The sequence below is a fragment of the Protomyctophum parallelum genome (genome assembly GCF_964188405.1).
Source record: "Protomyctophum parallelum genome assembly, chromosome: 20".
Taxonomy (NCBI): domain Eukaryota; kingdom Metazoa; phylum Chordata; class Actinopteri; order Myctophiformes; family Myctophidae; genus Protomyctophum; species Protomyctophum parallelum.
Window position 1 is genome coordinate 40,109,767 of NC_139718.1, and position 72,089 is coordinate 40,181,855.

The window sequence follows — 72,089 nt, forward strand, 5'->3', positions numbered from 1 at the left end:
AGTCAAACTAAATGTAGGCCTAATAATAATGGCTATACAATTCCAAGTGCTTGTCAGGGTGAGGGCCTGCAAGGGGTCCTGTGCAAGTCTACATAATGACATCATCAATGACATCATCGCAAACTATGTCATTTTCCTTTAAAGTAAACTATGAAATTAAGAAAACATTTAGCGAAGAATCTACTTCTCTGAAGAGCTTATTGTGAAATGTATTTGCAGACACGGGCTAACCCTGAATTATCTGAATTCCCCCCGTTATCAGGACAACACAGAGGTGGTTCCTGGTATGGATTTCATGGAAGTGCTGATAAGGCACTTCCTCAACATGATCCAACCAAACGATTTTCCATTTAATCTGACCGTAAAGATTCTGCATGATTATAAAGATGCGCTGTCAGATGAAGACACCATCAGAGCATTCCTATGGTATGAGGCTGGGTTCTTAGTGTGTGCAGCCATAGGGCTCCTTTACATGGTGTTGATGCCAGTGATCGGTGGCATCCTGGCATATTGTCGCTGTCGTGGCAACTGTGGTGGGAGAATGTACCAGAGACAGACCTTCAGAACCAACACTTACAGGAGAGCTCTCTACTGGAGTGTCTTAATGACCACACTCATAGTACTTTTGGGGAACATCTACATGTTCATGAGTAATGGAGCCTTCAAAGTGAGTGTGGACCAAATCAATGGAACTTTAAACGACCTCCATGCCTACTTCTCTGCTGTACCGGAGCAATCTCACCACATGCTGAATGAAAGCTACAATAAGGTTGTTACGGAGATCAATAGCATTGGCCCTAACCTGGGTGGGGAGATCCACAACAGCTTGTCAAGCGGGGTTAACAAGGTGCTGGTGGAAGGTGGAATCCTGAAGAATTCCAGTAATGTCATCCACTCACACCTGAGTAATATAACTTCGCTGCTGGAGAATCTGGAAAAGCCTAAAACAGGAGGTACAAATTTTAGTGATTATGTAGCTAGAGCAATCGATGACTGCATTGAGGATAAATGTTCGTATATTCTACAAGAGCTAAAGGACATTCGGTACATATTTGATTTTAAGTATTTTTCCCATAGTCTTTCAAACTTCTCGACTGCAGTGGATGCAGTTAATTGGGACTCTCTACTCGATAAAGGAAATGCCTTTTTGACGAGCATTGCATTGAATGTCACTAATGACACCAAGGACATAGTTAGTACTATGGAGAAGAATCTGGAGGACACAAAAACCCAGATCTCCCAGACTACCAGTGACCTTCTCACCTCTGTCTCAAACAACGTGACTGACACTTTGCAACAGCTGCAGAGAAATGTCAGCATGATAACTCCAGTGGTTGAGAGAGCAGAGCACATCACCAGGGCAGTAGGTGTGGTCCTGTGCTGTATGGTTCTCCTTGTCGTTGTGTGTAATGTCCTCGGTCTACTTCTGGGTCCTCTAGGACTGGAGCCCAAAGCAGACCCCACAGTGCGGTCTTCCACTGCACACTATGGAGGCAACTTCCTGGTGATCAGTTCAGGTTTCATCTTTCTGTTCTCCTGGCTGCTCATGGGGGTGGTACTACTGCTGTTTTTACCAGGAGGGAACATGTATGCTCTGGTGTGTAAGCCCTCGAATGACAGTCAGCTGTTAGAGCTTATTGACACAACACGTCTGATTGAGTTAGGTCCAATGCTGGGTCTGAACAGAAACCTCACACTCACTGATGTTTACAGTGACTGCCAGAAGAACATGCCTCTGTTGTCCACACTGCACATGAATGAGATTATAAACCTGGAGGAGCAGCTCAACATGTCCCAATACACTGATAAGATCCTGAGTAATATTACCATTGATCCCATTGAGTTGCTGAGAGTCCTGAGGGATGTTGAAAAGCAGATCATCCCCCTCCTTAATGAGACCCAAAATATCAACTTCACCAGGTTTACACAGCAGATCAACAAGAGCGTCAACCTCTATGACCGCCTCACAGTCATGATTGATCATCTGGTAATGGGAGATTCTCATGCCTCACTGACTAGCGCTCGTAATGAATTTAACGAGAGGATTCAAAAAAGAATACCTGAACTCAATTCAACCACAGAAATACTTCAATCCAACCTGTATAAATTCAATCAAACAGTCAGTGAGGTTTTTAGCCAAGTAGGAGAAGTGCAAGGCTTCCTAAATACCTCCTCCAAAACGGAGAGCATTAAGACTGAAAACAGAGACTTTGTTAACAGTCACTTGAGCAACGTCACAGTCGCATATGCTGAGTGGGCCAACCTGACACAGCAAGTAGTTCGCTGTGGACCGGTGGCCAGAGCTGTTGACATGGTGAAGGACATCATCTGTAAAGATGTGGTGTCTTTGAACACTTACTGGTGTAGTCTGGCCTTTTGTCTGATCTTCTTCATCCCCAGCATCATATTTTGTATCAAACTGGCCAAGTACTACAGGAGAATGTATGTACAGGAACCATATATGTACTACAAGAGATTGGAAGAATCAAATAGATACGACAAGAGAATGAAGGAATCGGATAGGGCTGTCGAATCATCTGAATCAGATATGGCTGTTGGATCATCTGAATCAGATAAGGCTGTCAAATCATGAATCAGATAAGTCGAATAATATGTCGAATCATCTGTCAGACGCATGTCATCCCAATACCTATACCGCTTGTGCAAGGCAGCGCTGAAATTAGCCAGTGCCCTTGTGCACTGGCTAATTTCTATACTTTATCGGCCCAAAACGTGCAGAGTTGTGGAAACTACAGAGGAATAAAGCTGATGAGCCATACAATGACGTTATGAGAAAGAGTACTGGTAGCTATACTAAGGGTAGAGGTGAACATTTCTGAGCAGCAGTATGGTTTCATGCCAAGGAAGAGTACTACAGATGCAGTATTTGCTTTGAGGATGTTGACGGAGAAGTTCAGTGGGAGCTGCATTGTCTTTGTAGATCTGGAGAAATCATATGATAGGGTGCCGAGAGAGGAACTGTGGTATTGTATGAAGTATGGAGTGACAGATAAGTATGTTAAAGTAGTGCAGGACATGTATGGAAGTTGTAAGGCAGTGGTGAGGTGTGCTATGCGTGTGACAGAGGAGTTCAAGGTGGAAGTGGGTCTGCATCAAGGATCAGCACTGAGCCCCTTCTTGTTCGGCATGGTGATGCCGGGACAACGCTCCAAACACCCCAAACTCTTCTCCCTTCTGGCTCCAAAACAATGGAATGAACTTCCCATTACAATCAGAACTGCAGACTCACTCCCAATCTTCCGCCGTAATCTGAAAACCCATCTCTTCAGACTCATCTTGGCCCATAGCACATGCTGTAGCACTCGCCCTAGCCCAAACACCTTACAGGCGAATGCAAAGGCTCAACTTATGTAACTTAGATAGCATTTTATGTAGACATAGCACTATATTTTATATGCATAGTTTAATTATATAGATATGTTCTTAGCTTACATATGATTCATGATAACTAGTCTTTATGTATTATGATGTATCGCCATGCTTTTGTTCTTGCTTAATGTAAATCGCTCTGGATTAAGAGCGTCTGCTAATTGCCTAAATTGTGATGGACAGGCTGACAGATGAGGTTAGACAGGAATCCCCATGGACCATGATGTTTGCAGATGTTATTGTGATCAGTAGTGAGAGCAGTGAGCAGGTAGAGGAAAATCTAGAAAGGTGGAGATATGCCCTGGAAAGGAGAGGAATGAAGGTTAGCCGCAGAAAGACAGCATACATGTGTGTGAATGAGAGGAACCAAGTGGAACAGGGAGGTTACAGGGAGTAGACGTGAAGAAGGTGGACGACTTTTAAGTATTTAAGGTCAATATTTCAAAGCAATGGAGAGTGTGGAAAAGAGGTGAAGAAACGAGTGCAAGTAGGTTGGAATGGGTGGAGAAAAGTGTCAGTTGTGATGTGTGATAGGAACGTATCAGCGAGAATGGAAGGGAAGGTGTACAAGACGGTGGTGAGACCAACTATGGTGTATAGTTTAGTCGACAGTCGCACTGAGGAAGAGACAGGAAGCAGAGCTGGAGGTAGCAGAGACTAAAATGTTGTTATTCTCTCTGGGAGTAACAAGGATGCAACGAGTACATCAGAGGGACAGATGTTTTGAGATAACGCCAAAGACTGAGATGGTTTGGACACATACACAAGACAAAGGCTAAAGACACCTTTAAAAGGGAAATTTAGTCCTTGGGCCGGACGAGATATCGGTACCGAAGAGGCGTCAAAACCTTACCTATATTAAATTGTTCATAGGTAGACTTTCCATAGGAGCAGCTTTTTATTTATTTTTTACATTTTGTTATTTTCATCTATAGGCGGATTTTCATTAATTACAGTGACAGTCAATAGCACATTCACATTTCATAACACTCTTTTTTGGACATTCCTTTTTTTATAAATTAAACAAACCTGTCTCCAATAAAAATTAGTTGATTATTATTATTTGGTGGCGGAGCAGTTCTTTCAGGAATTAAAGCTGAATGGACACAGCTGTCATGCGGTATCATGCAGGCGAACCAGGTCAACTTTAGATTTAGAAGTGAGTTTGTCATCTCACCGGAACATCAACCTCTGACTGCATGGAGGCACTGTGCTGAAGGAAGTCAAAATCTTCAAGTACCTGGGCTCATGGGTCAACTCAACTGAGCAAGATCTGAAAGTGAGGAAGGCACTTGCATGGAAGGCCCTGAACTACAGCCAAATCGAGAACCGAGCCGGTTCAGGCCCAAAATATTGACTTGCCCCTCGGGTAGGGTCAGATCCATTCCAAATTGTCTTTATATATAGACATGCGTGCGTTGTAATTATTACATTCTAAAGTCCATATTGTCTGTTGAACAGAGTCATGCACCTCGACATGAGCTGTGTCTCTCTCTCACCCCAATCCCGACAGCGCGCACACACGCACGCACACGCACACACACACACACACACACACACACACACCCCGCTGGCTATATTAATGCAATCATGGCGACCCCCTTGAGCGAGCGAGCTGAAACGCAAAGCAACAAGGACATTTGTTTCAAGATGTTTATTGTCACACAGATGTACAAGTAGCCTATACATGCATTGTGAAAAACTTTAAAAGGTTTAAAACAACTCAGACAAAACCCATGTCGTGTATTTTCACACAACTAAACTGACTAAACTAGAGTAGACTGGAGTTCTCTAAACTAAATAGCAAACTTGTAGAAGAGTACCAGGCACCAGTGACTTTGACTATGACCAGAGTGAAACTAAAGTTTGCTGTGGGAAAATATACCACAGGCTTAGTACGTTATCTGTGCTACCACAGAACGTACCCCGTTGGACAACATCTAACAGATTCATGAAAAAAAACAACAGGCAGAACTCACAGCTGTTGTGCGGAGCGAAAGTACTCCGGCTTTAACCCTAGCTGGGATACAACACTAGGGCCACTGACCTTACAAGGACCAGTGTACTTAAACAACAGAATAATCTGTTCTGCTGGCGCACCAAGCGTCAGGCTAAATATGGACTCTAACCATATACGCTGCTTGAAACACAAAGCAGTCTTTAAACAACAGAAATAATCTGTTCTGCTAATGAACCTCATTAGGCTTAAATATGGACTCTAACCATATTCACTGCTTGAAACACAAACAGTCTTAAACCTCTAAACTCTGTCAAGTCAACAAAACTAACTAACTAACTAACTAACGTAACTTCTGACACCAATTGTTATGATACTGTTCTAAGTACTGGACCCTCGTCTGGTTCTGACAGACCGGTCTTGTGTGGGTAGGCTGAGGTATAGGTGTGTGACGACCCGGTTTAATATTTCTTGGTTCGGTGGCGGACAGACAGACGGGCCGGCCCGGGAGAAGCCATTAACATGACACGAGACTGGTTTGATTGATTGATTGAAATCTTTATTAACAGTTTGTAGAATTTACAGTACATTTTAAGCACATACTCAATACAAAGACTGTCAACTGTGAGTGGACGACCCAATTAAGCATTACACTTGTTTACAACAGGGTCCACATTGTTCAATTCATCAAAACATTTAAAGACATACAAACATTTAGAGACATACAAATAGACATTTCTCTGTAGGTAAAGAACAGAACAGGAATTCATCATATGGGAAGCAAAAAAGGGAAAAGATACTATATACAGTGAGGGAAAATGGGGTGGGGGGGTGGGGGGGATTCAGATTTTACAGAGGCCAGTTTCGAATTGCAGCCATCCGTAGGTGCCCTTTGAGAGCGGTTTTGAAGGAGTCAAGGGATTCACATGTCTTAATGACTGTTGGTAGGGCGTTCCACATTTTGGTGGCATAGGAGCGAAAAGAATTTAGTCCCTTGTTTGTGCCGAATCTGGGTTGTACATGGTTTGTTGCACTCCCTCTGGTGTTGTGGGTGTGGACTTCGTTTACATTAAGGAAGTATTTAGACAGGTACATGGGTATCTTGGTGGTGTATCGAATCTTGTGGACCAGACCCATTGCAAGATGCTGTACTCTGTCGTCGACCCTAAGCCATCCCAGCCTGTCAAAGTGGGCAGGGGTGAGGTGGGTTCGGGGGGTGAGGCCAAGTAGGAGCCTGACCAGTTTGTTTTGAGAGGTCTGGAGCCTTGTTTTAAGGGCCTTTGAGGTGCTGTGGTACCAAGAGGTGGATGCATAGTCAAAGAAACCTTGTACGAGGGCTCCTGTTAAGGTCTTCAAGGTGTTTTTGCTGACCAGTGAGGAGATCCTGTAAAGGAATCTTGTTCTTTGATTGACTTTTTTGATTACGTTGGTGGCCATTTTATCACCGGAAAGATTGGCCTCCAGGATGGAACCTAGGTAGGTAATTTCATCTTTTCGTGTGATAATATTGTCACCCACTCTAACCAAGAAGCCATCTGCCTTGCTGAGTTTACTATTTGATCCGAAGAGGATGGATTCAGTTTTTCCCAGGTGTAAGGATAGTTTGTTATCAGCGAGCCAGGTGCAGATTCTACCGAGTTCAGAGCTGAGGGTCTTTTCAACCTGCAGTTTGTTCCTGTCCGAGACCAGCAGTGCTGAGTCATCTGCGAACAGGAACAAGTTGCAGTCACAAGCTGAAGTCATGTCGTTAACATAAATTAGGAACAGTAAAGGCCCTAGTATGCTTCCTTGTGGGACGCCACAGCTCACTGGGAGGGGAGGGGACAGTGTTCCGTTCACCTCCACCATCTGTTCTCTCCCCTCCAGGTAGGATTGCATCCAGCTCACATTAAAACGTTCACAAAGTTTATTATACATTACAGAATCATATATAGCTCTGGATCCTTGTGTCCTAATGATGTGCCACTGAGACATAACAATAACAATCGGCTAGCAGTAAGTTGACCTTGCTCTCTGAGCTGTCTCCAGTGGCTAACAAGAAAGTCAGTCTGTTACTCTCCAGGCAGTACACAATACATATCAAGTACATTGCATATTCACGTACAAGTACCTTGTACAAGTACACAGCATGTTGTATACTACAACACTTGCTGCAGTACACTTGCTGCTGTCTAATTTGCGATTTGACTCTCGCACCACAGTCCACCCAATTTAGCATGCCCCCTGACATTTAAATCACCACATTAAAAGGCCATAGTTTTCTCGATAATAACAACAAAATCTTGCATGTCGTGGCAACTAACTGCCTTTAGTTGACTCTTATTGCAAACTAAATTTCACACGAGAAAAGAATAATTAGCTTTAACTAATTCCAAGACGAATTACCACTGAAGCGTATGAGAGGGGCACCGGGATCTCGTTCGTAGGCTCTATTTCTTGAATCAACTTTTTAACTAATTTTAATTTCGACAAAACACAGACCTCAACATATGCCTACATATATGCTGAATAAACGTACATTAAACACACTTTTTGAATACAGATAAAGACTGTTGAATCTCTCCCATCTGTTATTAATAAACTTTTCATAGTGTCGCTCTTCCACTTGTCTCTCACCTTGTGTCCTGCTTCAGCCATGCGTGGGTCAAACTTAGGAACTGCATCATGTATGAAGAACTGTTGCAATGTTTTAGCAGCAAGGGCAGAATCCATTTCTTGCGACCGACGGTCCGTCGCGACGCACCGTCGGTCGGTCCTATTTTATGTCGGCCGGTCGGTCCGTCGGTCCGTCGGTCGGTCGGTCCGTCGGTCCGTCGCTCCGTCGCTCCGTCGCCCAGGGTTTAAATAGGACCGGCCGACGGTGCGTCGTGACGGACGGCCGGTCGCAAGAAATGGATTTCTTTTTCTGCTCTCGTTGGACTTAACTTTAAAAGTCCAATGGAACACTTCTTTGTAACGTATGGCCGCGTAGTGTAGTGGTGTAATCCCTTACCTTTCAATTTTTTTTTGCTGGCGACGCTGGTTCAATTCCCGCTCGCGGCAGACCAAAATTATTATATTTTAGACAGACAGACAGACTGCCTGCCTGCCTGTCTGCCTGCCTAATGTATTGTAAATAATGTATTCATTCCATACGGCTATTTTTTTTAAATATAAAAACTTTTGTCTTTCGCGCGATTCGAACAAGCGTCGTCACCACAAAAACATTGAGAGGCGAGAGATTATACCACTAGACTACGCGGCCATACGTTACAAAGAAGTGTTTCATTGGACTTATAAAGACAATAGCACCCAGCTGCAGTCTCGCAAGGGGAGGGACCGGAAGTGCTTTTATTTCCGGCTTCCACGTGCACAAGCGCACATACACGCACGCGAAATATAATGCAATATGTAATAATCAGCTCATACATTATAAAGACATTATTGCATTATGAAGTTTTATTACAGTATGAGTCGCCTATGTGGAGGTTCTTAAGGTAACACATTATTACATTATAGAAAAATCTATTAAGTTATGTGCTCGTCTTTTAATTACATTATGAGCTGATTATTACATTATGAGGTCAGATGTAGAGTTGCTGGCCGCCTCAGCTCCATATATGGAGATCTAGGTGATGATCCAGTCTTTTCAATGTATGGCTATCCAGGGTTTGATGATGTCAGTGTCGGGATCTTATATCATATGGAAACGGCCATATATGGTGGTGTGACGTGTCATGAGGCGTGACCATATATGGAGGCATGACACGAGGCGTGACATGACACACTTACTGACTGACTGACGGGAAATGCAGGTTTTCATAGTAAATTAAATGCATATGGTCGTGTGTCTGTGGTCTATGGTCTGGACATGGTGTGTGTGAGACAGGGGTACGGGGTTATAGCAACTTATTACATTACTTAAATGCCTTGATATCATTATGTTATAATCGACCATATAGGCCTAGCCTATTATTGCATATCATTTTATTATTGTTAGATTTGCATTTCTTCAAATATGCACACTTATACCACCAACTAATAAGCTTTCAATTAAAATATTACCTACAACAAACTACTTCAAACTTTTCCAAACCGACCACGTAATTATGTTTAAGCACAGATGGTACTATATACACCCGGCATTTAAGCGCGCACCAGCAAGTGCGTGTCGTGCACGCGCATTATATTTCGCGTGCGTGTATGTGCGCTTGTGCACGTGGAAGCCGGAAATAAAAGCACTTCCGGTCCCTCCCCTTGCGAGACTGCAGCTGGGTGCTATTGTCTTTATAAGTCCAATGAAACACTTCTTTGTAACGTATGGCCGCGTAGTCTAGCGGTATAATCTCTCGCCTCTCAATGTTTTTGTGGTGACGACGCTGGTTCGAATCGCGCGAAAGACAAAAGTTTTTATATTTAAAAAAAATAGCCGTATGGAATGAATACATTATTTACAATACATTGGGCAGGCAGACAGGCAGGCAGACAGGCAGTCTGTCTGTCTGTCTAAAATATAATAATTTTGGTCTGCCGCGAGCGGGAATTGAACCAGCGTCGCCAGCAAAAAAAAATTGAAAGGCAAGGGATTACACCACTACACTACGCGGCCATACGTTACAAAGAAGTGTTCCATTGGACTTTTAAAGTTAAGTCCAACGAGAGCAGAAAAAAAAATCCATTTCTTGCGACCGGCCGTCCGTCGCGACGCACCGTTGGCCGGTCCTATTTAAACCCTGGACGACGGAGCGACGGAGCGACGGGCCGACGGACCGACCGACGGACCGACGGACCGACGGACCGACCGGCCGACCTAAAATAGGACCGACCGACGGTGCGTCGCGACGGACCGTCGGTCGCAAGAAATGGATTCTGCCCTCCCTCTGTTTTAGCACACCTCATCTCAGCTGTTTCCATTGTCCTTCCATGGCCCATCCAAACACATGATACATACTCCCCCCTACCAGACATTATGAATATGAAATATCACATAATGACTGGAAAGAAAAATATGAACGCTTGTGCAGCTACAGGCCGGTCGAAACACAAAACGTGAGCTTGCAGATCTGTTGTATTTGAAGAATGAATGAACGTGGTCGCCGATGAGATGAATCGAGCCGTGCTGTCCTCTCGGTGCACGCCGTGATGAACGCTCCCGGCCCCCGCTTGGTCGGGGACTCCAGTCGGGTCGCCGCTTGGTGAAGGCCCGTGTTGAGAGTCGCCAACTAAATAGCAAACTTGTAGAAGAGTACCAGGCATCAAAACATCAGGCGATCAGATGAAGAACATGCAGGCAGAGAGGTGAACTGAAGTGTTGTTGACCATTTATTCAATCACAGACAAAGTCCAGAATGACAAAATAGCATCGCTTCCCGCGGCCATGCCGGCCCACAGAGCACACAAAACAGACTAACCACCTTGGTGGCTAGCCCGCTAAGACTTCCCCAACATTGCATTTACGAGACATTATATACAGTGCTTTTGCATAGACCAGAGATGAAATACAGGGTGGGGCTAAGATTTAACATAAAGATCAACAAATGGCATAGGAATAAAGAACAATGCCTGTCCACAGGGTACTTGACTGCGTGATTGCTTTCAGACCTGCAGTCAGACAGACTAGACAATTGACTTACTTAACCTGAGCACAGTGACCAAAATATTTGACATAGAATATGCGGTTATTCTGAATATCATGAAATCTGGAGACCACACCCATGTAAAAGGTTTTTAAAGGAACACAGACCATGAAAAAGTGCATTGTTCATTTTGGCTTGTTTAGCAGTCTTACAGCCTGTGGAAGAAAACTGCTCTTAAGCCTGGATGTGCTGGTTTTGATACTTCGGTAACGCTTCCCTGAGGGCAGCAATATGAACAGTCTGTCATTGGGGTGTGTGGGGTCTTTTATGATTCTCCGTGACTTGCTGAGACAGCGCTGGTTGTACAGCTCCTCCAGACTGGGCAGCCGACATCCAGTGGTACGCTCGGCAGAGCGCATCACCCTCCTGAGAGCCTTAGTAGAAGTTCCTGATGACTTTCTGACTCAGGCCGAACTTCTTGAGACGCCTGAGTCCATATAGGCGCTGTTGCGCTTTTGCAACCACCACCGTTGCGTGTGCCTCCCATTTAAGTTGCTCGTGGATGTTCACCCCCAAGTACTTAAAGGTTTCCACCCTCTCCACCACAGCGCCGTTGATGGTGACGGGAGGTTGTGGGTCCCTCCCCCGCCTGTAGTCCACGATGACCTCCTTGGTCTTGGAGACATTCATCAGGAGATGATTCTCTTTAAACCACTGCTCTAGGTTGTTCACTTCCTCTCTATACGCTGCCTCGTCATCTCCGGTGATCAGCCCCACCACCACTGTATCATCGGCAAACTTCACAATGGTGTTTGAATTATGTGAGGCCACAAGGTCGTGGGTATAGAGAGAGTACAGGAGTGAACTGAGAACAGAGCCCTGTGGTGCTCCTGTACTGAGTCATTGGGGAGGAGGTGCAGTTGCCGACTCACCACCTGAGGGAGGCCCGTCAAAAAGTCCAGGATCCAGTCACACAGAGCTCTGTGCTGCAGAGTATGCAGACCCAGATCCTGAAGCACACTGACGAGCCTAGATGGTACTATCGTGTTGAACGCTGAGTTGTAATCCACAAAGAGCAGTCTCACGTAGGTGTTCTTCCCCTCCAGGTGGGAGAGGGCAGTATGAAGAAAATGAGAAATTGCGACCTCCATGCTCCTGTTAGTGCGATAGGCGAACTGCAAGGGGTCCAGGGTGGGGGGAGCATAGGACATATTTGTGCTTTAACCAGTTCCTCAAAGCACTTGCTGGCTATAGGTGTGAGGGCTGTGGGGTGCCAGTCGTTGAGACAGGTCACTTTCTGCTGTTTGGGGATGGGAATGATGGTACTGGACTTGAAGCAGGTGGGAACAGTTCTGAGGGAGAGACGTAAACAACCCCGCCAGCTGGTGGGCACAGGCTTTCAGGACACGTCCCGGGATGCCGTCTGGACCGGCTGCCTTACGTGGATTCATCCGACTAAAGGAGCGGCAGACTTCAGCCTCACTGATGGTGATAGGACAGTCCTGCTCTGCATCAGAGGGGGGTCTGTTCTCCCAAAGCGGTGGGGGGCGAACTGACAGAGGGCTCAAACCTGGCATAGAAAGTGTTAAGTTCATCTCGGAGGGTGGGTGTTATTTGCTGGGTTTGGTTTGTTTTTCCCCTATAATCACTTATAGCCTGCAGTCCACACCATAGGTGCCTTGGGTTGTTAGTAACGAGCTTGGACTCCATTTTATGGCTATATTCCTTCTGTGCCTGTTTGATTTTTTCCCTGAGTGTGTATTTTGCCTTTCTGTACTCCTCCTGAGAACCAGACCGGTGAGCTGTGAGCCGAGTATGGAGAGCTGTCCATACATCAGCATTCAGCCGAGGGACTAACCTCACGTCACCAGGCTTTCCACCTTGGACGAAAAATGTGGGACAGTTTTGTTGCGATTGTCAACAGCTCTGGTAAGAATGTCGGTGCGCTAAAATGCACTAATATTAGCCTATGCAAGTTTGGAACCCTCCGCTGTGCTGTCTCGAGAGGCGGGGTGAAGTCGCTCATAGAGAGCAGTCTCATGTTATGTTAAAGCATATAATATTGCAGAGAACTCACTATGGCCCTCATTTATCAACGCCTGGCATTTACCATTTCCGCAAAACCTTGAACTTGAACGTGCCCCAGGACAAAAATCACGTCAGGTCGGGAGCTGTCGTAGGCTTTGTCTGTTTCTCTGTCGTAGAAAAGCGGAGCAGCATTGACTGACCAGCTGAAAGGCTGTCACAGGCATCTAAACATGTGATTCACTCCTAAAATGTATAAAACTAATAATACATGTGAAAGAAATATATTTTGTAAAGGCATGTCATATGAAATTGGTAGGATATTTCCAAGTGACGCAGGAGCACAAATCACCAACGAGCTGGCCAGATGTATGGAGAACCGGGATGGCTGGAAGCAAAGATGGAGGGCTCGTCTGAGGACGACCTAGCCTAGAGAGAGTCATTTTCCCCCACCCTTTTCCGCAGCAACTTGGCACTGTCCACTGAAAACTTGCTACTCTGTTCATACAGCAGATAAATGGTGCATTTATATAGTGCCTATATCAAGGCGCTTTACATAGATTGTGAAATGCACATTCACCCATCCATACACACATTCAAACACTGATGACAGAGGAAACCATGCAAGGCACCAACCTGCACATCAGGAGCAATTAGGGGTTCAGTGTCTTGCTCAAGGACACTTCGACACCAACTGGCCATTCCGGCCATCCGACCACTCTACCCCTGCCCTGACCCACCGCCGCCCTATATAGTCTCAGACAGATGAATTTCTCCAAACAGGGCTCCAGCCTGCGACCTATTTGTCGCATATGCTACTTAATTTCTTAACGTGCAAGTTAAAATATAACGAGGTCCTTGACTTGCTGTGGCTGGTCCTTTGAGAAGGTCTCGGCAGTTTCTGCGCAGCACAGTGCCCTCCTCTGTCCGAATGATGTATGACCTTGGTTGGACCTGGCTCAGAACTGTCCCTTTCTGTGAACAAATGTGTTTGTTCTGTCTTTGAGCCTTACTTGGTCACCGGTGTGTAGTTCAGGTAAATTCCGTATTCCTCTGTCATAGTAGAACTTCTGCTTTTCTTTCTGTTGATCCTTGATCATCCTCACTCGGTCCCCTTCCTTCGTTTTGAGAAGGTCCTCCGGGATGGGTAGGTTTTTATCTCAGCAGGCGTCCCATGAGGAGTTGAGCTGGAGACATACCACACTCGAGTGGCGTTGTGCGGTATATCAGCAGGCTCTGGTAGAAGTCAGTTCCACTGTCTGCTGCCTTGTGCATCAGTTCTTTCACTGTTTTGACAGAATTTTCCACCAAGCCAAATTAAGCCATTTGACTGCGGAAAGTGTGGGCTTGAGGTTGTGTGCTTAAAGACCCACTCCTTGGCAAAGGTTCTGAATCTGTCATTTGCAAATTGCGGACCATTATCCGAAAGAAATTGAGAAGCCACACCGTGCCTAGAGAATATGGCTTTCATGAATGTTATCGCTGCTTCTACAGTGGTGGTGGTCAGTCTACAGACCTGGATACAGGTAGGAATAGTCTGTGACAACAAGATAATCTTTACCTTGACATGCAAACAGGTCAGCACCCACCTTCTGGTATGGTCTGTCTGGTTCTTGGTGTGGGTGTAGTGGTTCTGCAGGGTGACTCGCTTGATATTTGAGGCATGTTGTGCATTTTGACACTTCTTGCACTTTTCGATTCCCAGATGTCCTTCATGAATCCTTTTGAGCATCTCCTTTCTCAGGCTTTAAAACAGCAATCATTGTCCCAGTCCCTAAAAAAGGCAAAGTAACTGGGTTAAATGACTGGATCAACAGCAAGCTGCCGCCCACACTGGACCCCCTGCAATTTGCCGAATACCAGATGTCTCACCCCGGTGAGATGTCTTCACTTTTGGTGAGTTGTCTTCACTTTTGGTGAGTTGTCTTCACTTTCCGGGGTGAGTTCTCCGAGAGAACTCACCCCGGAAAGTGAAGACATCTCACCCCGAAAGTCCAGACAACTCACCAAAAGTGAAGACATCTCACCGGGGTGAGTCCGCGGACCCCTAGGGGTACGCGACGCATAGCCAGGGGGTACACGAAATAATTCCCAGATTAGTGTTTTTTATTTCTCATAAATGCGCAAACATGGTGAAACAACTACAGTCACAGAGAGCAGTGGTAGAACTACGTTAGCCAAGCTAGCTGCTGCCTGCTAACGATGCAAACAACAGCCTTGCCTGTCGTGTGTGTGTGTGTGTGTGTGGGGAATAGCACTAACTTTCGACATTTTACTGTGTCATAAATATATTTACATCTGTAGCCTATATTGTGATTGTGCTATCATGCCTAGACTTAATTATAACTTATTAATGTCCGGACAACTCACCAAAACACCTCAGCTCTCACCAAGAAAGACCAGAAACGCTTATACTTCCTGCAGAGACTGAAAAAAGTGAACTTCCCTTCCTCTATTACGTCATAATTTCACAGAGGAGAGGAACCATTGAGAGCATCCTGACGTACTGCATCACTGCCTGGTATGGGAACTGTGCAGCTGCCGATCACAAGTCCCTGAGAGCATGCAGCGGAGAAGAAGAAGAAGTGTCCCCCTCCCCCCATAGCTGACATTATACACCGATGTGTCAAAGGCAAAATCCATGAGCATAATGACTGACCCCTCCCACCCTTCCCACAATCTCTTTGAACTCCGGCCATCTGGTAGTAGGTTCAAGAGTTTAGGAGGAAGCACCAGCAGGCTGTGGCCCGTCCAACAGTTTCTTCACCCAAACCATCAGGACACTGAAGGCTCTCCATATACTGTCCCCAAAACATCAGGACACTGAATGCTCGCCATATTCTGTCCCCAAACCATCAGGACACTGAATGCTGTCCATATACTGTCCCCAAACCACCAGGACACTGAATGCTGTCCATATACTGTCCCCAAACCATCAGGACACTGAATGCTGTCCATATTCTGTCCCCAAACCATCAGGACACTGAATGCTGTCCATATACTGCCCTATACAAGGCCAATACCCTGATAGATGAATAGCACTTTATCTGTATTGCACTTTGAATGCATCAGCACTTTCACCTGCCAATGTTGTCTGCTCTCTTTACTTTTCAATGTTTTTAAAAGTCTGCCTCTTTTTCAATGTGGCTTATATTGCTGTAAACTTTACAGCATTCTGTGATTTTTTTATTAACACAAGAACAATGTCTTCTTTTACAGTGTAAAGGAAGCCATTGTTCTTGTGTTAATAAAAACCACACCTGTGTGAAGTGAGGGGCGCTCTTATCATCGTACATCATCACATCATCTCATTCCGGCCAATCACAATTTGCGCCCTTCGTCATCATGTTTGTGTACTGTTACACAATGTTTGTGTTTACACAAACACTCAAAATTGTGAGGGGGGCACGGTGGCACAGTTGGTAGTGCTGTCGCCTCACAGCTAGAAGGTCCTGGGTTCGATTCCAGCTGGGGACGCTGTGGGCATTGGCGGCGTGTTCCCTCCTCCGCGTCATCAGTGCCCATACCCGAGGCGGGGGTTGGCGAAAGGGCCTTTCTGTGTGGAGTTTGCATGTTCTCCCCGTGTCCCCTAGGGTAGATACCCTCACAAAAACATGCCGTAATCCTGGTCTCTAAAACTACCTCCCCCTGGCCAGCCGGGGCGCCTGATGGAGGGGAAAGGAACTGGTCGGAATAACGTGTCCCTTCCACGCGATACGTCTAGCCGGGGAAATTCCCCTCTGTCAGGTGAAAAGAAGCAGCTTGGACTCCTCATGCATAGAATGAGGCATGAGGTCAGTCCGCTGCCCCCCCAGGTTGGCAGAGGATTACCAGGATTACATTAGACAATTGGCACTGGGTGAAAAAAAAAAAACTGGATTACAAAATCGTGGGATAAAAATTTAGAAAAGAAAAAAGAAAAGTCTATGAGGAAAATGAACAGGGATTTATTTTCCGGGTCTCTCGAGGGGGAGGGACTGCGACGCTCTATAGTCAGGGCCTGCATGGGCTGACCTAGCAGTCCAGGCAGACGTTGCAGCATTAAACAAACTGCCTCCTGATAGGATGGTTGTTGTGTATACTGTAGACTTCATATATTGTCTTGGTGTTGTGTTGTTCTGTGCTCTATAGCTATGCGTTTTTCTGTTGGAACTGTGAAGATGAAAATCCCGGAGGAGACAATAAAGACAATTATCATTAACGTAGTAGAGCCCGACCGAAACCACCTTTTTGCCAAGAAGCTAAAAAAAGGGGGGAAAAAATAAACAAAAAAGTTAATTAAAAAACTTTCTACTAGAAAATGTACTTATAAGCAGAACAATAGCTCATTAATTTAACCATGTAAGCCCTAATATTCAAAAAGGTTCTAAAATAGTCGGTCTGATTTAAAAAAAAGAATCCAATAATCACAACGGATCAGACATTTATCCTATAATGGCATGCCTAGAATAGGAACGGCAGGCTTACAGTGGTCACTATGTCACCACTGTCAAAAAGTTAAATAATGGTAGGCCTACTGATATATTGGCCAAGCTGACATGAACCTATGGAGCAGGGGTGCCTAAAACAGAAAGGCTGTAGGCTATTCCCCTAAAAATAAATAAACCTAATATTAAAAAGCTATTAGTGAATTTATTGGCATGTTGAGTGATTGACATCAAGAAGGGCCTGTCAGCTCACTTCACGGCTACTGTATAGGCAAACCCAGTGTTTAGGCGCAAATGTCAGTAGCATTACAAAGTTATACAGTAAATAACTACCAATTAAACGTTTTCCCCTCCATTTCCCATCCCTAGTGTGTTTGTCGTATATGTAACGTCATCAATGCTATTCCAAAGCCCCTTCAGGTACATTTTCAAAGTATTTTCAGCAATGGGATAATACGATTTTGGGTGCAGGGTCGGTAGATATAGTTGAGCTGGTCATTTAAAAAATAGTTATGCACCCTGTTCAGGTGTGGGCAGTGCGCACCCCTAACCCTGACAGCTATTATCTATAGTATGGATAATATCCGTTACCAGTACACTCAACTGAAAGTAGAATCACATCACAGTAGAACTTAAAGGCAGTAAAACAGAAAACACTAAAGAACTGAGAGATCTTGAGGTATTGAAAATATACTCGGGAATAACTGTTAAAATAGAACCGTTTAATAATTAACCTTTAAAAGGGAAATGTCATGGTCTTCATCAGCCAGAACAAACACAGAGTCTGAACAGGCCGCGAGTACACTTTACAACATTTAATATTATAGACATTTTATATATACATTACTTTTCAGCCGTTCTTTGTTTTGCTTCTCTGAGACACAATCTTTCAAACCTGTCGTTTGTAAAACAAATAAAAAGTACAAAACATCAAACTGATCAGAATGTTTGTTTTTTTGTTTTTCCTCCTCGTTTCGGAAGACTAGAAAAAATACTTTGATGGTACTAACCATGGTACTTGATCGTGGGTATGAATCATGCAATTAGACAAAACAAAAATGTCGTTTGGTACACCACACATTTTTAGCATGTTTGAAAATAAAATAGTTTTACAGAATAAAACAAAGGTTTTAATGAATCCGTATGACCGTTAAAATATGCCCCCACCCCCACCAAGCAACACACACTCACCTGTTACCTAGCAACTGTTGCCACGGTAACTAGTTGGTTGTGCCTGATGAGACAGGATCTATTTCTGCAGTGAGACAGATTGTAGTCCTGCATTAAGACAGGATTTAGTTCTGCAGTGAGACAGTTTGTAGTCCTGCAGTGAGACAGATTTTAGTCCTGCGTCTACACCTGTGAGACAGGTGTAGACAGATGTGCGGGGGCGGGGCTATAGCAGAGAGGATTCTTAATTAAAAAACACTTTATTTTACACTAATTATGTTAAATATGCAAATAATGCTTGAAAAGGATGACAATGATTGGCCAAAAACAGTTCATTTTCCCTCCACAATGACAACGAGCAGGGGGGCGGGACTTTAAAACGCCGGGTCACCCACCCAGAGGATGGGAACGTGGCCATGGCAACCACTTCCTCCCCCCCCATCCATCCATCCATCCCATAGGCTGTAGCATTCAGGAGCAGCAGTGTTTCAGTTGAAGGGTCTTTGTGTGGTCCTCTACACACAAATGGTTCTCAACGTCCGGCCCGGGGCTCCACCGACAGTCCAAATGGACCCTTGCGGGTCTGGAACTCTGAGGGTACAAACGCAACCAAATGGACCTGTCTTACAGGTCCATTTGTACACTCTCAGAGTTACATAAATTAGATTAGGGTTCCCGTATTGTTTAATTCAGTGATTCTCAACTCTTTTCTTTTTACTTCAAGGACACCCAATAGCCAATATGCATTAGAGCAGTGGTTCTCAACCTTTTCAGGCCGTGATCCCCCCAAAATGATCATCATATTTGAACTGGGGACCACTCCAAAATAACCATCATATTTGAACTGGGGACCACTCCAAAATAACCATCATATTTGAACTGGGGACCACTCCAAAATAACCATCATATTTGAACTGGGGACCACTCCAAAATAACCATCATATTTGAACTGGGGGCTTCACCAAAATAACCATCAAATTAGAACTGGGGGCGTCTCCAAAATAACCATCATATATTGAACTAGGAAGCCCCCAACCTGACAAGCACTTTGAGGAGGCGGCATTCATTATATTTAGATTGACTCGGCTCCACAGATTAAATATTGTGACAATAGCAGATCTCACAAGCTCACGACGCCTCAAAATAGATCGCCTATTTTCAAAAATGACTTTCTTATATTTCAATTCGGCCAATGTTTGGCGACCCACAGGTTGAGAAGCACTGGATTAGACCACCACGCAAGAATTTTAAAAATCTGTGGGACCATACAGTGTAGAAACCCTCGGTGCTAATGTGACTCTCAGAGCGTAGAAACTGATTCCTCTCAGAGTTACAGAGGCCGTTCCATCAGGTGGTCCCCGGACCAGACTCTCCTCACACGTAGACCCTGGCGAGGGCGTCGGCCCCCGCCGAGGCGATGTAGGCTTTGGAGGGGTGAAAGGTCACGTCGTAGATGGCCTCCTCGCTCTTCTTCCTGTGCGCCGTGATTTCCTGAACGCACGTCTTACTGTCCAGGTTCCACAGGCGCACCGAGCAGTCGTGGCCTGAGGGGGGGGTGACACAGACCAAGACGTTACAACCATAGATATGAAAAAGAAAATAGATTGGCCGCTGCAGTTGGTTTGAGCCATGCGTATCCACGTGAGGGGGGGCGTGCTCCGGAAGTCACGCTGCTACTCAAGTGACTACTGACCAATCACAGCGCGTCTTTTCCGCGACTTTCAGATCCGAATATCGCAATGTCCGCTCTGTGACGCACGCGGAACACTATTCATCACCTTTATTTATACTCACAAGAGTCGCAAGTACAGGTTGAGGGCAAGCCCTTATTTTCAATGTAGCCGGTATAGTCTTGGGGTGCCAGACTGTTGCCTCTCGGTCTGGCTATGCAAGACCAGTGAAGCAGCAACATGGAAGCTTGCCCTCACTTTTGCACATACCTTTCTATGTCTATGGTTACAACCTCTACTGACCACTGGCTGAATCCACTTGTAGCAGAGTGGCTCACAACCTCTACTCGGCCTGATTACCTAAAAGTGTAATATCTGCCCCGAGCCATAGGGAATTCCCTCTGGCTTAGTGGTTAAGATGTTGGCTGTTAATGTCAGATGTTGGCTTTCCACACGGGAGACCCGGGTTTGAATCTCGGGCGTTACACAATCACAGCTTCATAGCACACAACACCAAAAAACACTATAATTACTATTTAGATATTTAGCAGACACATGGAATAATAGCAAAAAAAAATAATCTCAAGTTTAATCGTTCTAAATGTTGCTGCTGTTCCACATACAGAAATCACAGATTTGAGGCATTAACCTTTTGCTTTTATGACATTTCTGAGACCATTCATGTTTATGGAAGATGCTTCAAAACATGTATTCTATTGCTAGTTTGATCACTTCACTTTGAACTTAAAATAAGTAACAAATAACCAAAAATAGCAGATCTACAGGCTCATGTGAGAGCTTGTAGATCGTCTATCTTCGGTGTGCAACATGCTGACATTCTGGCTTCCATGGAATCCAAATGACTCAGGACTTTAATCCATGTATTTACTTACCGGTATCCAGAGTGAAGTAAACACAAACAAAATTCAGAGGACAGTGTAGTGTCTCAAAAATTAGGTAAACCAAGAAAGTAGCATCTGTCTAAACAATGTGCTAGCAGCTAGTGTACAATGTACGATTCTCATCCCCCCTCCCCCCCATTTAATCTGTAGTTGCTGAACATTACATTTACTACCTTCAAAATCGCTCACACTTTAACTTTAACTTCCATAACTGCTGTAGCTTTAAACAGACAACATCAAAGTGCTCGACTTAAACCTCTCTTAAAGTCTCTCTATAGTAGCAAAACCACAAGAGTAAATGAACTGGACAGCCAACTAGTGCTGCACGATTCTTGCTCAAATTTAGAAATGAGATATCATAGGTTGTCTGAATTTAGATTGATAATTTTATTGATTAATTGTGCAGCACTACAATGTACTATTGAAATGTACATTTGAAAGTATAGCATTCCAGGCAAACAATGAAGTTAGCATTCATTGGTCCACAAATGTACACTCTTAATACAGTAAACTAATATTATATAAATACAGTAAACTACTGCCATGGTTGCATTTAGTCTCTCTGCTCTTCTATCGAGATTATTACTTAGAATCCCTGTAGGACACCTACTGGTTGATAAGAGGTACTGCCTGGAAGGCCAAATTCAATATCTCCCCTTATTAACTCTCAGAGTTACAGACCCATAAGGGTCAATTTGGTTCTCAATAGGGTCCCCAGACCCTACTTTGAGAACACACTGGGAAATACCTAGCCTGTCGAGTGTCTACAGTATACAGACATACTGATATTTGGCATTTTTGGTTTACCTTGCATACAACCATTCCATCTTATAAATGTATACAACCATTCCATCTTATAAACTCAGGCTTTTCTCCTCTGAGATGAGAAAAGGCTAGGAACATGGCTACGTTGAGAGCCTCTGCTTTAATAGATCTTAGAGCTGATTGGTCACTTACTGCCTGACATCAGATAGATGCCGTTTGGGTCCACAGCCAGACTGGTCACTGCGTCCAGGTGAGCCACCATGGCATGGATCACTTTCCCTGCACAAAACACACACACTTTTTAACCACATTCATTATCGACATTTTAACCACTTTCATTATAGACATTTTTATCTGCCAACTGACCTTTTGGCAAGACCATAAAGACCTATTCATACTACAGTTTTAGGTGATAAGGTGACCACTGAAAACTACAATATGACGTCATGCTGCGGTCATAAGCCACTCACTGCTCACCCAAACACCTCTCTGTTTTTACTAACCACCGCTTCAGTGGTCTCCTTATCGCCTAAAACTGGAGTATTATTAGTATTAGTACTTAAACCCGTGGTCTCGCCCCTCGACTCTAGCAATTATTTGCTGTTGCTTTGTTGGACAAAAATCTCCTCTTTCAGTTTCCATCCGTTACCACGAGTTTTTCATTATACATGTCTTTGATTCTTAATTTAAACGTGGCCTCAGTAAAAAAGGAACTGTAGTGTAGACAACTACTAGTGTAGTGTAGACAACTACTGTAGTGTAGTTGTTATTGAGCATGTTCTTTTTTGTTTTGTTTGTTTGTTTAATTAAAAGAAACGTTTTTAACGTTTAATGTTTAACAAATTCATCATCAACAACCTGAAGGAGGCCGAACGAGGGCAGAACAAGGAGGAAAGAGCCTGCTTTGTGGTCGGTCTGGGACAAATCAGAAGGCTACACAGATGTGTGGAAACAAGGCGTACAGTATGTGATTAAAGGAGAATTCCATGCTAGAAGGCTTTCTTACCTTTATTTGTAGTCGTTACGTCCCCACCAAAGAGGTCCAGGTGTTATTTTGTGCAAAAGTGTAGTATGTAGTGAGTATTGGCTATTTCCCCTAATATAAACCCTCAATTAATTTAATTGAATTACATTGAATTGAATGGGGCATTGGGGTGTTGTGCTAATTGGCTTATTTCCATCACTCAAAAATCTTTTTTTTTAATAAATCCTCTCTTCATAATGTAAATAGTATCCCAAGCGGCACACTTTACTACTTATTTCGATGGAAATATGTGAATTAGCACATAAACCCAACCTCCATTGAGGGCTTATATTACAATAATGAACTTTTGCATAAAATAACACCTGGACCTCTTTGGTGGGGACGTAACAACTACAAATAAAGGTAAGAAAGCCTTCTAGCATGGAATTCTCCTTTAATGCAGTCAAAGTCTCACCTGACTTGTTATCAAAGAACTTGATGTGTCTGTCCTCGTGAGCTGTGATGGTGATGGGCAGCGTAGGGTGACTCACCACCCTGTTGATGTGGTTGATACCTGACACGACACAACATGACACAAACATGGTTGATAGTTGATAACCGACAGTTTATTATTATCACTGCACTGTGTTACTACCGTGTGTGTACTTGCATTGTGATATTTGTGAGGGCCAAATATTCCCATGCAGTAGAAACAGACATTGTGAGTAGGCCAGACATGTCACCATGACACGTGAACGCTGAACACGTGCAATGATAGTCAACGGCCAGCACGGCGTTTATGTGTTTGGCTCAATCAATCCCAGAATGCACTCTGTTCCTACACGGAAGAAGCAGTGAAATCGCCTCATGCGCTTTTGAGCAACTTAATGCAAGTGGATGGGAGGAGAAATCTGGTGACGTCTCTATTAATATATACTCTAAGGTGTGAGGCAGAAAGGAGGGAGGAGCGAGCGCACACACTCAGGGTGCTGCCACACTATCAAAAGAGCACGTTTTCGGCTGCGGTTTTTAGACAGCTGGTGGATGGAAAAAAAGCTCCACTTCTGCGGACGACTTGCGCGACGGCCAGATTCCCGGAAGCGCTCTCCTCCGCGTCAATCGTCCGCGGAGTTGGAGCTTAATTCCCATCCACCAGCTGTCTAAAAACCAGCTGCGCACACGCATCACAGCTTATTCTGTCTGCGGCGCAAAACCGTTTTGCGCTTAGGTGTGGAAACGGGGACACACTGCTCTTAAAGAGACAGGCTGCGTTTTCACAGCTTCGGCCATCATATCGCTACACTATATGCAATACTCCCCCTTTAATTACAGTATATATTTTTGCGAATCTGCACTGATCTCATAAATGACCCTATGAAATCCTCAGGACGGAAATCCGTCCCTAGGACGGAGAACATTAAGCCCTGCAGTTTGATACGGCCACTTAAGAGTTCAAAATGTTTTTTAAAGTTAGACGTGTGTGTGTGTGTGTGTGTGTGTGTGTATTCGTACTTGTGTCTCCTTGTCCGTGGAGGACCAGGGTTGGCTGTGAGGTCTCCAGGTCAAAGGTCACGATATCTCCACTGCTGAATGATGTCACCATGTGGGCGGGGTCACAGCCGATGAAATCTACTGACGTCGGGATGCCGTGTTCTACACACACACACACACACACACACACACACATTTGAAATTTTTATTTATGTCCACATAATGAGAAGTACAGGAATACCTTTACTTGTACAAAGGACATAAACACTGCCAGTGCAGTTTGACAGTGGGAGAGCAGCCAGTTACAACGTGCATGGACGGCAAAGCTTCGTTACATACAGTACAGCTGACATGTCGGACACAGGGCAGCAGATATAAATCATGGATAAAGGAAACAACGCCTCCTCCAAATCAAGGTTATTATAGTTAACTATAACTAACGAAAAAACGAAAACTAGAATTAAAAAAACATTTTAGTTAACTGAAACTAAACTGAAACTAAAATAAATTAAAAAACGATAACTAAACTAAAACTGTATTGTGTGTTCACAAAACTAACTAAAACGAACTGAAATGATAGACAAAATGGCATTCGTTATCGTTTTTTTAACAATATTTATATGCCTTACGGACATCTAGAATATAAACCTTTTAAATTAATTCGGTACTTTTCCTTATTTCCCGAGCCGTTTTTACGGCACTTTTCAGCACCGTAAGGCAGCAAAAACTAAAACTAAACTAAAACTAAACTAAAACTAAACTAAAACTAAGCATTTTCACAAAATAAAAACTAAACTAAAACTAGCAAACCCGCTCTAAAAACTAACTAAAACTAACTGAATTCGAAAAAAATATGTCAAAACTAACTAAAACTAAACTATAATGAAAAAACCAAAACTATTATAACCTTTGAGCGGCTTCCTATAATGGCTGAAACTGAGCAATACCTCGCTAACTGCTTGGCTCTCTTTTTGGAAAGGCCGGCCATTTGTAAGCCCCTCACAACCAACTTATGCACATGCTCTAGGCTGCCAAAGATAAAAACTAAAGGTTTACATCTGTAGCCTAGCTGTGAGATGGTCTGCACTAGCTGCTGATACTTTGGTTAGAAAGGCTTCTTCCAGGCTATAGTCAAAGGTACAGCCGACCTCGAGAATGAACACCTCTCTATGGTTTTCATTTACAACAATGACATCAGGGGTGTTAGCTGAAATGTTAGAAAACACAGAATCATCATTACACAGGTTAAACATCCTTGGCTTCACACTAGAATGCTTATAAAGCATGGTGGAGGACCTGAAAATGGAAGAGATGTCTTTCGATATAAAATCCACTATTCTGTCATGCCTACTTATGTAAACATGGCAACCATTTAAGATGTGGGACACACACACACACACATTTCAAATGTCTTTGTCAAAATGTCAGGTCAAAAGAGTTTCAACATTTTATTTTCTATACAATCTCACATCTACAAGTCTATTTACAAGCTTGTAGCTTGGTGAAGCGCCTTGGTGAGCTTCAGAGCTTGTAGATCGGAATAACGTCGACAAATGTACATTTGCTGTTTTTATTTAACACAGGATCCATCAAAGTTCCAACCTGTGTTAGCAGAGAAGGTGTTGATACATGGCTCCTTCTCCTCCGGGTTCCACAGCTTGACTGTTCCATCCGCAGAACACGACAGGAGGCGGTTCTTAATGCCGCTGTAAGCCAATCCCCACACAGCGTCTGTGTGGCCCGCCCAGGAGCCCGCCAGCACCGTGGGATCTGATTGGACCACGGCGAAAGGAAAAGGGGAGGGGTTAATGGTTACGTTTGTCATTATGTTTTGTCAGAGATTTTGGCCAATGGGTTCAACTTCAAATCTATACAGAAATGGATTACTTGGATCCATTAAGGTGCATGCGTGGTGTCCATGTGTGCGTGTGTGTGTGCGTGTGTGCGTGTGTGCGTGCGTGCATGCACTATACCGTAGTTCTGGTATGGGTCAACAGTAGAACTTGGTACGTTCCAGCAGCAGATGGTAGAGTCCACTCCTCCAGTAAAACACTGAGCTCCACTGGAGCTAACCGCTAACGACAACACCGCTCCGCTGAACAAACACAAGGACAAGATAATCACAAACACAATGTATCACCTTAGGAGGAGTTTGCATGTGTATTGTTGCAGTGTGTGTGTGTGTGTGTGTGTGTGTGTGTGTGTGTGTGTGTGTGTGTTTTGATGCGTACCTGTGAGCTCTGAACGTGTAGATGGGCTCCACATCGAATGAGGCACTTCTATAAAAACACAGACAGCTTCATGAACATCATTATCATAATCAGCAGAAATATGGTCATCATCACAGACAGACCACAAGTCAATGTTTTCATTTCCTCCCCAATTATGCCAATCCCTCCTCATGTGTAGTGATTAGTGAAGTCACTGCTGACCCCTAGTGTTGGTGTTGGGGAAGGCGCAGACAACCACATGAAACATGTTTGAATAGTTCAAATAGTCTACAAGCACACAATGTGTCGATGTAGATCGGCTAGTTGAACAATTAAAAAAATGTTTTTTCAAGATAGTAAAATATAAGTTTAGGTATAAACTTTGCCCAAGATAGGGCCAGAAGTCTCCAGCCCATGGAATGAAACTAAATCAAATCTCGTGACTGAAAATGACTGGAAACCACAAATTGAGGCTTTAGCCTTTGCTTTCATGACATTTGTGAGACCATTCATTGCTTATGGAAGAGGCTTCTTCTGAACATGTATTCTATTGCTAGTTTGACCACTTCAAATACTCTTTCATTTTTAAATAACTAATAACCGAAAGTAGCGTTTTCGGTGCGTGCCATGCTTTTATAGAAGACATGTTAGAAGACACATTGGACAATTGTGTTCGTTGGAAGCGGAAGTAGGCATGGGAGGATAATCGTTAATCATGAGGAAAAAACCTCACAATAATCATAACGCACGGATTACATTGAAATTGTCCTCCATAATGTCATACATTACACTTTTCTTTTCACAACCATTTCACGTTTGTTGAGCTGCATATGCGGTACCAATCGTCTTAAACCCTCAATTCTGAGGCAAACGGACCTGCAAAGAGCACACTAGGTACGTTTGTTTTTCCCACACCAAATCTATTTGCCAAAAGATCTACAAGGCAGACTGACTGACGCTTGTAGAGTGGCTATTTCTTGGCAAATGTTCACCCCAGAATATGGATGATGGTATATAAAATGCCCTTTTAAGAGTTTTAATATGTTGATCATCACGATAATAGCGTTACTTGCAATTAGCTTGGCCACATAATGGATATCGTCCCATCGCTAAGCGGAAGCATCTGCAGAGGAATCAAATCAAAGTTTCCACAGAGAAGGGCGGAAACTATATCCCTGTGCCACCCAGACGGCCCTATGTGAATTAACCCATTCTGACCTGAGATCAGATTCACACAAGGTTTCCACTGGACACACACTGGTCTGATTAACCCATTCTGACCTGAGATCAGATTCTAAAAATGTCAGTCGTTCTTCGATAAAAAAAAAAAAAGCAGACCTACAAGCTCTTATCGCGCCACTCGGTGGCGCGATATGAGCTTGTAGATCTGCTATTTTTCAATAGCTAAAGCATAACATGATGCCAACACCAAAATGGGTGCCCGTTCAGAATGGGTTAATGTAGTGTCTACTGTATTGTCCACTGTCTGAATAGATAGTAGTAGTAGCAGCAGTACAACCAGTGGTAGTAACAGCATTAGTACCTATACGTACTTTTTAGTAGGTAGCGTTTTGGTGAGGTTCCACAGCTTAACTGTGTGGTCTTCAGAGACGGTGATCAAGCAGGGCTCCACAGGATGGAAGGCCAGACAGCGGACTCCGTCAAAGTGGCTCCGCAGGACGAACTGAGGACTCCACGTCTTACGGAACGAAGACTCCTTATTGGACAACAGCTGTGGAGGAGTAGGATGCGTCAGTGAACCGTGTGTGTGTGTGTGTGTGTGTGTGTGCGTGTGTGTGTGTGTGTGTGCGTGTGTGTGTGCGTGTGTGTGTGTGTGTGTGTGTGTGTGCGTGTGTGCGCGTCTTACGTCGTAGCTGTAGTCCGTCTCGTCGTTGGTAACCGTGAGGTCAGCGAGCTCGCCCAATCCCAGGACGCTCTCTAGGACGTCGTCTGGCCCCGCCCCCAGCATGAAGGACTTCCCACTTCCTGTCGGGAAGGACAGCGGCTCCACTGAGAGAGAGAGAAATTCAGATTCACTTTATGGTCACTTAGATGGACGGTGGTCATTGTTGGGAGATAATTCACCGACAGGGTGATTGACCATCGACGTGAAGCGGTGGTTAATCACAACTACTACTATTACCCAAAAGTGACAATAAAACAAAACAAGGGAGTGAGTGTTGAACAAATGGAATACATTTTCGGGTAGAGCATCGTCTATTTCTCGCTTCAAATGTTTTCAAAAACATTCTTGAAAGCATGTTGTTAAATGACATTGTGTGTTAGTTTACATGGCTGTCATGTTGTTTAGTTAAATGACATTGTGTGTTAGTTTACATGGCTGTCATGTTTAGTTAAATGTGTGTTGTGTGTTGTTTTACATGGACGTGGTCATTATCAAGGAATAACACACCAGTGAATTTGGCAACTGACCAATCAGAATAAAGCATTCAACCAAGCCGTGTAATAACACATGATAAAAACCTAAATAATGTAAGTCAAAAGTGCATAGTGCAGAATACTCAGAAGTGCATAGTATGGAAGGTTATTGCACATCCACAGAGACAGAGTTTTCTCAGTGACATGACAGAGCAGAGATGTCACTGTGATAGTTGAGTCACTATCTAACAGTAGCTACAACACTAGCTACACTACAACACTGGTTTAATCTCTCTGGAGCCACACAGATGCTTCCGTCATACCGTCTGGACTCTGGACCACTAGCCTGGCCCAGCCAGCCTGCATAATGTCTGTTTTTTAAAGAATCGGCCAGTCCTAAATGGGTTAAGGTGTTTTTTACATTATATTTGATGGTTCAAGAAACCATTCGAGTTGGGAGGACCAGTTTTACCAAGAGAATGTACATTTTGAGCCCTATGTTCAGTGTCTTGCTCAAGGACACTTTGATATTAGAAACCCCTTTGAAGCACAAGGATTCAACCGGGAACTTTCTGATACCCTACACCCCTGTGTACTGTTCTGTCATAGTATACAGTTTTGTGTGTGTGTGTGTGTGTGTGTGTGTGTGTGTGTGTGTCTCACCCCATTCCGTTCCGTCTCCAGAGCTGCGGGCCTCCCCGGCCCCCTCCCCTTCCCCCTCCAGGAAATCAAACTCCTTCATCACTTCCTCCTCCTCCTCCTCATCGTCACCCTGCTCTGTAGCCAGACCCTCGTTACACATCTACACACACACACACACACACACACACACACACACACACACACACACACACACACACACACACACACACACGTTACTTTTCACGTTATTTTTCATCTTTTGTGTGACGCTGTATATGATCAAGTAGGGCGTTAATGTACCAAAAAAACAGAAAAGGTTAAATATGGAGATGAGAGGTTTATCAGATATAGTATATTTGGAATGGTTTGGCTCCGATGGTAGATCTCTGACTTCCTGTGACCAGCTGTGACATCAGTCAGTTATGACATATCCATGTATGACTCCACATTTGGGCAAGGTTTGAGCGAGACTCTTTGACTACCATTAGAAAAGTACAAAGTTTGTACTTTTATAATGGTAGTCAAAGTGTCTCTTAGTAAATATATACAACGTAAACAGAAAAACAAAAAGCCATTTAGGTTTCCCCGGGCCATTCTAGAAGAGGGTCTGTGAGTCTTCGCGCTGTAGTATGATCAAGTAGTAGGGCCTTCATTTACCAATGGTGTGTGTGTGCGTGTGTGTGTGTGCGTGTGTGGGTGGGTGCGTGCGTGCGTGCACCTTTGTTTTGTGTTTCTTCGGTCTGTGTTTATCTGTGATGTCATCAATAATGTCTCCCTCATCATCCTCGTCTTCATCGCTGTCGTCTGCGTTCTCCAGGAAGTTAAACGTCTCCAACACGTCAGGACTCCTACACGTGTGCGCACACACACACACACACACACACACACACACACATACAGTATAAATGCATATTCACAGGTATTACAGTGGTGGCAGTGGCTCAGAGTTGCCGGTTGGGAACCATCCCAGGCTCCCCCTGAGTTTGTGTCGAAGTGTCCTTGAGCAAGACTATGGCTGCGTTCGAATTGCTAGGGTTGTTCCCTAGAAAAAATAGGTTAATGAAAATATGTTTGCACGTTTAGGCCTATATGTATGATAAAAAGGTTATTCTTTTAAAACAACATAGGCCTATGATTATTATCAATAAATTAATATTATATCCATTATCCAGCAATATGAAAACAGTGCACCACCTTGACAATATGAAAATATCAGCAGCATGATTGATTAACCACATGAACCCCCGCTAATCCTGGGGCGGGGGGATACGGCAAAAATAGCCGATCTATAAGCAACGCGACGTCCATGTTGTGAGCTTGTAGATCGGGTACTTTTGGTAAAGAATTACCAAAAGTAGCCGATCTATAAAGCTCGATCTGCTCACAATACGGACATTTGGTGTTAACAGAAACAGCAGCTGTCCAATACATTACTGCCTACATAATGAAGTTTTAATGTATTTATCGCAATTCAATAATGCATATTTTTTCATGGCAGGAATTAATTAATATTAATAAAACCTATGTTCGGACACAATGTGTCTCACATGCATGTATTTAGCCTACGTTTGTGATAAAGAATCTCACAAATATATTCTACAGCAAGCAACTGATTCCTCTCATGTCATGTGCTGGGCCTGGGTGATACATGAATCAGATTAGTAATACCATTGCAAATGAATTGTTTTATTATAAATAAAATAAAACAAATAAATGCACAGATAATTTGTCTCGAGATCTGTAGCTTCGAGATCCGCCAGGGAAGAAAAGAGAGGGGAAAACGAATGTTTAAAAAGTACATTTGTGTTGATTTCTTTCGCTGGTTCAACTTCTGCCTCTTAGTTGGAGCGCATGCATGCAGAAGCAACGCACGTGCGCAAACGCGTGCATGTGCGCTCAAGAGCGAGCTTGCGCAATGCATTATGGGGCAGATTTGCTTCGCTGTGTTTTTGTAGTGACCATCGGATGGTCCCTACAATTCTCGGTGCATTGTGGGATACTTCAGTCCACTACATTAGGGTGCAAAAATGCTCACTACACATTCGGACACTATAACAAAACGGCGGAACGCCAAAGTAGTGCACTATATGGGGCATAGGGAATGAATTCGAACGCAGCCTATGAGTCTCTGAACCCCTTTGATGTGCAGGTTGTGCCTTGAATGGTTTCCTCCAGTATCGGTGTATGGATGTGTGTGTGAATGGTTGAATGTTAAAGCCCATGCAAAGCGCTTTGGATAAAGACGCTATATAAATGCACCATTACACCTTCCTCTGACTTCACCAGTCTCACGGAACTTGGTCCTATACTAGGTTAGGAAATTGTACCAGGCCTGGCACCAAATAAGGCTGTCGCTCAACACGAGTGATTACCAACAGAAGCGTATTGGGGGGTTTTGGTATCGCTACCAACACATTTAGCTGTGTTGCTCATTGCACGAGTGCACGATGCATACAAGTTATACCTCGTTGTAAAGGTGACTAATCAACGATTGGTACCAACTGGTATTATTGAAGGGGAGAAATAATCTGCCGAAGTTACGTTTCCGAACTTTGTAAGTAAGCGATAACATTTAGTTATCACTTACTAGCATGAAACCACACATTTACAAACTAGTTCCCTGGTTGTCTTGTAGACAGTCGTCAACTACCTAGAAACCCCTACGTGTGCGTGTGCGTACGTAGTCGTACCTCTTGAGCTCCTGCTCTTTCCTCTTGGCGTCGTTCCCGTTGATGAGCAGGGAGCCGTTGTGCTGAGAGGACGACAAACCCAACAGAGAACGAACTCTCTGACAGCGAACGTCTAGGATGGTGTCTGTGTAGCCTACCTCCTGGAGATACCTGGGAGAGAGACATAGAGACACAGAGAGAGAGAGAGATGAACCACTGACAACGGACATCTAGGATGGTGTCTGTGTAGCCTACCTCCTGGAGATACCTGGGAGAGAGACAGAGAGAAACATCCAATTGAGACTATTCACACAGAATGTTGTAAATATATATTAAAAACTCAAAGAAAAACTAAAAAACTAAAATAATAATAATGCATGCAGAGCGGAACTTGGCCAATCCCCTCTCCTAATTAAGATCCAGAAAAGAGCATTCAAATTCCATAAGCACCTTCAAAATAGTGACCCTACCATCACCAGGCCTTAAAATGCCAGGAGGAGAACATGAGTAGGAGTCCCCTCAGTCAGCTGGTCCTGAGTCTTACCCCCACCACCCCTCCCCTGACTAAAACAACCTCCACTAACCAAATTATCAAAATGCAACAAGAACATTATATCACATATTGGAAAAACACAACAAAAACCCAAAGTAAATTAGAATGCTATTTGGCCCTCAACCGAGAATACACAGTGGCAAATTACCTGACCACTGTTACTGATCCAAAACTGAGGAAGATGTTGACTATGTACAGACTCAGCGACCACCGCCTGGCAGTAGAAACAGGCAGACACAGACATAACTGGCTGCCTAGAGAAGAAAGACTGTGTTCACTCTGCTCTCAAGGGGAGGTGGAGACAGAGCTACATTTTGTGTTACAATGCGACAAGTATAAAGACATCAGAGAATCATTCTTCCCTAAATTTTAAGAAAAATATAAAGAATTTGAATCCACCATTAATAACTCATCACTCCAATATGTTCTGGGAGAACGGTCCAAATGCACAGTTTTGGCAGCAAAATACGTGTGGAGTTGTCATCAACTGAGGGACAGCCAGTGGACAGAAGAGACAGGTATATCTGTCTGAACAGGGTCATTAAGTTGCTGTTATGTTTATGTTTGTTAATTTATTTTCATCGTTACTGTATTGCTTGTTGTTCATTATTGTTGGGATGTTTGTTGACTTTAGTTTTGTTGTATGTACGCTTTGGCAATGTAAAACATATTTATCATGCCATAAAACAGAGCTTAAAGCCGCAGTCTGTAATATGTGTGTTCTGCTAGGGATTCAAACCCACATCCCCTGCTGCAGTGTCAACATGTCTGTCTATGTTGAGCTGTAAACCACTCTCTGTATACCATGCAATACCTCGTGTCCACCAGTAGGTGTCCTCCCTTCCATGTGTCACTGCACATGAACTAGACTCTGTGGGGGCGGCGGGGCTCAAGCCCCCATGAAGAATTAGACCTGAATATATCATTACTCTAAATGTTTATGTTTAATGTTTATGCCTTGCTTTTCTTTTTTTTTTTCTCCATTGCTCTGTAAAGCACTTTGAGCTGCATTTCATGTCATGAAAGGTGCTATACAAATAAAGTTGTATTATTATTATACCACTTGGGTTTAGTGTGAAACGAAAAAACAAACAAAAAAAAAAAATTTGGGGGGGAGTTGTATAAATGGTTAACAGCTCTGACAACAAGCCACAGCTGACAGCAGGGGTACTGATTTCCCTCGCGGGATAATAAAGGTACTGTATCTTCTATCATCTACCCACACTTTTCTATGGCAAGGATCAATAGCTCTTCTGCAAGCTCACAGCACAGATTGGTTGGTTCTTGTTAATGTTTGACCATTTTTATAGTGTTTGCTGTCCGCCCATCGGCTACATAGTTGCTGATGTCGATATCAATCCACCAAAAATATATATTTAAATTGATATATTGGTTAGGCTCTCGTGCTAATAGTGTCTTGTTCCATGTTAAACAACACCTCTATAAAACCATTGGTAAAATATTATTCATAATATTTACACACACACAAAACAAGCTTTTCCACTTTCATTCATGTTTTACCCTATCCACTCGTCAGAGAGAGAAAGTGAGTGAGTGTGTGTGTGTGTGTGTGTGTGTGTGTGTGTGTGTGTGTGTGTGTCTTACTGTCGTAGAAGCTGTCTTCCCTGTTTCCAAGTCAGCTGACTGTTGGCAGGAACTGCTGACACATCTGTGTCTTTATATTCCTCTGGAGAGGAGAGGAGAGGAGAGGAGAGGAGAGGAGAGGAGAGGAGAGGAGAGGAGAGGAGAGGAGAGGAGAAATGTCATATGGATGTATGGTGTTGTACTGTTTGTAATGTCTATAAAACGAGCTCCCCTTTTCATTATCTCATATTGAAAAAACAAACAAAACAAGTGTAAATATGGAGATGAGGCTTCTGCCCGACAACAACAATATTCTATATTTCGAACGGTTTGGCTCCAATGTGGATCTCTGACTTCATGTGACATCAGTCATATCGTGAGACATATCATTACTCCAAATTTGGGCAAGGTTTGAGGCCGACCAGAGCAACTTTGACTACCAAAGTAAAGTTAAATATTTCAAAAAGTATACAACATGGAACAGACAAACAAACAAAAAGCCACGAGCCATCTAGATTAAGATATACCAGAACGCTCTCCTCAAAACAGTCACCTCAGGCGTAAATCCAGCAGAATGGTAGAGCGGTCTCTGTCTGGTATTCCTAAACATAACCTCAGTGAACCGTGCCTAAACGGTTAAACCTAACCTTATCCCTAAACTTAGTGCCAAAACCAAACCCTATTCTGAAAATTACCCCCAGTAAAACTATACCTAAACCTAATTTTATTCCTAACCTTAACCTAAAAATAACGGTGCCAAAACCTATTCCTAAACCAAAAACAATGGCGAGCGTGTTTTAAGGCGAGCATTCTGGTTACCTCTAGAAGAGGGTCTGTGAGTCTGTCCTGTCCCGGGGCTAATCTCACAAACCACTGGACTGGTCAGAGCTAAACGTCTTGTAGATCAGCATCACAGGAGTTCTGTACAGTAAGTACTAAATGTCCTGCAGATCAGCATCACAGGAGTTCTGTACAGTAAGTATATCTGATGTCCTACCTGTCTGGTAGCTGGACGTTTTGACTCCCTGGTTCAACTCTGTTCCATATTTTAATTTGTGATATTTTGCTCTGCAGGGAAAACATAAAACATTCATATAAATCATATTAATAATCATCATATTCATATCTAATATAAAGCATCTGAACACTCATACAATTTTTATATACATTGATTGCAGCACTGACACAGTGACACATATTCCATTCTAATCATAACACATTAAGAAATATATCTGGGATGGAGCTTGTATATTTTTTATTAATAATGAGCACCTTCTTGATCAGGCTTATCAAGCCCAGTATCAATCATTATTTTGTGGAAAGACAGGAGACGACAATAAATTCTGCTCAACAGAACCAGTATCTTTCATTATTGGTCTTTATTGGCTTTTATTATCGTGAGTGAGTGTGAGTTGACCACCATTTCAAATTAAATTAAGTTAAAAATATTTTTGCCTAACATTAAAACAACCATTTCAGCAATGTAATACCGGTATATATAATCTACATGTATCTTCACCTCTTTATAAGCAGAAAATGCTTATATATTTAACCAAAAGATCACTTGCACTACAGACAGAATGCAATTGACCTTTTTAATTTTGGAAAATAATATTGAAGAAACTGTTAACTGGTTAATGTGTGTAGGCTACGCTACAATCACTTTAAAAGCGTAATTTTATCAATACACTTTTAAACCAACATGTTTGTGCCAGCATGGGTAATTCGATGTATTTGTTTTGATTGTTTAAACATGATGTCATGGGCCGCTAGGCTCAATAACAGTCTTGATAAGCCCAAAGCTAATTGATACCGGGTCCTCAATAAGCTTGTCATCAGGTATTTCCGGGTATCATGTTTCGAGGTCCATCCCTAGTCATAACGATATATCGTTATGAAGATGAATGCCTGTTATTGAAAACTTGCCTCTCTTGTTTCAAAGCGTATTCCAACATTTTTATTCGTCGGACCAAATCATTCTTCAGGTTCTCTTGTCCTTTCCTCTCTCCCTGGAGAAACGCTATCCTGGCCTGGACCACACAGACAGACAGACAACACAGTGAGAGAGACATATGACAGTGAGAGACAGTTAACTCAAAGATTTTCAAAGTGTGGGCCGTGGCCTCCATGGGGCACCGTCCTAGAGCTATTTGGAAAGGAAGGAAAAATGATATAATAAAAATATAATATATGTGAATGGCAAATGGTGCATACGGTATAGTGCCTTTATCCAAGGTACTTTAGTTTACATATATTGTGCATTACATTCACCCAAGACACCCATTCACATTCATATTTCATACATTGATGCATGCACCAACCTGAACCTGCACACCAGGAGCAATTAGGGGTTCAGAGTCTTGCTCAAGGACACTTCGGCACCAACTCTGGGGGAGCCCGGGTTCGAACTGATAACCTTTTGGTTCCCAAGGGGCCACTCTACATCCTGAGCCACTGTCGTCCAGGGGGAGTCATTGTGCCAGCCAACGACTTTTTCTTATTTTTTAAGATTCGTTTTTGGCTTTTGTGCCTTTTTTGATAGTGTCAGTGTAGATGTACAGGAAAGAGGGGGAGAGACACGCAGCAAAGGTCGTCATGAACAGGACTCGAACACGCGACACGCTGTCAGGACAGAGCCTATATGTAGCATGCGCCTGGACCACTAGGCCAGCGGGCGCCCCACCAACGACTCTTATTTTGCCCATCATTATTATATAGTATGCCTATTACTTGTGAGATGTACAGTAGACCTGATGATTAAGACCTGTGCAAGGTGGAAATGTTGTCCTCAATAAAAGGATCTCCTTGGAGCTGGTGTACAGTGTGCTGACTTCCCTTCTTCTCTCCAGTGTAATGTTTTGTCGTCCAGCGCCCCGTGCAACTTTATTTTTGGATGTGCGTTCTTCACCTTGGACTCTATTATTATAACGGAACATTTGCTCTCTTTAAAAAAGATGAGCTGGGTGGGACCTTGTTGATTTTTCTTTTTCTTATCTTCTTTAAAGCTATTTTGCAATATGGGGGCGACACAGCCAGAGACCATGTATGGCTGTTTAGGAGTCGTTGGCATGGTAACGATTGGGACCTCTGTAGGGATGATCGATGTGACATTTCCGGCCGATCCTGTAACCCATACGTCAACATATTTGCCATTAATATTTATAAAGTTCAAATTGTGTCCTTTCTGAAAAAGGCATATCCTATAAACAGTCAATTAGAAAAAGCAATGCCTCTTCTTCATTCCCAAACTACGGATACACTGTTATTGGAATGTTGTTAAACAGCTTGAATGTAAATGTAGTATAGTATTCCAACTTGCTGACTCTTTTGAAAGCTTACCCAGAAAGCACTGAATCGATCTGCAGCCTTCATCATCGTCACAAAAGGCTTGGCTTTTTCAACTTCACATTCAAACATAATTATTATAAAATCAAATATCGGCTAAAAACGATAAATTATTTCGATACTGATATTGCATTTTAACAACAACATTGTTCGATACCGATATGATAACCGATTAATTGTCCATTCCTAGAACCCTGTGCTTTTACAGTTGATAAAGCTTAACCAGTTTAAAAGTCATTAGACATACACACTGATATGTGGCCAATAATATATCAATGGCACTCTATAATCAATAGGGCTGAATCTGTCAGTTACTGTAACTGTACAAGTAAAACACAGCCTAATAGACTTGGCCAAAACAATAACAGTTACTCAAGTCTTCTTGTTACATCACAAATTTAAACAGGGTATAAACGTTTGATTGGGACCTGGGTGAAATTATATTGTGCTAGCATCCTAGAAATTGCACTTACACTTTTAAATGAAGAATAAAACATAAAATCAGCTTCTATCAGCCTTAAACATATATTGAAGGACTTATGTGTCAGCAGAAAGACTTGTCCATGCATTCACCTTCAAGTTCAAGTAGACTTGACCACTATAAATGTCTACTAAAAAAAAACAATCACACAACACGACTGCAGTTGATTCAGAACTCTGATATGCTGCTTGCGTCCTAGTAAATACCAAGAAAGTGGATCATCTCATTCCAGTTCTTAAGAGCTTTACACTGGCTGGCTCCCTGTCTGTCAAAGGATTTACTTTCAATTTACTGCTGTTCATTTATAATGCAGTGAATGGTTTAGGGACAAAATAAAATGTCTGATCTCTTCTTGTGTCTGATATCATCACGAAGGCCATCTCGGAGGTCATCAGAGGACACAGCTCTGCTTTCTACACACACTGACATATACACACAACCACATCATTCCAATATACACACACACAACCACATCATTCCAATACTCACTGTCGCATTACTGTATTATTAGTAATAGTAACAAAGAATAGAGTAATCGTTTTGTAATATTAATAAAGCAATAGTTGTTGAGTAATAGTCATATTATTGTGCAATACCCTGGTTACCAGATCCCATGAATCACAGGCAGAGAACCTTATTGTACAATGTACATGAGGTCACATTCTTTATGTTTATACTGCATGTATTGTTGTACAGTATTAGATATTCATACTGTGCTGTATGTGTATATTATATGCTCTGTGTATTCATTCTGTAAACTATATGGAATTCCATATTAGGTTGAATCATGTTTGTGAGCCACAGCGGTGGGGACAGTGAGCAGCTCTTATTTCTGACGTCAGATGCAGTCACGGTAAAGGCATGCAGCACTCACACACGTACGTACACACACGTCTCTACAGGAATGCACACGCACGAGCACATGCACACTCACGCACACACACATGCGCACGCCTCCAGTTCAGTTAACCTACTTGAGGGTGTGTTTAGGACAAATATGGACTGTCACTTCACCTCTCTCTCATTCTGTCTTTTTTTCTCTCGCTCTTTTTCTGACCCACTGTCTCTCTCTCTCACTCATTCTGTCTTCTATCTCTTCCTCTTGCTCTCTCCCTTTCTCTCTCTCTGACCATCTGTCTCTCTCTCATAATAGGCATCATGATACTATAAATTGATTTGCACCCGGTCTGAACGGTGGGTTGACAGATACAGAGGGGTGTCATCAATGCTGTTGATCAGAGGATCATTCTCACTACAACAGCATGGCTTCAGTTAGCTGCTAGGCTAGCATGACAACCATTCGTGGTTCTATAGCGTCTCTTCTCTTTACTGTTGTGTGTTATTACTTATTAGAAGTCTGTCCACGATGACAACAAATCAACACATTAGCTAACATGATGGACCTGGCTAAAGCTAGCATGACACTAGTAGTGGCTGTGGACCAATCCAATATGGCTATGCTGGTACTAACAACTACTACAAGTAACAAATCACTTCTCTGATCAAAAATAACCACACAATATGCTGTTAGGTATATAATCATCAAACCTAGCACTACATCATAACATAGTCAGTGGTCATTTGATTCATTAAATTAATGGGTTGTATAGGGAATTTAGTTGAGACATATATTATTAGTTAGTATAGTTATGACACTTCAATATCAAACAAAAAACAACATTGGTGGCACAAGGGTCCATTTGGTTACAGTTACACAGAGTTAAAATAACACTGAGGATTTTTAGTTAGCAGCTGGCAGTCTCAGAACCTACAGGTTTGTTATTGTTGTCAGTTTGACTATTGTTTTGTTTTGTTTTTTTACAGATCTGTAACTCTGAGAGTGTAGAAAATAAACCAACAAATGGACCCTTTGGTTATTTGGGCATTCATATTCTATTCTGTCTGAGACAAATGGACCCTTTATTTGGGTATTTGTAATAACTGTTCTGTTTTTACATCTATGTAACTAGGAGTGTAAAAATGGTACCAAATGGACCCCGAAAGAGTTAATTTGGTTCCATTTGTACACTCTCAGAAAGAAAAAAAAGATTAGCAAAGCATGCTGACAGTCAGAATAACTAAGTGTTTTTTATATTTTTTATTCTGTTTCGGTTTTTACAGATCTGTAACTCAGAGTACTGTACACATGGAACCAAATGGACCCTTTTGGTCCATTTGGTTCCATTTGTACACTCTTATGGGTGGCTTGGGTGCCCATATGGTCGTAAAGGCTAGCATACCAAACATGGGGGGGCCTTGAAATGATAAAGTTTAACTATGTAATGTTTTATGTTTTATATGTTTTATTATTCTATTAGTAGTACGGTGGCTGTCTGACCTGCAGCTCGGCCCTCTCCACCTCCCAGTGGGCTCTCTCCATCTCGAAGCGGGCCCACTCGTGCTGGATGTAGTGCAGGATGCCGGGGATGGTGTACTGCTGCGGCCGGGGAGGCAGCATCTCCTCCGGCTGGCCGTGCTGCAGCAGCCCGCTGCTGCCGGAGCCCGATCCGCCGGAGCTCCCCGGAGGAGGACCGGCGGGAGGCACGGGGCTGGGCGCCGGGGTGGCGGCGTGCTGCTCCCGGCCTGCCTGCTGCTGATTCCCGGCCATCCCGACAAGCCCTCCTCCTCCGTCGCCGGGGTGTTCTTCCATTTTTCTTTCAGTAGAAGTAGTAGTTGGAAAATCTATTTATTCCTCCTGTTTTGCTCTCCTGACTTTCTTCCCCTTCTTGTGTTGTTGTTGTTTTCCGTCCCCCTCCCGGAGCGCTGTCTTCTGTTTTAGTGTCTTAGTTAGCTGGGGAGGTGTTTGAGGGAAGGCTGTGCTTGCTTGTTGTTTTTTTTGTTTTTTACTGTCTGTCACAAGAAGAGTTTTTGTGGATTCAGCCTGTCGCCATTTTGGCTCTCCCAGCCTCTGCTGCTACCGCGGTGCACGATGGGACATCTGCACCGTGCGACGCGTTGCACGACGGGACGGGAAACTCTCTCCGGTGTGACGCAACGTGACGTCATAAGGTTTACTTATCTATGCAAGTATGCTAGAGCTGATCAATAAGTCCCTTTTCTATCATTTAATTTTGTCTGACACAGTATGACTGTATGAGTCTGTGAAATATATGGGCTAAAATAATATGCCTAATGTAATTTGCCTAAACTAGTGGGTTTTCAACCAGTGGTTCCAATTCTCTAATTGTGGAGATTTGTTGTAATTCAGATGTTTAACAATTGAACTCTTGAGACTCAAGAGTTAAACATCTGAATTACAAGAAATCTCCACAATTAGAGAATGTAGAATAATTGTTCTTTTGATCAACGTTTGCCTGTTATCTCTACAACAAAATATCTTAAATCTCATCAAATGGTGGTCTGTGGCTCAAATGCCGGAATCTGATCCTTGATATGAAAAGGCTTGAAAACTACTGGCCTAAACCATGAAAAAGAGGCACAGAGACATCCATCACCCAATTAAATGATGGCGATATAATGTAACATATCAGTCATAAAGCACTATGCAATTTGGTTTTAATTTCAATTTTGTACTTTAGCAGTTTAATTTTGTCTCCCTGCTCTTCTATTTACAGTACGTTTTATGTTCTAATTTCCAAGTAATCTGCCCAGGTCTGCTTTATTGACTAGAGATCAATGCATGTCTTTAATGAACCTACTGCTGTCTTTATATAGACTAGCTCAGTGGTTTTCAAACCTTTTCATGTCAAGGACCCCCAAATTGACACTCATTAGCCCGTGGACCCCCCTTAGAAAATATATGCCAAGCACCATTAATTTCAAGGACCCTCAGTTTGACCTGAATTAGGCTACGGACCTACGGTCCCCCATTTAATGGCATTTGTATCTCTGGGACCTCAATGTATATTGATATTGTAAAATGAGAGTTAATTTCACTCTGAGAGTGTACAAATGGAACGGCTCCATTTGGTTCCATTTGTACACTCCATTGTACACCATTGGTTCCTAATTATCCTTTAGCTGGGGACACCCTGGAACTCTCTCAAGGACCCCTAGGGGTCCCCGGACCCCACTTTGAGAACCACTGGACTAAATAGTGTCTTAATGAATCTACTGTTATCTCTATAGACTACTTCGGTTTTCAACCCTTTCATATCACAGTCCATAATTTATTCATTTGAGTCATCATTATACCCAAGAACAGAAGTTATGCTGGAACACCTGCTGAGTGGCAAAAAACTAATTTCTGACCTTGAGCCCAAATATCCGTACAGAAAAGTCTGATCTGAATGCATTAAATGTTAAAATCATTTTGCCACTCACTTTATGCATGCTCATAACCCCCATTCTTCCACATTCTCTTTATTGTGTAGACCCCTTGTAAATTAAGTAATGCAGATGTTTAACAATAATTTAACTCTTGAGATCGTAACTTGGTTTCATGTTATACTCTCAAGAGTTAAATATCTAATCAGGGTCCATTTGGTTACCAACAACTCTCCATCATTTAGCTGGGGACTATCTGGAATCCCTTCAAGGACCACTGGGTGAAAGCCACTGGACTACTACTAGATCAATGTTGTCTAAGTCTTAAATTACACTACAGAAATCAAGTAACAAGTTCAACCGGACAACGTTTTGTCTTTCTCCCTTGGCCGTGCTGCTCATCAGTCTATTTCATAACCTGCTTATTGGTTTGTGTTTTTTTTGTATGACTCATGCTGCCAAACAAATATAATGGCCCAACTTAAGTCTGCATGGAGTAAGTCACTTATTGTATGATAGACACATATTGTTATAAACCTTTTGCGTGAAATCATTAAGAGTTTGTTTTGGTTAACTGACATAGGCCATTATTTTAGCAAGGTGACACATTGATAGCTAGGCTTGGGTTCTGGAACTGAATGAACCTGATCCAACATTAAGGGACCTTAATTGGTTTCCGTCACATTTGGAATTCTGAACCAATTTTTATCACACTGTCAGAGCTGGTAGGTATGTGGACTTCACATCTGCTATGCAATTACAATAGGCTACCAGTGGTTCTCAAATATTAAAATTTCAAGTACCACCATAACTCTGATTGTACAAATGGAACCAAATGTACCCTGTACACTCTCCCTCTTATAGTATAGGAATTGTAAAGGGAACCCTTAAGGAATCTGACCGTAAGAAACCTGAATCGTTAAAATCCTAAAGCATCCAAGCATCCCGAACCACATCGATAGCTAAAGATGGGACAGTGAGGCCAAGTTGTCATTAAGAGTCTTTCTTGTTTAATGTCGTCTTTCAGTGTTAATGCACCAAACTCACAGTAACAAAGTCTGCATTTTGTGCAAAACATACCTGGCAATACAAAATAATTCTGATGCTATTCATGTTAACACTGTACATCAGTGATAGGCCGTATCTATTATTGATAACTTCTTACTGATCTGAGATAGTAAACTATTTTTAAAGCTAATGAGAAAATATTTAATTATTACAGTTGCTATTGCCGGTAATAATATAATATATTTACAGTATATTAGGTCATGAGTCCAACTACAAATCTTTACAAATGTGTAGGCAAGATTATAAACACACCTCATGAGAAAGATATGCCATTTTGAAGGGGAAATGTCCTGGTGTTTAAGCAGTGGAATCATGTATAAAAAGACATTTCAGAAGCGGTGGAATACATCAAATAAAAATATATTATCATGTGTGGAGAAGTTCAAACGAGCCATCAATCAGCAAAAGAACTTCAGCGATAATCGGATCCATTCCATTCGCTCCTTACAGACGCCAACATCAACAAGGCTTGAATGTTTCATGTCATTTGGAGACATTTGTGTGCGTGCAGTGTGTGACACAGCAGGAGAAGAAAAACAAACTAAAAACTGAAAACAAACAGATGCTGCGTGTCACCCCGAATCCAGCAAATAACAACCCTTGTGTCAGTGATGTGACCTGTTCCACTCCACACCCTTCACAGCAGCACCTTATCCACGTGGTAGAGGTTCAGAAAACTACAGTAGTTGGGAATGAGTAACATTAAGGGGAAACCTCCACCCCTCCTTCATAAAAGACACACAGCGGTGAAGCCACATGGTTCTTCTCGACCCCCAAATTAATATGTATTTGGCCGCGGACCCCCAACTGAAAATATTTTGTGCCAGAGAGACCCCATGCAAGATTTTCGCTAAAAAAATATATTCAAATGTTTTTGTTTTTAAATGTTATATTAACTAATTTTAGGAGTGGGAATGACTTCCTGGAACCCACTCAAAAGACCCCCTGGTGGTCCCCGGACCACCCACCCACTAGGAGGAGAACCGCTGGTCAAGCCAGGCAGACAGGTTGGTCGGGCCTGGAGGGGTCAGGCCAGTTTCATTGGTCCAGGAGGAGGTCAGTCAGGTACAGTAGTGTGGTGGGCGCGGGGTCATTGGGCCAGTTGGAAGTACCGCAGGATGGCCATGATGTGCTGAGGCATAAACACATAGCCAGTGTAAACGGCCATGCCTGCTACCGACACCAGCAGAGAGTCTGAGGAACACGGTTAAAGAACAATATATACATCGGTTTACAGAGAGAGAGACATAGGAAGAGCAACACTCACCCTAAAGAGCAAATGTGTTCAGTAACGAATTATTTGTAGTTAATAACAAAGGCTGTGAGCCTGTGACAATACAAAATGAGGTCTGTCAGGGGACCCAATTAATAAAATAATGTAATTAACGTATTCAGAGACTAATCGATTTAAGGCTCATTCATAGTCTGGATTTTCGGTGGTGGGGTGACCACCGAACTACAACATGACGTCACGAGGACAACTAACTATGACACCAGACATTTATGACATATATCAATTACATATGACTTCAAATTTGGGCAAGGTTTCAGCACATAGAATGTTAAAATATTGCGATAGATGAGGTTTTTGCCCAACAACATCTAAAGACATTCTGAAAATAGCTGATTTACAAGCTCACAACACCTTGCAACGTGTGGCGTTGTGAGCTTGTAGATCTGCTATTTTCATAATTATTTGTGGAAACCGAGTCAAGCTAAATGGAATGCCTTAAATGTCTGCCTAAATGTGTAAAAGTGCACACATTAAAAGGAGGTGTAAGTGCTTCTGGTAATCATTGCTAGAGTATCTAGCAATTGAACAATGTGGACCCTGGCTGTTGTAAACAAGTGTAAGGCAATGGGTCGTCCACTCACAGTTAAGTCTTTGTATTGAGTTTGTGCTTGAAATGTACTGTAATTCTGCAAACTGTTAATAAATATTTCAATCAATCAATCTGTCCGTAGTATTTCCAGGGGAGGATATAGAAAGTTTATCCAAAGAGGCTAGAGAGCATACACAGACAGGAAATAAAAATAAAATACAGTGAGGACTGAGGAGAAAGAAGTGGAACAACATGTACTATAATCACTCCTCATTCGATTAAATGACTTGAGTAGAGATATGGCAAGAGATTCAAATTTGTCACCCATCTGAAAATGTATGTAACAAAGAGCTGCATTGACCACAGTTACTTAACAAACACTTCATAGCAATGATTGATTACTACTATGAGAATATACAGTAGATAGAGCTTTAAGCTATTCAACTAAACACTTTGTTTTAACCAGAAAAACAACACATATAGGCAACACCTTCAATCATTCTGTCTTCCAAGTCCAGACACAATTAAGTAGCACAATGTTAGCCTGCTAAAGCTTAAGCTACACGTTAGCACCCTAGGCTACTACAAGGTTATAACACAGTTTAAGAAGATGAGTAAACATCAAAGCAACTCTGCTCGTTTCATTTGTATTAGCATGATGCTAGGCTAAGTGCTGTAAAAGGATACTGAACACGGTCCTCTCCCAGGGCTCCAACATGTACAGAGCTGTGACCAACAGGTACTGGTAATAAAACCACGACAGCTGCTTCCAACAGTCTCCCAGCGACATCATTACACTGATCACTGCTTTAACTGTTTAAAAACTACAGCGAAGAAAGATACTTTTATTCCTTCCTCTCTCTCTCTCAGTCTCTCTCTCTGGAATGAGTGGAATCTTTGATCAGAATGAGATTCACTTCCTGGTGTCTAAACGACAGTGAACATTCCAAGGTATCGGCCGTGACGTCACTCACTGATTCACTTCCTTGATAGCTACCATAGACTGTAAAAGAAATAGATAGCTACCAAGAAGCTACTAGGATTAGTCAGCGATGTCACGGCTTCATTCTGACCCCTCCCTGAAAGAATCTGTCCTGTAAACGTCCTTTATACAGCTTTTGTCCCCACATGTCTCATATTTGCCATTGACAATGAAAGGAGAAAATTAGGACAAAAATACCGATTTGCTCAGACACATATCAGACACAGGATGTAATTTCTCCATTCATTGTCAATGGCATTTAATGTTTATTTTAGGACAAACATCTACACTATAGCCGAATATAGGAGGCCCTCAAAAACAGAACTAGGTGATAACATGGCTGCGATAGATGGTCTGCTGGACCAGTACATTATTTTCCAGTCAGGCTTAATAATTAGATTAATTTAGCTTTCTCCCCTTTCACTCTGCAGTGATGCATGGGATGACTGCAGTACATTGACGTGCACTTCAATAAAGGCCTGATATCATCAGGTGTAGAGTTCCTGAATTCATCAGTTACACCAACAGTTGGCAGCATGAATCTTCTGCAGAGCAGCGCTCACTCATTTTCACCTCTCCAAATCCGGGCACCATATTCTAACATGCCCACATGACATGCTCAAAATAAATAGGGATGTCTATACATGCCTAAAGACGACACGTGAGCTTGTAGATTGGCTGTTTTCACAATTTTTCATGACACCATTGTACAACACAGACTTGTTGTATGTATGATTATGAAATGGCAAAAGAACAAAAAATACCAAAAAACACTGCTTCTCATTATTTCGATTATCCTACAAGCAAGATTACATCATTTATTGTTTCTAAATATGGGTGTCGATAAACTTCAAACCAGGTATGGTAATTGGTAACCTTCCCTTATGTGAAGGTTTAAATATTAAATTGTTTATTGGTTCCAAATATGGGTGTCGATAAACTTCAAACCAGGTATGTAACCTTCCCTTATGTGACTTAATCTAGGGGCCAAAGAGCAAAGACGCAACGTCACGTTACATCAGTGGGAAGGGGCTTCTATCCTAGTTAGTGTGGTTGTAACTTTAAAGCGCTGCTCAATATCCTCCTGTCACTCTATTGCCTTAACCTACAACCCTGCCCTCGGCTTACTAGAATTCATTACGTTAACTGGGCTCCAGCCAGGAGCCCACTTTGCGAACCACGGATCACAGTGATTGGTTGCAAGGGAGGCTGGAGTGTAGATCCCCCTAGTCCAGAGGAACTGACTCTTCTAAGACCTTTTCAAAGACCTTCAAAACAAATTAACAAGACAAGATAAGTCTGTCACTATTCAATTATTTTTATTCCATTTTCCAGGGTAGATTAAATTTCTCATTGAAGTGCATGATGTATTGCTGACTGTTCCTCCAGCCTCCAGGATATGGGAGCTCTAACACCAGGTTTCTGTTTGATGTTGGACTCAACATCTTGTATAGACTAACTCAAACGGTCTGATTTTAGCAGAGTCAATGTGTGTTCAGGTGTGTGCTTATCAGGCAACATGGCAAAATGTCTGTTCTCACTTTAAAATAAAAGTACTTTAAGGACAGATTGTGAGTGCTGGCGTTATTTTCGTCATTGGAGCCGTGAGTGAACCCAGCCAGTAAGTGTGTCATGTCGTTATTGTTTGACCGTAGTCCGAAGTCGTTGCTCGCAATCGCATTCATTCCTTCTAGTTTAGCAGTGACTGGCCAGGATGTTGAAGAAATGATAGACTTCGTCTCTATCAAACACGGCCACTTCAGTGGAGCACTCTGAACACAGGACAGGATGGTAAACCTCGTCGGAGTCCAACACGGCTGCTGATGTTGCTGCTGACGTTGATGCTTCCAATGTTGTTGTTGTTGTTGATGCTGCTGCCGGTGTATTCTTCCTCTTCCTGTTCCTGTTTCTCTTGTGGTTTTGTGTTTTGTATCGTAGCACCTCATCAGTGTTGACGCTACAGTTCAGAACAAACATGGCTCTGTACTGAGAGCGATACCTGTCGTGTCTGGAACAGAAGAAAACACACGACCATGTCACAATGCAAGTATAGGACAATACAACATGATGCCTCAACAGTATAACATATCACACTTATCACACAAATATAATAGCAAAAATAATCAAATATAATAAATGAGTAGCCTTGTCAGGAGGAGCCTATCTCCTGTTTATGTAGTGTGAGGTAGCTTTTGATGTACAAGCACACCCCTGATGCTAGTATGTCAGGGCCTCCCAAAATAGCCCTTGATGCCGAGTGCTAAGCAGGGAGGCTGAAATATACAGTACTGCACAATGCAGTACTGTATTGGTTGGTTACTGAAGGCAACAACGAACATCAGGATGATTATTAGTGCCCTAATTATCTCTTAAGAGCAAAACAAGATCACATTTGATCAATGCAGAATCATGTGGGATCATCAGTTATATTTTTATTAAAACAAGTGATACGTATGCTTTGATAAAATGATTAAGCTCTGTTCTATATTCAGTCTCCCTGTCTCTCCAGCTCCAACAGAAAATAAACTTTCAGGTGGGTTACCAAATTTTCATCCAATCAGGAGCGAGAGGACAATGCATCAGCTTCAATTCTATAGTGCTCCGGTTTCAAATTTGTCTGCTCATTGTTTTATATTTGTTTCATCACTTCCCATTTCACTTACGAGTTCACTCCTAATATAAATGTATAGGTGCAACTGGTCTAAATGGCTTAAATTCACACGAGGACATCCTTAGTATTAATATTCTGACCTCTGGCAGTCCAGACAGAGTGTGATCATACAGGAGGGGCAATTAAGGACAGCATCACTGCTGGACAGATTCTGGACAGTCCCTTTACACAACTTGGCACGCTTTCCACTGTACCTGGACAATAGAGAGACAGACAAGGAGACAGATTATTTGACCTTACTTTCCACTCTACCTGGACAGTAGAAACAGACAAGACAAGGAGTCGTGCTAGATATGTCTAAGACAGTGGTTCTCAACCGGTGGGTCGGGCCCTCCTGATGACAGTTAAGCGACAATGGAAGGACTTTTAAGACCTTTTTAATACCTCAAAAAAGAATATATATATATACACAAGGCCAAAATTGTGAAATGAATATTAAAATTAAAAGTGTTGTAAATCTGCTATTTTCACAATACAGTATGTATCTGTATGGGAATGGAGTCAAACTAAATGTAATGCCTCAACTCTGACAATTCGAAATATTTTTCTGGGTCCCCAGTTCAAATGTGATTATTTTGGGGGATCCCCAGTTCAGATATAATTATTTTGGGGGTCCCCAGTTCAAATGGCATTATTTTGAGGGGTCCCTAGAGCAGAAATGATTATTTTGGGGGGGTCCTCAGTTCAGATATGATTATTTTGGGGGGTCCCCAGTTCAGATATGATTATTTTGGGGGGTCCCCACTGGGGTACCACGGTGGTAAAGACAGGCATGTCGTACTCTCTCCTCTTGGCATCGACCCAGGCCTGGTCTCTGTCATCCTCATCAGGATCGTATAACAGCTCGTCATTGGTCAGAATCCGCCGCTGGCTCCGCCTCTTTCCTGTGGAGCTGCCTGGAATTAGAAATAGAAGAGTATCTAAGAGTCATGTTTAAAATCACTTTCACAGAGCACTACCAAATCTGAAGAGATGCATAATATTAACTTAATTTACAAAGCACCATAGTGCTAAAGCACTTAAGTGAGTAAAACCAACATTAATGCATGTACACAAATAAATGGAAGTAAATACGTACTTGGACAGTTTTCCTCGTCAGAGTCAGAGTCAAAATAGACATCGTCATATAAAGTTTGGGGTACTGGGACACTGGTCTGTCCCTCTGGGAGGACACTGGCCTGTCCCACTGTATCTGCTGGAAGACAGACAGACAGACAGACAGACAGACAGACAACATTTTCATGTTTGACCAACAAGCTTGCATCCATTCTATTTTTGCTTTCTGTCTTATAATTAAGTTAAAATCATGTTAAAAGCGGTTTCATCTCATCTCAAATAATTGGTTATACATTATCGGTCCTTAAATGTGATACATGTGAAGGGAATCACGTTTTGTAACAACATATGATCAATAAATACTGGTCTGGCTGGCACACAAACATCTCTAGTCTTCTCCACATATCTCTGTTCTGTTCATTATTCATCTCAGCCCTTCCATGTGGCAATTGTTTCTGTGTGAAGTTGCTGTGTGTGGTGATCAGACCTGTGCATGTGGCTGTGTGTGTGTGTGTGTGTGTGTGTGTGTGTGTGTGTGTGTGTGTGTGCGCGTGCGTGCGTGCGTGCGTGCGTGCGTGCGTGCGTGCGTGCGTGTGCGGTGATCAGACCTCTGGCTGTGTGTGTGTGGTCAACAGACCAGTACGTGTGGCTGTGTGTGTGTGTGTGTGGTCTCAGACCTGTGTGTGTGCATGCGGTTCAGACCTGTGTGTGTGTGTGTGGGGTCATCAGACCTGTGTGTGTGTGTGTGTGTGTGTATGTGTGCGTGCGCCGTGCGGTCATCAGACCTGTGTGTGTGTGTGCGTGTGGTGTCAGACCTGTGCGTGTGGCTGTGTGCGGTCTCAGACCTGTGAGTGTGGCTGTGTGTGTGTGTGTCACTGTGTGTGCGGTGTCAGACCTGTGAGTGTGTGTGTGTGTGTGTGTGTGTGTGAGAGAGAGAGAGAGAGTGTGTGTGACTGTGTGTGTGTGTGTGTATGTGTGAGAGTGAGAGAGTGTGTGTGTGACTGTGTGTGTGTGTGGGTGTGTGTGTGTGTGTGAGAGAGAGAGAGAGTGTGTGTGACTGTGTGTGTGTGTGTGTGTATGTGTGAGAGTGAGAGAGTGTGTGTGTGACTGTGTGTGTGTGTGTGTGTGTGTGTGTGTGTGTGTGTGTGTGTGTGAGAGAGAGAGAGAGTGTGTGTGACTGTGTGTGTGTGTGTGTGTATGTGTGAGAGTGAGAGAGTGTGTGTGTGACTGTGTGTGTGTGTGGGTGTGTGTGTGTGCGGTCATCAGACCTGTGCGTGTGGCGGTGCCTCCCCAGCTTCCCTCTATGGTCCTGATGGTGGAGTTGAGCTCAGCGTTCATCTCCTTCTCAAACTCGTCTCCGCTGGACGACTCGCTCTCTCCGGTCAGATATTCTCGGATCAGCTTCCTCTTCTGGTCTGGGGTTCCGTTCAGAAGGACCTCCAGCTCGTCCTCTGAACTGGAGACACACCACAAGGTCATTGTAAATGGTAAATGGTGCATTTATATAGCGCCTTTATCCAATGCGCTTTACAGAGATTGGGTGACATTCACCCATTCACACACGCATTCATACACCGATGACAGAGGAACCAGAGGCACCAACCTGCACATCGGGAGCAATTTAGGGGTTCAGACTAACTCTGGGGGAGCCCGGGTTCGATCTGGGAACCTTGCAGTTACCATCCGTCCACTCTACCCCTGAGCCACCGCCGCCCGCTGCTACTACACCGTTACATTTGTTATATTCTGGCTTTAACGAACCTGTTAAAACCTTAAGAGTCTGATTCTACAAATGCCTTCTATAAATCAGTAGTTCTCACACGATTCGATGAATATGACAGGACCTACGGGGAGACCCCAGCAAAATTAGTTAATATAGCTTACACATCACGATGCACGATCAGTTATTTTCTAAAGATCTTGGGGAAAGAAAGTGATTTTTTTTTTTACATTTGAACACAAATGTTGTATGGGGGGTCCCTGAAGAAGGCTTAACGTCCGAAAGTTGTTTTTCTGTCTACTCTGCGTCCTAAATAAAATATCAGCGTGTGCGGCCACTTTCTTGTTTTTTCAATATTTCCACTCCAGTATATTTTAGGTATCGACCCCACCTGGTGGCTATGTGAGGTACCAAATGCATAACAGCTGAAATGGACACCATGTCATGCAAGTTGCAATATCAATCTTCCAGCCTATGAGGAAGGGTGCAAACATTGCGAGCCATTCTATCTAAAATAATAATATACACTCAAAATCACTTCATGACAGAGGCTAAAGAGTATGCCTACCTATTAAACCGGGAAAGCATCAGTGTAATTTTAGATTTATTTGGCTAGATATAGCAGATACAAGCGTCACAATCTGCTATTTTTGGAAAATGTGTGCAAATCTTTGAATGCACTTCTGGGGGTCCTTGGAGCAAAATATTTTTGAGATGAGGGTCAGGGACCCCCATCTTGGAGACATCCTTTTAGCTACAGTGACATCACATGTGAATAGGCCATAGGGAATCAATGTCATGTGTGTTGAACTTGAAGCCAAGTTGCTTCTTGCATGCATTAGGCTCCTTTTTTTTTTTTTTTTTTTTTTTACATATTTTTTTGCTTTTTATTGATTTTTGAAGGGACAGACAGTAGGCTGACAGGAAACGGGAGAGAGATGGGGGGATGACATGCCGTAAAGGCCGTGTCGGGCTCGGGAGTCGAACCCGCGGCACACTGCGACTGGATTACCAGTCCGGTGCCCAGACCGTTACGCCACGGCCTGGGCCCCGCCTTGCATTAGGCTCCTTGTTGTGACTCGGGAGCTTAGACAATGAATAGTGTGGCTGTCACGTGGTCATGTTTCATGTTGCACAAAGTTTGGTTCTAAGACATATATGCACTGTTACACTACATGCACTATTACACACTTACAGTGTAAGACATGTCTTAGAGCAAAACTCAATATGTAATGCTGTCCCACCATAATAGACTATTTGTCCAGGAGAAAATATCCCTCTATTTCAGTCTAATTTGTCAAGTATAGACTACACACTATACACTAACTATAACAGTACACAACTACACTACACTACACACAATATAACAATTAACTTACAATATGTAAATAGCCTTGATACAAGACTAACCAATGCCAATATGTGCACAAACGTGTTGTGAACTATGGTTGTTGATTGATTGAAAACGGCATTAACATTGATGATTGATTGATTGAAAAATGTATTAACAGATTGCAGAACGGGTAGGGTACAGTGACAGTCCAAGGAAGGTACAGGTCAATACATAAACTGCCAAAAAGGATAAAACCAGAAAAAGCATGAAAACGTGTTTACATCAGGGTCCTCCATTGTTTTGGGCTTGTAGATCTGCCTTTCCCCACTCCCTAGGCTAGTGACCACCTTGTTTACATGTTAGCGGTGGGTTAGCATTAGCATAGCATATCATGCTAAAAAGGTGTCGTTTCTGGCTAGCTGCTCTCTCTCCATCACTGGGACATCAGCAGCCACGTAACATAACATCATGCTAATAACAGATGTGTTTATAATAGGACATAGGTGTTGTTTTTGACCTGCTGGCTTCTCTCTCAAAGCTTAGCATCATGCTAATAACAGATGTGTTTATAATAATAAAAATGTGTTGTTTCTGACCTGCTGGCTGCTCTCTCCTCATCGCTGGGACATTCTTCTATCCCGTAAGAGTCCACGTCTGACGGCATGTCAACGTTCATGTTCACTATAATGGAACAAACAAGTCTAAAATGTAAATGTTTCACTTCACAACTATATAACTGCTGCCTGTTGACGCACTGCGCTCAAATTGTGAGACCATGTCCATGTCGCCTTGAAGTGACGTTGCGTCCGAGGGATTTCGAACCATAAACCGCAGTCACATTAGGGTTTATATTTAATTTATTTTACTTTACAGCTCCATGATAGATACATAGTTCCATGATAAAATTCCCAACATACTTCAAATACGATCAAAGAAACTGATATTAAAAGGGCTTTTTATTGGTCATTGACTCATTGTACGTTTTTATATTAAAAAAAACATGCTGTTTTGAGTTGAGAATTCTACTTGTAATTTTTAACTTTGTCCACTTGAGGGAGACAGACAGCTAGTGGAATGAAAGCCGCGAACCTTTCAGCTGACCCATTTCAGTTGCCCAATATCCATATCACACTAATACCAGGTTTTCCTCCACGGTGGAAAGCATTGTGAGGCTGTTATGTTGTGTTCAGAACCATGGACAGCTCCTCTCCCTGTGTCTCTCATAGCAGCGATGCATGTTGTCTTCTTCCCTGACAGTTTTAAAGTGACTTTGAGCCTCTATCTAAAGAGACACAGTGAAGATTCTGTTTAATTCCCCGCTTTACACACACACACACACACACACACACACACACACACACACACACACACACACACACACACACACACACACACACACACACACACACACACACACACACACACACACACACACACACACACACACACACACACACACACACACACACACACACATCGAGGTCCATTATTTATTCAGCATTTGAGCATGCACACAGACCACCATTTGTTATCGTTGGATAAGAGTTTTGTCCACAATTAAATTATGCTGTATTGATGTGGTACCATAGCAGAGAAAACAGGTAAATGTTTATCAAAATAATTATTCTACATCTGTCTTTCATTTTACAGCTAGAGTTAAAGATCTCTAAGGTTCCATTTGGTTACCAATACTCTCATTATCATTTAGCTGGGGACCTGCACTGGTGGTCCCCGGACCACTGGTTGAGAACCCCTTTAGACTTTTTAATTAAATGTGTACCAAAAGTACTGTAAACGTATTGTTTATCTCTGTGCTAAGAGACCTTGAATCATGAATGGCCTCTTGTTCTGAAGGGAGTGACTGTCTGTCTCACTGATAAAATGTTCCTGTTAAACTATTTGATGAACTCCTCTAAGTGACACAAGGTTGCAGCACACAGTACAAACCTTTTATTCCACTAACAATCAGTATAGTTATGCCACATACAGAACATCTTTATTTATTCACTTAGTAATATTGGTATAAGGTGGTTTGTCGTATCACATGTTCCAGGTCCCTGATGCTGTCAACATCTTCTGAAGATATTTTTACAGGAACCGACCGAGAACAAAGCTAGGTCACGGGAATTCAACTTTAATAGCCATTTTATCTCGCCAACCATGACTCCTATCTGGAACATTAATTCCTGCATGCTCGCTTTTGTGTCTACATGAAGAAAGGCATGTAGACACAGCAGAGGAGGAGAAGAGGGTGCGGGGGGGGGTCTAGCCTCGGGGACTGCAGGACAGGCCTTTTGTTATAGTGTCCATGTGACACAACAGATTGAACTAAAGCTGACATATAAATGTTTGATTCATGTTAAACCGTGTTAAATTAATTCAGAGCACATTTACAGTAACACCTACTATCACCTCCTTTAATCCATGTACTGTATGCGCTGGATTTCATTTCATAAATAACATTCTGGTATAAAGGACTCTCTGACAGGAATCATTTCCATATAGCGTACCAAACCAACCCATAATTAGTTTTACATGTCATGGTAAAACTAATGGTAAACAGTAAAAGACACAAGTGAATGACATAAAGAGACATTTATTGACATTCATAGTTCAAATTCTGGACAGATACTGGTCGGCATTAAATTGGCATTTATTTCCCCTAAATGTATGAAAAAACAAATTAATGTATGCTTTGGAAAATGGACATAAATAATGTCAATATACCTGATTTTAACATGCACGGTACATCATTATCAGACCACTCAACATCTTGTAATGACTGGCTGGTTTTGTAGCATTACTTTAGTAAAAATAATAATAATATTGGTCCTTGAATGCTATTACAAAAATATATTATTATTTGGCCACACATTTGTAAAAAGTATTGGTCCCTAAATATTATTACAAAAATATATTATTTTTGCTGCACATTTGTAATCAAATATTAAAAATAAAGTGTGTTATCAGTGGGGACCAATGTTCCAGTTATTAATTTCCTGTCCCATAGTTTAGTTTAGTTTAGTTAGTATTTGCACACAATCACACAGATATACAATCAACACACCTGTCTAACTATACAGTACATGCCTGTAGTTCCATCAATACTCTCCATATGATGTACATTACTGTACATGGAGTACATTCTGTGTAGATCATCTTTACACCTGTGTAATTACTACAGCTATAACACACTTGTTAGTTTAGTTTACACACACAGAAAAATAAAAGTGTCAACTAGAACCTAAACTGGTTCCAGGAAGGACCTTTCAGACCTAGGTTATATTTAAAGAACCATTTAAATTAAGGGTTCTATAAAGAAACATTCAAAGGTCCCTCTAATAATCACCATTCACTAAATAAAGAAAGAACCATTTGAACACCATTATTCTTCTGTGTGTAGTGTATCATTTGCAAACAGTGATAAAGCATAAAGGTACAGTTGAAAAAAATACTATTCTAAAAGCTTTCTCTCCATCTGATCACTACCATCACACTGCAATTAACCACTTTAATCCTGATTCTATGATCAGAGGTCAGAGGTTAAACCCTGTCTGCAGTGAACACCTCGTTTCATCCAGGAGACATGAAGGAAAAATAGTTTTATAAAAGCTTTCTCTGTAAAGGCACAAAGTAACTCCATCTGATCAATACATCACACTGCTGCTCAAATCAATGAACCGTTTTAACCCTGGAGAGACACGTATATGGAAAGTGTAAAGTTTTTAATCAAATTATGCTTTAACCCATTAAGACCTGAGGGGAGGATTCCACAAGTTGCCTTCTAAATCAGTAGTTCTCAAACTGTTTCGTGCCCATGAGGACCCCCAAAATGATGATGTATTTGTCCGTGGACCCCTCACCTGAAAATGTTTTGTGCCAGGGACCCCCCAGAAGAGAAGATTTGCGTAAAGAAAATTATCTAAATTATTAAAAAAGCTGTTTCAAAAACACACTTTCAATATATTAAAAAAATAGCAGATCTACAAGCTCGCAGCGCGGCACAAAGTGACCCGCTGTGAGCTTGTAGATCTGCTATTTCTCCAATAGCCAAATCTGAAATGACACAACAGATGCTTTCCCGGTTTTTATGGCTTTAAGTCAGGCTAATTAAATGAGAACATTTACTCCAGGGCTTTAACAGGTTAATTAATCAGCGTGTGTGAGGTGTTCCTCAGAGGTTAACAGCTGTCCTTCATTATGAATTATTAACCTTCATATTTCTTGAAGCAGACTTGGTCGGACGGTTCTGGAGCAGGGTCCGGGGTCGGACCAGGGACCGGGTTGATCCAGGGGATCATCTCAGGAACGTTCCAGTACAGAGCAGGTCGTTTCTTGTAACCACCATCCCAGAAGAGAACACCTTGGAAGAACCAGTCGCTGTCCTTCACACACATCAGTGCCCCGCCCTCATCAAGCTGTAACAACAGGAAGTTGTGTTGTTCAGAGTGTGTTTTTATGTGATAAATATCATGGTTATGTTTCCATCAGTGTGTCACTCACCCAGGAGGGAGGAGTCACACCGGATGCAGTACAGATCGTATACTTGGTGATCCAATCGTGCATGTAAGAAGGCCAGGCCTCTCTGCACTGCTGGTTGGTGATGACTGTCACATTTCCCTCATGGAGAAGGTCAGTGACCCCTGGATTGTCTGGGGAAACACACACAGGACGTACACACACTTTATAAATACAGAGGAAATTTATATTCCATTAAATATATAGATATATAGACATATAGATATATAGATTATTTTTAACAGTTTGTTTGCCTAAAAGGGACAATAGGTGTATGTATTTATTGTTCACACATTTTCAAAAATAGCGATCTATAAGCTCATAACATGTGATGTGCTGTGATCTTGTAGATCTATTTCTACTCTGAATATAATATTGAGTTGAATTTCCAGTGAAGTGTCTAAGCAGATGTACAGGAAGTCCCGCCCTAATTCCCTACAGGAAGTGACGTTACAGCTGTGCAGATCTGTTTACATCGCAGGACATGAAAGCTGTGCTGTGATTGGTCAAAGAAAGACAGCGCCCCATTATCAGTACATGCTGATAATGTGACCAATCAGATTCCTTGTCAGCCTGTATGAATGTGTGTGTGTGTGTGTGTGTGTGTGTGTGTGTGTGTGTGTTGTTTCCTCACAGACACCCCGCCCCCATCCAGCTATGACGCAAGTAGAACCAGCAGGTAATACGTCATCAGCCTGAGGGAGACAGATGGGTCCAACATGGTTGGTGAAGTTGACAGGATGGGACAGTGTGGCCAGAAACATGCCACCCTTAGGCAAGCTGGTCGAGTTGGGATGCAAGTAGACCTAAAGAGAACAGACACATGTTTAGATAAAAACACATAAGACCTGTTTCCAAAACATTTTCAAAAGAGGCTCAGTTCGTAGATCTATTTTCAAAGGATTTTAACATGGAACATGTTTGACTGAACTGAAGAGCAGATAGTTCAGTGCTTTGCTCAAAGGACACATTGGCTGTTGGAATTGAACCTACAATAAGCACCAAGCACCTTCCTGGGGGGGACGACGACTAAGTCTTGACCTTTGACCTCTACCAGCTGAATCACTAACTTCATAATAATTAATGAATAATAAATGAATAATTATAATATAAACATTATAATGTATCGCTCGTTATGTAATATGTTCTGACATATTGAAGTTCATACCTCTTCTATCATGATCTTCTGAGTGGGTTCAGAGGTCGAGCTGCGGTCGTGGGCTCCGAAGACCACATAGTCACCAACGCTGGAGAGACAACAGAAACAAATGATTATTTAATTTGAATTCCATTATCAATAAGTAACTATTTAACAAATTTTGTCTATAAGTAGCGCAGCTATGGGTTGGTTTTAAAACATTACATATTTAGTCACTTTAGCCCTATTGTTAAAATAGCCGATCTACAAGGTGAAAACACGTTGCTGTGGCACGTTGTGAACTTGTAGATCAGCTGTTTTCGGTTCATTAATACCACAATAGGACCAGGGTTTAAATGGTTAAATGAAAACAAGGTTTAAGCCATTTAGACCTGAGGCTGATTCTATAAATTATGGACACAATGTTGTGTCCATATGGACCTCTTGAATGTTGTGTCCATATATGGACATCTTCCACCTAGAATGACTAATGACCAATAGTAGGGTCAGGTTGGAAGAGATGAAGTGACAGACAGAGAGAGATAATAAACAGTGTTTAATTATATCTCAACTCTATGTTTATTACCTGACCAGCCTGTGAGTCACAACAAAGGAGTCGTTAATCAGCGTAGCACCTCCAACAAAGGTTCCATCAGGTCTCTGAAAGATAAAAAATAAATAAATTCTATAATAATAAAGTGTGAATCAAAGACAGAATAAACCTTTTGCCGTGTGACGTCGTCGTACAATGGAGCATAAATGAAACACTCCTCCAACATAATATGACCATGTTCTATTAGCTCAGTGGTTCTCAAAGAGGGGTCTGGGGACCCACAGGGGTCCCTGGGGGGGTTCTTGGGGGTCCTGAGGGGGTTCCAGGTGGTCCCCGGCCATTTGTGTTAGGCCAACACTTTTCAAACACTTTCTATACAATTTGAAAATAAATGATCTACAAGCTGTCGCATCGTGATGAGCTGGTAGATCTGCTGTTTTCCAAACATCTTGAACGACAGCGTTGAGAACCACTGTATTAACTGAAGCAAGCAAGAATGTAAATATGAATTTAATTTAGCATCAATGTAGAGTTTCTTTTGATCTTCTCTATTTGAAGGAAGACAAAAAGTAGGATGCATGGTTTCCTCTATGTCTGGATATACCGTTGAAGTATAATTCACCTTCATATACTGTTGTATAAAATATATTTACCTCCATATACTGTTGTAAGAAGTATAATTTACCTCCATATACTGTTGTATAAAGTATAATTACATAGATTTACTGTTATTGAGGGACAGTGGGGCACTAGCCCCTCCTATATGCAGCTTTAAGGTTTGTCTTTCAACTATGCTTGTTTAAGAAAACACCAATCCAATCCAATCCACTTTATTTATATAGCACGTTTCAAAACTCAGGGTTTACAAAGTGCTGTACAGGAGAAAATAAAAACAAATGCACTAAAGCTACCACACAGAATAACAACAGCGAGAAAACAAAGTATAAACAGTGAAAACAACTGAGACAGAAAAGCAGCGCATCACAGTCACATGTCAGTGAGACAAAACATATACAAGGACCGAAGGAACTCAAGCCTAGGTATAGAGGTGCGTCTTTAGGCGAGATTTAAAAGTCTCGATGGAAGGGGGAGTATAGACCTCAATAAGGTCAGACAGATAAAGAGGAGCCAGGCCATTAATAGATTTAAAGACAAATAAAATAATTTAAAAATCAACTCTGAAGCAGACAGGGAGCCAATGAAGGGAGGCCAAGACAGGTGTGATATGCTCACGTCTGCGAGTAACATGTGAGTAGACGTGCGGCAGAGTTCTGGACTAGCTGGAGTCGAGCAAGGGAGGCTTGATTTAAACCAACGTACAATGCATTACAGTAGTCCAACCGCATAAATAAAGGCATGTAGGCTATAACCCGCTCAAAATCGCTAAAGGATAGCACATATAATTACCATGGATATAGGCCTACTGTTGTATAAAGTAGCGTACATTTACCTGGATATACTGTAGTATAAAGTATAATTACCATGATGTAAGCGACCCAAGGCCAAGAGTGAGGAAAAGATTCTTCGCCATTTTCCACGCGTGAAACAGGAACATTGTTCCTCTTCCCGCACTGTGGCATCGGGGCCACAGTGGTTTGAGGAGTGGTTGGAGTGGTTGGAGTTGTGGACGGAGTGGTTGGAGTTGGAGTTGTGTACAGAGTGGTTGGAGTGGTTGGAGTTGCGGACGGAGTGGTTGGAGCGGGAGTTGGGGCCAGGTCCCCCATCTCTACACATGGACACACAAGACATGATAAAACAACAGGACAGCTCTATGAATAACAGATAAATACAGGCGACAAGACACAGATCATAGATATAGAATTACTAAAGACCTATAGGCTAATAGTCTATACTTGCTATACTATAATTGTATGATGAATTAAAATATCTCTATATGCTAATAGTATCCTAATCATTGCTATAGCCACAGTAAAAGGGGTCTCCCTGTTATTTTAACCAAAGGCACGTAATGCAGACAAATTGGAACTGGAACATTCTAAGATGTATATATAGCTATGATAAATTGCAAAAACAAAGAAAAACAAAGCACAACAACATCCTCATTATGTCAGTTGTCTTACCGCGGAGCAGTACCACCAGCATTATTATTCCCACAGATATGAGCAAACCGAGGCCAACAATCAGACTAGTACGGAGGCTCATCTTGGCTGCGACAGAACCCCAGATCTGAAACACACACACAAGAGCACACACTTTGATCACAGCAGCTGTGCAATGCACCCTAATAGGCCAGTGCACCGGTGCGGTATTTCCGAACGCGCCTTGCAGTATAGCACCGCAGCTCGCTCAATGCTTATATGACATATGATATCAAGGCATTTAAGTAATGTAATAAGTTGCTATAACCCCGTACCCCTGTCCCACACAAGTGATACCATAGACCACAGACACAGGACCATATGCATTGGGGGACAAAGTTCTTAAGAATGTGTTGTTGCGACTGTAGGCCACTGTTTACTATGAAAACCTACATTTCCCGTCAGTCAGTCAGTAAGTGTGTCATGTCACGCCTCGTGTCATGCCTCCATATATGGTCACGCCTCATGACATCACGCCTCGTGACACGTCACGCCACCATATATGGCCGTTTCCATATATGATATAAGATCACGACACTGACCTCATCAAACCCTGGATAGCCATACATGGAAAAGACTGGATCATCACCTAGATCTCCATATATGGAGCTGAGCCGGCCAGCAACTCTACATCTGACCTCAAACCCTTAGATCTCCATATGGAGCTGACCTGTTCTGACATTCCATACGTAATTCCTTCCCCACCCGTCCTTCCTCTTCGATGTTTCCCTTTTGACTGATACCTGTCCATTCAAACTCTAGACGGGCCCGCCCCAAAGTTATTAGTAGAGTTCTCAGGCCCAAAAATGAAGGCCCGGCCCTACCTGGGCCCTCATCAAACCCTGTACACTCAAGACACTGCCCCCGCTGCCACCCTTAGATCTCCATATATGGAGCTGACCTGTTCTGACATTCCATATGTTGATCTGACCTCATCAAACCCTGTACACTCAAGACACGCTCCATGGCCAGTACAGAATTAATTCCATATGTTGATCTGACCCCCCCATGCCAAAGCACCAGCGCTCGCCCAGCAGTCTGCCGTCACCCAGGCAGATGTGTGCACGTGACCTCACTTCTCGCCCTCAGGGCGTCTTACTGGTATAGTCTGATTGGCAAGATGGTCTACTGTTATTTATCTTTCTATTCCCACAACAATATAGTCTACAGAAAAATACAACAAGTTTCCTCAGTGTTTGTGTTGAGTTGGGACCGTGTCTGCTGTATACACATACATACATATACACATACATGTACACACACACACACACACACACACACACACACACACACACACACACACACACACACACACACACACACACACACACACACACACACCACACACACACACACACACACACACACACACACACACACACACACACACACACACAATTGGTATTATTAAAGTGGAGACGTTTAGCAATGTTGCTCATTCCACTGACGCGTGGTCATGACAAGCTGTACCTCGATCGTTGTAAAGGTGACTAATCAACGATTAAAATGATGTAAAACACAATACCAATTGGTATTATTAAAGTGGAGAAATAATGGACCAAAGTTAAGTTTCTGGTCCCTCACGGATCACCGCCCTCACGGAGCACGGCCCGCTCACGGAGCACGTCTCGCTGGGTGCTATTGGGAGATGAACGCTGTCCCATTTCACAGACATGCACAGAGCGTGTAACCTGACTCTGCCAGCTGGGGGCGGTATTGAGTAACCATGTTCCCCATGTGTGTAGCAAGCTTCTTGGATCTGGCAGCGTCGGGTTACAGAGCGTGTGCCCTATGCCACCTACACAGGGTAGTGCCAGAGAGGCAGAGGGCGCTACACTGTAGCGCCCTCTGGTGCTGTAGCGGCGACAGCACCAGAGGCAGAGAAACTCCGACAGTAAGATCACAACGTGACAGGAGGAATGATTACGCTTAACGAGAGTACATGGTGGACTGTAAAAATACTGCGGCCAGACACATGCCAGAAGGAGATGCCCTGCATATGGGAAATTGTCCACAAAATGCAACAAATCAAATCACTTTGCAAAAGTTTGCAGAAGCAGAGTTGTAATTGAGATACAGGCAGATAGTGAATCAGATGATGATCTTAATATTGAAGCAATCAATATTGAGGAGGTTACAAGCAGTGCAGAGGAAAATGCATGCATGCACTCACTTTACTATATGCGTCTCAGACATGCCAAATAAAACCAACATATATAATTCCATGATGATACAACATTTACATTTATTCCACATAGCTAAACCTTTCCACGAGACTAATTCACTCGGACAATTTTCTACGTGCCAGCTAATAAAATACAGTAAAGAAATGGCCTATTCCTGAAAAACGGAATATATTGCCCTTCATTTTACAGTGTGTGTAGCCTACTGTATATAGCTATACACAAGACACACTGGTTGATTGAATGCGTTTAGCCAACACCATGCAGTCACACAACAACTATAAACCAGCCGTGTTATTATAGCCTATAAAATATCAATGTCTTTACTTATAATATATTTCAGATTAAAACTCACATTTGTAGAGTCAAGACTCTCCTCCGCTCTTGCAGTTCAATTAAGCTCTCTCCGCACTTAAATCCCAGTTTCCTCCCAGCGAGCTAGGCCGCAGGAGATCAGACTGATGGAACTGAATGACTCGTATAGCTACGGGTCTGAGGCATTCAGACCAAATGATTCTACACGGGCTGAGAGGTGTGTTGAACACACCTCTCTCTCTCTCTCTCTCTCTCTCTCTCTCTCTCTCTCTCTCTCTCTCTCTCTCTCTCTCTCTCTCTCTCTCTCTCTCTCTCTCCGTGCGCGTGCGTGCGTGCATGTGTCTATAACTTCCTCAAAACATCCATTTGCATCGTGTGACTCCACTGTGACTCAACAATAATGAAAGAACAGAACGCTACAAAGTAACCGTTATGTTCTCTCATGTATCGTTTAAGGTAAACAGTGGCTTTGATTTGGCATTGCATGTGCAGCTGCATGACTTGTCCATGAAAATAAAATACATGATTTATGCATAAATAAATATCATTGAATTAAAAAACAACAATGGGTGACACACACACACACACACACACACACACACACACACACACACACACACACACACACACACACACACACACACACACACACACACACACACACACACACACACACACACACACACACACACACACATCGGTGCTATGAGAGACAGGGAGAGGAGCTGTCCATGGTTCTGAACACAACATAACAGGAAAACCTGGTATTAGTTCTAAAACTAGCCTAGCCCTGGTCCAGTCCAGTGCATGAGAGAGAGAGAGAGAGAGAGAGAGAGAGAGAGAGAGAGAGAGAGAGAGAGAGAGAGAGAGAGAGAGAGAGAACTCGCTGACGCGCTGCACTGGCTGGCAGAGACACAGGCTCTAATGAAACTTTATTGTACAACAAAGGTGTCACACAAATGTCAGACGTATCACTAAATTAGTGTTGTGTGGCTTTTAATGCTGCTGTTCATGTTCAACGGTAGCCTAGTCTGTTTATATAGGCTACATTAAAATATGCATCATAAACGTGCATGTGATATTAATTTTAAACGTTTAAATGTTTTTGCATATAATCGGCCTTTTAACACCCCTGGTGGTCCGCGGACCTCACGTTGAGTTTCCTTTGTTATTTCTTTTCTTAAAAATGGCTATAGGCAAAATAAGCTTCGGCTTCAGCCGAGACCCTTTCGGTGCCACCTCTTTGTAAAACTTAAATGCAAATGATGAAACTTATCATGTAACTGTACAGCACCGAAATAAACTATTCATTCATTCAGAACCACTGTTATACTATTAAAGCAAGTTGAACACAGAATGGTGCCCTGACCTAACCTGACTCCGCCAGTTGGGGCCGGTATTGAGTCACAACAGCCAGTGCAGAGGCCACCTGTGAAGCAATTAATGATCTTTCATGTCAGGTTAGCGTTGAACTGACCAACCTGCAGTGGCGGAGAAACTAACAGTAGCCTACTTATCAGGTCTTAATGGGTTTGTTTAGGCAACCTATAGGTGCCAACATTGGCACGGGGGAGAGTGCTCACGGGCACACTGCTGGCGTACGTGTGAGAGAGACGTTTCTTATTTTAAGATAAAATATATATTAAAAAAAAAGCTTTTAGTCGGCCTGGGCCGCCATGCAGCGTGGCGGTCCGGGCCTGACAGCGGGTCGCGAGTTCGAATCCCGATCCCGACGACCATTTCTGCGTGGCGTGCCAATGTGAAAAACACGTTTGGTACAAATGTAATCTAAAAAGTCTAAAGCAGTGGTCCGTGGACCACCAAGTGAGCCTTGTGGAGGTTTCAGGTGGTCCCAAGCTGAAAGAGTTGGTAAACCAAATGGACCTTTATAGATCATTCACTCTTGAGAGTGTAAAATGAAAGAAAGATGTAGATAAATTGTTATTTTGAGCAACGTTTGCCTGTAATCTCTCCTATGGTACCACATCAATAGAGCATTGAATTGTGGGCAGAAATCTTATCCAACGATAACAATATTTTTTAGTTTGGGGTCTGAGAGGCTAAATCTCATCACATGGTGGTCCGTGGCTCAAATGAGAGGCTAAATCTCATCACATGGTGGTCCGTGGCTCAAATGCTGAATAAATATATGAAAAGTGTTGAAACCTCTGTGACCTTCCTGAGTCCCTGCACAGGAGCGCCCCATGTAGGACTTCCAGGAGAGTGCGCGCGTGTGTCTCTCTCTCTGTGTGTGCGCGTGTGTGTGTGTGTGTGTGTGTGTGTGTGTGTGTGCGCGCTGTGTGCGTGTATGGTAGCTAGTGAATTTCACGACGGATAGACAGCACGCATCGTTTCTATCAGAGACACGAGGAGAGGAGCTGTCCATGGTTCTGAAGTTCTGAACAACACAACAGAGTCACATAGCTCTAATAAAAGAGTCACAATGCTTCCTCGCTTTCCACCGCGGAGGAAAGCCTGGTATCCGTTTGTTTCCGTTCTAAAACTAGTCGTGATACAAGAAAAGAAAAGGGTGACGCTCAGGAATGAATGGGGGTGAATTTATAGCAGAGAGGCTGTTTACAAATGAGCTGTGATCTGACTGGACTGAACAGAGATACCATGAACAGCTACAGGCCTCCATGGCCACACACACACACACACACACACACACACACACACACACACACACACACACACACACACACACACACACACACACACACACACACACACACACACACACACACACACACACACACACACACACACACACACACACACACACACGTCAGATGTATCACTACATTATTATTGTTGTGAGGCTTTTAATGCTGCATGCTGTGCGTGTACAACAGTAGGCTGTTTATTAGAATAGGCATCATAAACACATCATAAATCCTGTGATTTTCTTTGCATAATTGGCCTTTTAACAGCCCTGGTGGTCCGTGGTGGACCTCACGTTGAGAACCACTGTTCAAAGCCAGAATTATGTTGAACAGAATGGTGCCCTGACCTAACGTGACTCCACCAGTCGGGGGCGGTATTGAACCACAAGTTCACCACAGCCCCTAAGTGAACAATTGCTGTGATCATAAAACCTTGTTGGACTGTTTGACACAATAGTCCAACAAGGTTTTATGTACACATACTGTGGTGTACATATAGCCTACACATTTTACAAAAGAAAGTTTGCTCAATTTTAAATACTTTAAGAGCACATACGATGATATTATTAACCGCATGGTAAACCGATATGGTCAAAGTCTTGCAGATATGCTGTTGTGGGAGATGGACACTAGTCACAAAGTCAAAGGGATATTTTGATTTGCATAGGTTGTTAATGGTTTGGTCAACATATTATGCCAATTAGTCAAATTGCTCAACATGCAACTTTTAGAAACCAAGCTTAATCTCATCTGCTAAGCCTGTAGATGACATTTGAATCAAAGGTTTGGTCTGGGTCTAACATGGGACATATGGGGGCTTCCAGTCAATTAAATAAAAGTAAATAAATGAAAACAAAGTTTGTTATAGCTGAACTTGGTGGCCATTGTTCTCTGTAGATCCACTTAGGCCTATGTCTTGTGAAAGTGTCGACAGCACAGATGTTTGTGGAATTACCACATCGTGGTCAGTATCGTGGTCATCTCTCCTATTCAGATTCAAACAACTTTATTGATCTCCGCAAAGAGCAATTCATTTGCAATCCATATACACAACACATTAAGGTAGTCATTATGTCAGACACAGGTATCGTATCAATAAAAGGAAAAGAGCAGCAGCAGTAAATTAAACATCTAGTTAAATGTCATATAAATATCAGTATAAAATGACCGTGTTATCAGAGAGTCATCATTCATTGACAGAAAACGGGTAGGATGCACATCCTGAATAGTTCCAGATCGGGGGCAGTGGAGCCATCATGTTTGTACCAGCCAGTGTTGCTGTGTCTGTGGCTGTCCAGTGGAGCCATCATGTTGGTACCAGCCAGTGTTGCTGTGTCTGTGGCTGTCCAGTGGAGCCATCATGTTGGTACCAGCCAGTGTTGCTGTGTCTGTGGCTGTCCAGTGGAGCCATCATGTTGGTACCAGCCAGTGTTGCTGTGTCTGTGGCTGTCCAGTGGAGCCATCATGTTGGTACCAGCCAGTGTTGCTGTGTCTGTGGCTGTCCAGTGGAGCCATCATGTTGGTACCAGCCAGTGTTGCTGTGTCTGTGGCTGTCCAGTGGAGCCATCATGTTGGTACCAGCCAGTGTTGCTGTGTCTGTGGCTGTCCAGTGCAAAGAAAATCTATCTCCGTTTGACAAAATGTCTTTATTTATAAATCAAGTGCTATGGAAGGGTTTTACAAATATTGAACCAGGCTAACCCACCGGCTAGCTTAAAAGTGTACAACTTCAGTGCTTACATTAATATAGTCAAATGGGTCTGTTTGATATCAAAACCACATTGTGTGTCCGCAGTGCAACAAGCATGCCGTTTCATTCCATCCACTCACCCCTGTCCCAATGGAACTCATGTTGGAATATTGATATAGTTTGTCAGCTAATAGCTATAATTAATCTGCTCTGTGAGAGAGAGAGAGAGAGAGTGACTTTGTAACCCTTGTTATTTATTTACCGTATCACAGGGAATTTTCTTGAAAGTGTGAAACAATTTATAGTAATATTTTAACAACCATATTTTCAGATGGGAGGGGGTCAGGTCAATACATTATTGAAAACATTGACATGACAATTGACAAATAATTTAAAAACTAACCTACTGCTATTAATGTTGTAGTTCAGTTTTTGATTAAAGAGTACATGTCAGTCATGAGGACGCACTTGTCGGCTTGTTTTCACACAATGGAAACAAGCAGAAAGGCTTTCTTGGTTTCATCCTTTTAACAGACCTGTATTGTACAGTAGGCCTACTTCCCTGTGCCTGTACGTGCAAACTGTTAATAATTGGAATAATAAATCAATAATAATGTCATAATCAATCAATAATAAAGTAATAATCAATCAATCAATCAATCAATGCTTTAGTTGAAGCCTAAATGGGGGAGTTCAAGGTTCAAGTCATTGTCATTATACGAGCACAGAACGAAATTTGTTTGGTCAGGCAAAAAGATAAAATAATTTTTTTGTGCCCATAAAAATCATGAAGCACTAAGAACAGCAAAAAGAAACAGTTCTTGTGTCACATGCAGCTCAAGTTCATACGGCAGAGGTCATGTGTATAGTCTCACAGATCCTCTAGTGCAAAGGTCACAGTTCAAGGTCTATAGTTCATGATTCTCACAGCTTCAGGGAAGAAGCTATTATTCTTCTTCCTGAAGGTGACAGAAGCGAGCATAGAAGGTGTTGAGAGAGAGCGTTGGGTACAGTCAGGGATGGATCCCCGGGGCATTCAGCATCTCTCTCGCTGTGGTCTGTAATAGTCTGCAATGTAATGTGTCTGGATTGTTTTGAGCATATATGATGTGTATCGCCTCAGTCAGGTTCCTTATAGCTTCTCTGAGAGCAAGCTAGTGCATGACCTAAAAGCAGAGTCCTGCACTTTCAAGAGTGAGCGGACCTTATCCACTCGGATCCCCGTATAGCTGCCCACAAAGTAGCAGATACTCTTCCTGGGGTCCACTGACTCCACACCAGACATAACAATGCATATATAGGCCTTTTGTCTTGCACACCAAAAATGAAAAATACTAAAAAATGTAATAAACATTCAAGACAATAAAGGTTCATTGAAATACAAGTCAACAAGGATTTTCTTAAAACTAGCCTATATAGTAATACTAGTATAGACAAACGTATATGGACTTCCCCTCCCTCTGCTCTGTTAACATGATGGGTAACCTGTCTGTCTGTCTGTCTGTCTGTCTGTCTGTCTGTCTGTCTGTCTGTCTGTCTGTCTGTCTGTCTGTCTGTCTGTCTGTCTGTCTGTCTGTCATTCCAGAGAGACGGTGCACGGATAGCGAATGCCCGGTCGCCTACAGTTTTTTTGCAGAGAAGGGCCGTGCCGGATGATCGTAGCTCACAAGCTGGCTCGTAGGGGTCGAGCAGGTCAGAAATGTAAGATGGAGCAAGTCTTTGAAAGTGAATACAAGTATTTTAAAATGTATTCTGTATGAGACAGGCAGCCAATGTAGGGTGGCCAGGATAGGTGTGATGTGAAATATATATATATATATAGCACCTTCAATCAAGGCACTTTACATATAGATTGTACATTACATTCACCAATTCGCACACACATTCATACACCGATGGCAGATGAAACTATGCATGCAAGGCGCCAACCTGCACACCGGAAGCTATTAGGGGTTCAGAGTCTTGCTCAAGGACTTACTTATACTTACTTACGCCTATAGCCCAACTCTGGGCATAGACCACGAACAAGAGCTCTCCAGACATCACGGTCCTGGGCCATCTTCTCCAGCTGTCCCCATGTGTGGCCAGATCTCTTCACATCTGCATCCAGGTCACGGCGCCAGGTGTTTCGTGGTCTGCCTCTCTTCCTTTTTCCTTGTGGGTTCCAGAACAGGGCATATCTTGTGATACTAGATGCAGGCTTTCGGAGTGTGACATGCGGTCACTGCATGGTCACTGGTCACTTAAGTTGTCAGTAAAGGATAATGATCCACACCACCCATGCTCTGTAACCTATTGTCCGTCCAGTGGTGAAAAAAGAGAAAGTATGGCCTGCAAAACACCTTTGGCCCTCATCAATATTATATATTTTAATGTTTGCATGCTAATGAAAATGTATTGCTTATTTCTCTGTACAGTGACATATAGCCAAGGTATTGTGGAACATCTTGCTACATTAGCAGAAGACTTTTCTGGTGTGAAATTGCTCGAGGGACCACATGTGCGCTATAGTTCTGTGTTCTCAATCTGGGGTCCGGGGAGGCGGGGACCCCCTGCCCTGCGGGTCCTTGGCACTTGACAGGGTTCCAGGGGGTCCCCAGTCAGATCTGAAATCTGAATCTGAAATTTGCTATAAATATCACACCAGGAAGCAATTGAAACCACTTTTTAACCCATCTAGGCCAGGCAATCTATGAGTTAAAAATGGCGCCCCCTACTGGTATTAATAAGTCACATGATCATGTCATTGTCAACACGCATGTACACACACGGACATTGCTGGTTGTAGGAGTGGTTGCACCACTCAAAAAAAGAGCCAGAGCCCATCACTGTAAATCCCTGGAACATGTGACACGTTTAAACCTAAACACCAGTGTGTAATAATAAAATGCCACATGTTTATTAATGGTCATACATCACTCAAACACCTCACGAGAACACCTATAGTGTTTGAATTCTAAACACCTATATTACTGACTTTGATTGTAAAAAGTAAAACTAAACAGGCTTATGTGTTTAAAAAGTGTTACTGGCGATTCTGTTTATAATCTAAACACTGTGACACGTTTAAAAAGTGTTACAAATAAGTGTTTAATACTGTTTATAACCTAAACGCTTGGGTTTAGTGCACGCGGGTTTAGTGCATGTGTATGAGGTATATGAGCCTATAGGAGGCGGCGCTGTCCATGGTGCTGAACTCTGTCTATAGTGTGTGTGTGTGTGTGTGTGTGTGTGTGTGTGTGTGTGTGTGTGTGTGTGTGTGTGTGTGTGTGTGTGTGTGTGTGTGTGTGTGTGTGTGTGTGTGTGTGTGTGTGTGTGTGTGTGTGTGTGTGTGTGTCACCCATTGTTGTGTTTTAATTCAATGATATTTATTTATGCATAAATCATGTATTTTATTTTCATGGAGTCTGCATGCAATTCCAAATTGAAGCCTCTGTTTACCTTTACCAGAGATAAAACGATACATGTCGTTTTATCGTAACATACGGTTACTTTGAAGCAATGAAGCCTGTTTGTGTTCTGTTTTTCATTGCTGAGTCACAGTGGAGTCACATGATGCAAATGAAAGTTTTTAGGAAGTTATGACACACATGCACGCACGCACGCACACGCACGGAGATAGAGAGAGAGAGAGAGAGAGAGAGAGAGAGAGGGAGGGAGGTGTGTTCAACAGCACAGGTTGACCAGCTGTAGAATCATTCATTGAGTCTGAAATCGGAATGCGTCAGATACGAGTCTCCTGTCGCCTCGCTGGACGAAACTGGGATTTTTAATTTCAACTGCATGGGGAGCAGAGAGTCTTGACTCTACTACTTATGTGAGTTGTATTTGGCATGTCTGAGACGCATAGTAAACTGAGGGCGCGTTC

At 42.7% G+C, this 72,089-nt stretch overlaps 3 protein-coding genes across 4 annotated transcripts; all 3 read right to left on the reverse strand.

Annotated features, from left to right (window-relative positions):
* Positions 1-18,061: 18,061 nt before the first annotated feature.
* Positions 18,062-41,075, reverse strand: strn3 (striatin, calmodulin binding protein 3). Its single transcript, XM_083792279.1, has 16 exons — positions 40,518-41,075; positions 36,280-36,383; positions 35,351-35,421; positions 34,375-34,456; positions 32,238-32,387; positions 30,266-30,395; positions 29,569-29,707; positions 28,394-28,536; positions 28,080-28,258; positions 26,548-26,595; positions 26,290-26,411; positions 25,919-26,086; positions 24,338-24,478; positions 23,301-23,399; positions 22,054-22,140; positions 18,062-20,068 (listed from the first exon to the last, which is right to left on the reverse strand). Exons 1-16 carry the CDS (start codon positions 40,827-40,829, stop codon positions 19,899-19,901), a joined length of 2,145 nt encoding a protein of 714 aa, XP_083648405.1. The 5' UTR covers positions 40,830-41,075; the 3' UTR covers positions 18,062-19,898.
* A 1,992-nt stretch (positions 41,076-43,067) lies between these two features.
* Positions 43,068-46,206, reverse strand: sptssa (serine palmitoyltransferase, small subunit A). Its single transcript, XM_083791775.1, has 2 exons — positions 45,985-46,206; positions 43,068-44,668 (listed from the first exon to the last, which is right to left on the reverse strand). The coding sequence occupies exons 1-2, from the start codon at positions 46,088-46,090 to the stop codon at positions 44,565-44,567; spliced, it is 210 nt and encodes a 69-aa protein (XP_083647901.1). The 5' UTR covers positions 46,091-46,206; the 3' UTR covers positions 43,068-44,564.
* Positions 46,207-47,577: 1,371 nt separating this feature from the next.
* eapp (e2f-associated phosphoprotein) lies at positions 47,578-53,823 on the reverse strand. Of its 2 annotated transcripts, none has more exons than XM_083791889.1 (6): positions 53,656-53,823; positions 51,275-51,462; positions 50,029-50,142; positions 49,732-49,846; positions 49,031-49,144; positions 47,578-48,287 (listed from the first exon to the last, which is right to left on the reverse strand). In XM_083791889.1, exons 1-6 carry the CDS (start codon positions 53,733-53,735, stop codon positions 47,975-47,977), a joined length of 924 nt encoding a protein of 307 aa, XP_083648015.1. In that variant the 5' UTR covers positions 53,736-53,823; the 3' UTR covers positions 47,578-47,974. The 2 variants fall into 2 exon arrangements, with proteins under 2 accessions (XP_083648015.1, XP_083648014.1); XM_083791888.1 differs by having other exon boundaries at positions 50,029-50,145.
* Positions 53,824-72,089: the final 18,266 nt, after the last annotated feature.

Excerpts from the sequence above, each read along its gene's own strand:
- eapp (XM_083791888.1), bottom strand. The coding sequence starts at position 53,735 with ATGAACGTTGACATGCCGTCAGACGTGGACTCTTACGGGATAGAAGAA. Across the intron at positions 49,847-50,028 it reads TGACGAGGAAAACTGTCCAA|GCAGCTCCACAGGAAAGAGG; the intron begins GTACGTATTTAC and ends TTCTAATTCCAG. Across the intron at positions 49,145-49,731 it reads GTCGATGCCAAGAGGAGAGA|GTACAGTGGAAAGCGTGCCA; the intron begins GTACGACATGCC and ends TCTATTGTCCAG.
- sptssa (XM_083791775.1), bottom strand. The coding sequence starts at position 46,090 with ATGATGTCGCTGGGAGACTGTTGGAAGCAGCTGTCGTGGTTTTATTAC. Across the intron at positions 44,669-45,984 it reads CTGGGAGAGGACCGTGTTCA|ACTCTCTGCTGGTGTCGGTA; the intron begins GTATCCTTTTAC and ends CGTGTTCCTCAG.
- strn3 (XM_083792279.1), bottom strand. The coding sequence starts at position 40,829 with ATGGAAGAACACCCCGGCGACGGAGGAGGAGGGCTTGTCGGGATGGCC. Across the intron at positions 24,479-25,918 it reads CACCTTCTCTGCTAACACAG|AACACGGCATCCCGACGTCA; the intron begins GTTGGAACTTTG and ends GTGTGTGTGTAG. Across the intron at positions 23,400-24,337 it reads CCACGGACAAGGAGACACAA|GTATCAACCACATCAACAGG; the intron begins GTACGAATACAC and ends GTGTCGTGTCAG.